Source organism: Vigna unguiculata, chromosome 10 (genome assembly GCF_004118075.2).
Source record: "Vigna unguiculata cultivar IT97K-499-35 chromosome 10, ASM411807v1, whole genome shotgun sequence".
Lineage (NCBI taxonomy): Eukaryota > Viridiplantae > Streptophyta > Magnoliopsida > Fabales > Fabaceae > Vigna > Vigna unguiculata.
The window spans coordinates 8,147,785-8,219,873 of NC_040288.1; the positions used below are offsets into that span (position 1 = coordinate 8,147,785).

General features: G+C 34.9%; 1 protein-coding gene and 2 non-coding genes across 3 annotated transcripts; 2 read left to right on the forward strand and 1 right to left on the reverse strand.

The window, feature by feature from the left end:
- Positions 1-15,152: 15,152 nt before the first annotated feature.
- LOC114165174 lies at positions 15,153-15,770 on the forward strand. The gene has a single exon (XM_028049837.1). It carries the CDS (start codon positions 15,153-15,155, stop codon positions 15,768-15,770), a length of 618 nt encoding a protein of 205 aa, XP_027905638.1.
- A 12,661-nt stretch (positions 15,771-28,431) lies between these two features.
- On the forward strand, positions 28,432-28,503 carry TRNAM-CAU. Its single transcript has one exon. It is a non-coding gene; the product is annotated as a tRNA-Met (tRNA).
- A 198-nt stretch (positions 28,504-28,701) lies between these two features.
- TRNAM-CAU lies at positions 28,702-28,773 on the reverse strand. Its single transcript has one exon. It is a non-coding gene; the product is annotated as a tRNA-Met (tRNA).
- Between the last annotated feature and the right edge of the window lie 43,316 nt (positions 28,774-72,089).

Sequence of the window (72,089 nt, forward strand, 5' to 3'; positions counted from 1 at the left end):
CCAAACACGGTGTAATTAAGTGGCAAACGTAATTGAAGCTTTTGCACACAACTAGAATAAGTAAATTCTTCACTACGTGTTTGACTCTTTACTTCGGTTGGGTGAGAAGTGCTTATGCATTTTGTACCAAGGGTGTGTGGTGTGGGTTTCCCCATGACTTTAAATGAATATGGTCTGCCAAATATAAGAAAATTGTTTTCAAAAACTATGTATGAAACTTATTGTAACTAAGTGGCAAACACTATTGAAGTTTTTGCACAGAACTAGAATTTGTTATTCACCATGTATATTTGGTTGGGTTACACTCTTTATTAAATCTATCAAATATAGATAACAGTATATCCAAATAATGTATTTCACACAAGTGAACAATTTTCCACAAATTTTTTATACCACAAAATTGAATTGCGACAACGATATAAAAGTTCACCCTCAATAGTCTACTTGAAACAACAAATTTCAAACAAAAACCTGTGATGCACTAAACATATACAAGTGATTAAAACATAACACTACCACAAACTACATACTACATACTATTTACATCATTGGCTAGAATTCTTAATAGTAAAGTGCTTCAGTACAAAGTCTTTATGGATATTATCCTCATCCATAATCCATTGACAAATGCATTTCTCCCTGATTTGTTGTAGGTTTTACTGCAATATGAGCAGTTGAAGTCACAAGGAAGTCGAATATGGTAAACCTATATTGTGCAAAACCTATAATTAGTCGTGCAAAACCACAACACCAACATACACAAGCCTTTGCAACATTGAACCAAAGCACTCAATTTTACATACATATCAAAATCAACCTAAAAGGCAAACATTGAATATTTACCGCACAATTTCAGGACCAAAAATTATAAACTGACCTCTCTCAATGGTGACCTCCCTAAACGGCAACCTCTCTCAATGCTTTCGATTTCGAAACCTGTAAAACACCAATTACGCCTAAATCAAACACAAACCACAATGAAAATTTTACAAAACACACACAAATCAGCCCCAACCCTAAAACGCCCAAATAACCCATGCAATTGAACAAAATCAGAGTGAAGGCGCAATAAAGAAAAAGAAAAGATTTGGGAGTGCAAGTTGTCCAAGGAAGAAGAAATGGCTAACCTTGCCCACAAGAACGAAGATGCCAAACTGCATAAAGCAAAATCGACCTTACAAGACGGAACAAGAGCAACGAAAATGAAAGTCGAAGGCACCACTTGCTACGATGGAGGTTGTGGAAGACACATATGGCATTGTGGAAAGGAAGGGAGGAGAAAGGTCAAAGCACCAAACTTCCAAATTGATATGAGGAACCCCTTTTTTGTGGCTATCACGGAGAATAGATAAAACCCCCTTTGCTACTCTTGCTTTCGCACAAGAAGAAAAAAAATAAGAAACTGCCAAACCCTAAAATTTTAGGAACTCAAAACTCTATTTGATATTTAAAAAAAAAAGAACCAGAAAATAAAATATTAATGGGTACCACGTGACTTTGTCAACTTTGTCACTTTTTTCTTTGTCAAAACATTGTTTCTGATAAAGGAAAGTCAGAGGCTGCACCTAATGGCACTATTGCTGATACCATGCGAGTCTAGGGAAGATTGCATGATTGATGAGTTTTTCATTCCTAACAGCTCAAAGGTGATAGTGAATGCATGGGCTATTATGAGGGACCGAAGTGCTTGGGATGATGTAGAAAAGTTCTGGTCTGAGAGATTTGAAGGAAGGAACATATATATGAAAGGGCATGAGTTTTAACTGATACCATTTGGGTTTCGAAGAAGAAGCTGTTCAGGAATGCAACTGGGTCTAACTGTGGTTCGTTAGGCAAGGGCATAACTTGTTCATTGTTTTAATTGGAAGCTTCCAAATAACATGTTACCATCTGAGTTAGACATGATAGAAGAGTTTGGACTCACAATGCCAAGGGCTAATCATCGTATTGTCATTCCCACTAACCGCCTTCACTGTCATAGTGATTGATGAACATAACCAAAATTCTTGGCAACATTATGTGTGTTCAATGCATAAAAGAGAAGACGTTACATATGTAATAAATATAATGGATAATGATATTTTGACCCACATTTTTAACTCACTTTTAACCCACTATTCAAATCATCCTTCAATTATCTATTATGATTCTTTTAGTAGTATGATGTGATGATCTAAGGATGATTGGAATGGTAGCTTAAAAGTGGATAAAAAAAGTGAGTCAAAATATCATTATTCTCATTTCTCTATCTATATTAATAACAATCAATGCTTGATATAGTTTTGAACCTTTGCAATGGCTTGTTTTTTTTAAGTATTGCCTTTCCTTGCACCAAGGTTTACAACGGGTCTTTCGAATACTTACAAAGTATTTTTGTTTTTATCATTATTAAAAAAAATTATCATGGAAATTTATATAATTAAATAGAAACTATATAAGTGAAAATGATAAAATTAATTATTCAAGTGAATACAATCAGGACAACAGTTTTGGAAACTTTTTAAACTTAGTTATGAGATCCTTTTACTTAAAAATTTATTTTTCAAACTTTTTTTATGTAAAGAAAATCTATTAAATTATTAAATTGTCATAATTAATTACATTTAACTTTCTCACGGTTCTCCAATTCCAAATCATGTCAGTTGCTTCTTTCACTAGAGATTTCATTTTCATTATCCACAAAAAGCTTAAACTTAACCTAATTACTAGTTTTATAGTGCAATTCAAACAAAAATTTCATATCTTAATTAAAATATATGGAAAAAAACTCACGAAGCTCATAATTCGAAAAGTACTAAAAAACAAAATCGGGTAATTGAAACACATTTCTAATACTAATACAAATTTAAGAAATAGAATAAAAACAACATCATAAAAAAAGCATAGAAACCATATATGAGGATAAAAAACTTGATACAAACAAATATCAATCTGATTGGGATTGGGATTGATGGTTACTACTTTTTTCTTCTCTCTTTTTCCCTTTAGCTATAGTGAGTATGATATATGGAAGGTATTCCAACATTGGGGAAAAGTCTTTAAAGTTTTCATCTCTAGAAGATTGGATAAGAGGGGACACAGGTATGGCTTTGTGAGGTTTTTTTAGGTAAAAGATGTGCAAAGGCTTCAACGGGAACTAGATGCTATTAGGATTGGTTTGTCTAAACTGCATGTGAACACACCTAGATTTGAGAAGGGAGATATGATGTATCAGGCTAAACAATTAGAGTACAAAGCACCTAAAACTTAGTCTGTTTGGAGGGAGGTACAACATAATCAATCATACGCTCAAGTTGTAAAAGTTATATGTAACAACTCTTTACAAAAGCAGCAATAATGGAGAGGGATCACCTTTGAAACTGTAGAAGCTGATGTCAAATGGTTGGAAAGAAGTTATATTGGAAGAGTTAGTAATACCAAGTGTGAAGTTTATAGGGGATAATGTTGTTTTGATTCAAGGTTATGATGAATCTGAGGTAGGCAAACTCATTGAGGATAACAAGGAGTGGTGGGAATCTAACTTTGAGTATATCTCTCCTTGGAGCTCTTCCTTGGTACTTCACCACAAGAAGGTCTGGGTTAGATGTTGGGATCTACCCTTTAACTTATGGTCAAAAAAATGCTTTGGCAAAGTGATTGCCACACTAGGTACCTTGGAATCTATAGATGAAAAAACAATAGCCTGAGAATGTTTAGAATATGTAAGGTTATATGTTATGGTTCTGATTGGGTGTAATATATGGTTAGAGAAAAGTATGAATATTAACGGGAAAGTATACAACATGGCCTTGGAGGTAGAATCTAATGTCAAAACAAAATTTTCTCGTTGTTGTGCAAGTGAGACTAACTCCTCGATCGAAAGCAATTTAAGCCACGATGGGCTAGATAACTCTAGCTTTATATTTGTATGGAATGAAAATGCTACCTTGATCGAGCAAGAGAGAAATATTGAGAAAGAGGATCACATGGTACAATCGTTGGCGGTCTATGGCAATCGAAATTATCAAGCTCTTTCGAAGAAACTAAGTGGTAACGGTAACGTAAACTTTTTTGATCCATGTGGTTTAAAAGCTAAAGAGGGGAAACCTGCACCTAAGCTAGGAAAGGTATAGTTTGAACTAGGGACAAATTTCCAAAAGAGTGTAAAGACTACTACACCTCTTAACGCTAATAATGCTCCCTTTAATCCCTATTTTCTAAATGATGGCCCCCAAGTATAAAGTCAACTCAATTTGTTGACGAGGGGTGCACAAAGTTAAGTCAACCCAATATGGAAAATTATTTTTTGACAAAATTTTGTTGACAAATTTTTAACAATATATGTGACAACACCTCAATTGATGAAAGAAATGTTTAATGCCACTTGAAAGGGAAGATCAAGGTTTGGTGCGTGTTGAAGAGTAAACTTTTAATATATTTCTGGTCATTATTAAACCTCTTTATATTTCAATGGCCTTTATTCTCAATATTTTAGCTTCTTCCTTTTTTAAAAATATTTTGCCCCTTTTTATTGGGCAAATTTTGTATTCTTTTATATGTGATTTTCTTCTAGTTTGATAATTTCTTTATTTATTTTTACTTGGATTTTTTTTTCTATTTCATATTTACAATTTATGTGTATGTTTCCTTGTGATTTCATTTATGTTATATAATCAAATCAACAAATAATATTTTACTCCTAAAAAAAATCATATAATCTATTATTATATTAATCAGACAAAACATTTTTATATAAAAATACTATTTTTTTTATCTAGATATAAAAACCTAGCTTTGCTCAAAGTGCTCTTACTTTTATAAGCTGTTCTATTTACATAAAGAAAACTAATATCAATTATTTGTATATATCTTATTGATCACATAAAAGCATATATTCATCTTGAGTTTTCTTGAGTCACATACAACATAAAAAACACCACATGCATGCAAAAAAATTAAAATGACCTAAGAAAAGAGTAATAGTGTGTTTGGATGAGGCAATTTAAGAGAGTAATCTATTTATTTCGAGAATTTGAAATTCTTTCAAGAAAAACAATATATTTTGATGAGAAAGTTATAAGGAATATGAAATTGAACAATTTTAAGAAGCTATTTTAAATAACTAAAATAATATAATTTAAATTTCACCAAAAAAAGAAAGAAACTGAAATTCACTAAGTTGTGAAATTACTCATTGGTTAGAACAAAAAATTGTCTACAGGTCCAACTAGTAGAGTCAAGTCAAGCAGAAGGTCGAGTCAGGCTGGTCCAGGCTGGAGGTCAAGCTAAGTTAGGTCGGGCTGAAGGTCAATTCGAGTAGGGTCGAAGGTCGATCAAGGTCGATTGAAGGTCGAGCAAGGTCAATCGAAGGTCGAGAAGGGTCGGTCAAAGATCGAGCAGAGCTAGGTCAAGGCAAAGGTCATTTTAGGCAAGAGAAATTACAATAGAAAATGAATGTGACTTTTTCATAAGCAAAATATATATTTTAGGCAATTCAGGAAAAATGAATTTAAAAATGTTCTTGTAGAAATAATAATAGATTATCATTAGACACAAATATTGTCTTACCCAATCATTTGATCTCCAAGACGGGTACTCTGCGGTCTTGCAGGGTGTGTCTTCATATCCAGCTATCGGATGAGGCATATGAGGTGTTACCTGCAGAAAGGACTCCAACGATCAAGTTAGCAAGAGCTCTCAAAGTCAAATCTTAATTTTCAGTATTAATGAATTGCATATTTTTAATCATTGGGGTCCACCTGTATTTATATAATATTAACTATAGATTACCTGGTCCATGGGCTGGGCCTTAAATGGACTCATTGGGTCTCTTTTGCGCTTACATGGGCCTTATCATAGCCCACGTGTTAGGCTTATGGATTGGTTCTGTAAAGGTAGATGTCACTTCCTAAGTCCAGAGCAGGTGGTCCATATCGATATTTAACTTTGGCCGTTATGTATGCATTAGTTTTGAAATCAAGACCATAGTTGGCGGCTAGGGACACCGGTTGCCAATCCTATCCGCATAGTATAGTACAAAAAAAAAATTACTATTTTCTGAAAGTATTAGGTACCAAACATAGAATAATTATACGACAAACACAATGTTACCTTTTTCATACTTATAATAAATGAGTGGTTAATTACGTTGTATACATTATGAAGAATTTTTCAAGTTCACAATTGAATGGTATTTACAAAATGTGTAGGCTTCAACTCTTGCAATTGGGAAAAAGGAATTTAAAAAATATATATTTACTATTTTTTTCAAAGTATTATGTACCAAACATAGAGTAATTATGTGACAAACATAATATTACTTTTTTTCATAATTATAATAAATGAGTGGTTAATTACGTTGTATATGTTATGAAGAATATTTCAAGCTAACAATTGAATGGTATTTACAAAATGTGTAGGTTTGAACTCTTGAAATTGGGAAAAAGGAATTTAAAAAATATATATATTTACTATTTTTTTCTCAAAGTATTAGGTACCAAACATAGAGTAATTATGTGGCAAACGCAATATTACTTTTTTTTCATAATTATAATAAATGAGTGGTTAATTACGTTGTATACATTATGAAGAATTTTTAAAACTCACAATTGAATGGTATTTACAAAATGTGTTGGTAGCAAGGTTGGTCGAAGGTCGAGCATGGTCGGTCAAAGGTCGAGTAGAGCTAGGTCAAGCCAAAGGTCGAATTGCCCCGACCTAGACCAAAGGATGAGTCGAGTCGTCACAGGTTAAATGTGAAGTCGGGTCGGGTCGAGCCCAAGTCTAAGGTTGAGTTAGATCAAAGGTCGACTTGAACCAAAAGTCAAGATGAGTCGTATCGAATTAAAGGTCAAATTAACTTGTTAAACTTAAAGGTAAACATGAGTTCACTATAAAATAAAAATAAATTTATTTTATTTAAACAAGAAAATTGAAATTTAAAATATTTCAATTACTTCATTAAAACTAATTATTTAATAAATGAAAATAATTCAATTGCAAGTAATTTACTTACAAGGTATTGCAATTGTTTAGAATTGTTGAAATCTTTCATCCAAACACAAGATAAATGTTTAACTTATTCTAATTACAAATCTGATAAGATAGATTTTTATTATTATTAGCAAAAATTCTTATGGTATGCTTTAGTCTTCAAAGAGATGATAATATGATCATAAATCTAAAAAGAATGTAGAAAATTATTATATAATGTATTTTAGAAAGATAATAATTTTTATAAAATAAATTGATTTTTTAGTTTGACATTTTAATAATAAAATAATTAAGTTCCATATATAAAATTACTTGGCTAAATTACTGTTTTAGTCCTTGAATTTGTTCTGAAGTTTCAAAATGGTCCTCTAAATATTTGGAGTCTCAATTTAGTCCTCTAATTTTCAAAAGTGACTCAGTTTGGTCCTTTCCGTTTAAATTGAACAAACGTCGTTCACACAATACTCATGTGGCATAATTGAACTGATATGTGTCAAAGTTTTTAAAAGGGGTGGAATTGATGTGGCATGAGTTGTAATGAAACCCTAAATTGTTGGATAGGTTCCATATTGAGAAGGTTTTCTTTTCCCTTCCCTTTTTTTTCGTTGCTGTTGTGAAATTCTTGTGAAATCCTGCAGGTATATTGCGGCGATTTTGTTGTGTTTTGAAGCATGTCCCAAGCTAACTCTTGTTGTTCTTGCACGTGTTCCAGCAATGCAAAGGGTGGTTTCTCCTCTACTAGTGGTGGGTGGAAAGGGTTCGATTTAACTCTAATTTGCCAGTGTGGAGATGTTGTTGTCATTAGAACTGCCAGAACAACTAGGAATGCTGGGAAGAAATTTTGGGGATGCCCAAACTTCAAGGTTAGTTCCATGACTGTTGTTGCAGTTTTTTTTTAAATTATTCAATGTAATTAATGTTTATTGGTTTATGTCTTCATTTGTTGAATAGAGAGGAAATCAAGAATCTGTTGGGTGTAATTATTTCAAGTGGTGTGGAGAAGATGATATTGACGAACGAGACAATGTTATCTTCAGCCATTATAGGAAGATTTGTAATTTAGAAAAGAGTATTTGTATGAGAAATGGGTGAAACGTTTAATAGGAGTTGTTGGTGTTGTTGTTGTCCTTAATATAATCTTAGTTTCAGTGATGTTGAAAAGTCCCTAACTTGTTGTGAAGGTTGTATTTGATATGTTGTGCAATTAATAGCTTGTTTTGGTGTGATATAAAGTTTTAAACCAGTGTGTTCTGTATTGGTTAAAACTGCATAAACTAGTCCTAACAAGGGTTATGACTCATTTAATTGAATATTTTATGGCACAAGTTGATTATATTAAAAATGGGTTATCTGTGAAGTGAATTTGTTAATATTAAAAGGCTTATAAAATTGAACGAAAGGGGGCACATGTAGTGCAAAATATGTGTGTTAATATGCGTGCACCACTAAAACATTGAAAGGGGCCACATGAAGTGTAAAATACATTCCTGTGTCAAGATAAATTGAACTGGTTTTGAACATACACCTGCAGTCTTAACCCATATATGGGTCCACATGAAGTGATAAATCCAAAATAACATCAAGTGCTACATCCAAAACTAAATCCAAAGTGCATCCAGACCAAAAATACATTAAATACATCAAATACTACATCCAAAATACATTAAGTACTTCACAGTTTCCAAACACACCCCCTCCTACGTTGAAGTTTTTGCCTGATGTTGGGTCTGCCACATGATGGAGGACGTTGTGGTGCATTTGCTGTTGTAGGGGGATGTGTTGGAACTAGTGGAATGGCTGTTGTAGGGGAATGTGTTGCAGTTGGTGGAATGGCTGTTGGAGGGGGATGCGTGGGAGCTGGAGGAATGGCTGTGTTAGGGGGATGTGTTGGAGCTGGTGGAATTAAGTCTTGGGAAAGAATTGGTTGATTTGAAGTTGAAGCTTGAGTCAAATTGACGCTTGGTGGCATAGATTCACCTACATTAGAACTTGATGGTTGGGTTGTATTAGGTGATGGTTCTGGAGATGGTAGAGCATGTGGCCATGTGCTTCTATTGTGTCCTACTTGTTTATAGATGGCACATTTATTCCTTTCCCCTCCTCTTCTAACCTGGGTTTCATCTTTATTCAACTCAGAAGCTAGAAGTCTCCTTTTCTTTTTTGGTCTTCCAAGTAAGCTACGCTTTACTGGAGGCAGCACATCGGGGAAGGGAGTAATCTCCCACACATTTTGGCCGTTCACAGGATATATTATTGAGTTATAAATTTCTTCATATGATGACTTGGTAAACTAGTGTGCTATATATTGTTCTGTATTCAGATTTAGGAAGTTCATTGCAGTTAGCGAGTGGTAACACAGAATGCTAGTAATACTCCATTTCCTGCAGCTGCATTCCATGCTGTCCACATTAACTACAAACTTTTCACCAATAGTAAATACATGTCTGACCTAAAAAATCTTGTCCACTGACCAACTACATGCATAACAAAAGTCACAAAATCATGAAGCAGTCCAATCACAAAATTCACAATAAAATAGACTGTAATCGGTACCTGGAACCCAATATTTTGTTAATTGCATATCCTTCTCCAGTCTATCACGAATCTTGGGGTATATTGAACCTTGAAATGAACTTACTTTCAATATATTACTTGCCCATCTATTCATCATGTACAACCTTATTTCTTCATGCATGGTAACTATTGGCTTACTCCTAGCATCTACTAGCACTCTGTTGAAGGCCTCTAACATGTTGTCCACTAGTGTGTCATATTTGACAGTGGTATTGAACCTTGATCTTGACCAATACCTTTATCAGTTTGCACCAACTATCAGAATATTGAAATACTAAATGAAAACATACATAAAGTTAACAAACATTGAAATACTTGCCTTGGAGGAATAGCTATTATATGTTTGAATGCATCCTCGTTGACTTCTTTGAGCTCCAACATAACCTTTTCACATGCTTGTGATGTGTGTAGTAAGCAGCCCTCCACATTAAACATTTTAGAATCTTCCCTGGAAGTTTCTTCCTAAAATTCTCGTACAAGTGGCGCATACAGAACCTTTGGTCAACTCCAAAAATAAGTTCATTTAAAGCTGGCAGCAGACCCTAACAAAACAACAACATTTAAATGATAGCAGAACTGCAATGAAATAATTACAACCAATTAAATAACTGAAAAATAAATCATTACCTTTTGCTGGTCTGATATAAAGGTGCATGAGGCACAACATTCAACCCCACCAAGATCATCAATTAAAAGGTCTAAGAACTAAGACCATGTGTCCTTATTTTCAACCTCCACAACTGCGTATGCTATAGGCAACATTTGATCATTGACATCTCTTGCCACAGCTGTCAACAACTCATCACCATACTTATACCCTTTAAAAAACATCCATCCAATCCTACTATACACCTACATGATACAAAACTGTCCTTCCATGCTTTTAAACAAACATATAATCTCTGAAATATTTTTGAACCATCATGATCTTCAACCTTTATTTTAATTGTTGAACCAAGATTTGATCTACGCAACTCATGATCATAATAATATATACATTTGTATTGCTCTATAAAGGAACCATCAATCTTTTTTACAGCCATTGATCTTGCTCGAAAAGACATAGCACGAGAAATAGAAACGTTCCACTTCCTTAACCCCTTTTCTCGAATATGCATGGCCTTCACAGTAGGGTCATAATCCATATCCACATCAATTAATCCATTACTATCTTCATCTATGTTACCTTTAGAGCAACCATCCTCAACCTCAACTTCTTCCGCATTTTGCTCTTGCACCCCCTCATTATGTGTCTCATTTTGGACCTCATTATCAACCTCATGACTCTCATTATGGACATGTACTTCAGCCTCACCTTGAACATAGACCTCTCCCTCAACCTCACCACTTTCAGGTTGGAACTGTTTTGTATCATCACACTGCACCTCAACCTTTACCTCACCAAATTCAGCTTCGACTTGATCTGCTACAATTTTAGGCACACTGGTATTCTAGCATATATACTACCTCTACTTCACAAACTGAATGAATTACAAACATATGAACTTGACCATGTCGCTTCGTGATGTTGACCATATGGAGTGCACCAACGTCATCAGAGAAATGCTGCAACCTTTCCTCCAACATTGCACAACCTCCAATAGAATAGCACAGGTCTTTGACATTAATATAACCCATTTCTCGCAGTAATGAGAACACCTCAAAGTAGGACCATTTATCTTCATCACACGACAAAACACATAGTTGGCCATTAACATATTTAACTCCACCCTCGTTCACGAAGTGCCCTCCATGGTGGATAATCACTTCAAACTTCTCATCATCCATCAAACTTGTGAAATGTCAACATACCCAAAACCACATACTTTTATTACGAAACATACCACCGACAAATCGACAGAAAAAACTAAACCCCATTTCGAAGGGGGACCACAAATTACAAAACACTAAACCCCGTTTCGAAGGGGGACCACAAACTACAGAAAATGATATGGAAATGATGGGACAATACAGGCATCGAAATCACAAAACCATTCAACTTAGTAAACAAATAACAATCACCAAACGATATAGAAGCATCGAAATCAAAAACAAACCCAAACATCATAGTACACCCAAAACCCCAAAATCAAATTCAACGCAAAAGCTTAAAACCCTAAAATTTATTTCGAAAAAATTGTAAACTCACCTAGGTTGTTGAACGCCTTCGATCATAATGTTGAAAATCAATCTGATGCAATGCCAATCACAATCACAATCGAACCCTAGGTTAACGATCTCCACGATCAACACCTTCGAACACTTCTTAGTTGATAATCTTGCACATAACCATTGTTACGGGCCACATAATTAAAACTCATACACAGTCATAAAGCCATGTCACTATTCCGTTAAGAATTTTAACGGTGTTAACTTTGGGGACCAAATTGAGTCACTTTTGAAAATTAGAGGACTAAATTGAGTCTCAAAATATTTAGAGGACCATTTTGAAACTTCAGAACAAAATCGAGTACTAAAACAGCAATTTAGCCAAATTACTTTTACTTTTTGATTTTACGTTTAAGGTTCTTACAATTCTAATTAGTTCTTAAAAATTATAATCTTTCTTTAGTTTGTTGTTTTTCTAACATATTTAAGTTAATTAATATTCGTTAAATGTGAATAGTTTATTAATATTTTTTTCTTCTTTTGTAATTATTAAAATATAATGAAAACAATATTTTAGAAATAATTACAATCAATTTGAAATTAAGGTTGTCATCTTGAAGAGGAGATAAAACTATTAAAATACTATATGTTTATTTATAAAAAAAATGTAAAGTTTAAGGATTCATAACCATAAATTAAAATGGGTTAACTATGTTTTTGATTCCTAAACTGTAACACGATTTTGGTTTTAGTCCCTATTTCAAAGTTTGATTTTGCTAAGTCCCTATCCTTATAAAACATATCAATTTAGTCCTCAATATTAGACGGAGTTAACAGTTTTCATCACTTGGCAAACGGTTTGCACGTCCACCATTCATTTTTTTGACATGTGTTCTCTTTAAAATTACACGTGTAAGTTTATTTTTTTTTTACCATTTTTTTTCTTTTTCCTCTTCTCCAACAATCTTTGTCTCCCTTCTAACCTCCATCTTCATCTTCCTTTCTCCTTCCACCATCTCCATCCTTCCCCTCCCCCACCTTCACCCAACCATCATCTTCTTCCAACCTTTATTTTCCATCAATAGAGTTAATCAATAATTCATTTTCCCCATTTTCATCTTCTCCTTCAATTCTCCTTTTTTTCTCCCCATTTTTATCACGCTCATCCTCGTGAACCCATCCATTTTTTCTTCCAATAACTCTTTCAACTCTCTTTATGGAATGCAAATCCTTCAAAATACATAATAAATTTTTTGGACTTATATTTTTATTTTTTAGAAGAATGATGATGTTTCTACTGTATGTACAAAAGAAATATAAAAATAGATAAACAACAAATGTAGTATAGATATTAATTATGTTTTATTTTTAATACAATAAACAGAACTTAATATTTATGTGTTTAATAAAAAAGTAATATTAATATATAATTAATTTGTAAAGAGTAGAGAGTTTTAAATTTATAAATAAAAGATAAAAATTAATTGTTTTCTAAATTAATTATATATTAACATTAATTTTTTAACAAATAAATATGACAACAATTACTAAATATCAAACACATTCAATTCTTCAAAATTAATCACACTAAAACTTTGTATTGTTATTATATATTTTTTTAATATATATATATATATATATATATATATATATAAATAATGAACCTACTATTTGTCCAAAAAATTACTCTAACAAGCTTATTAAAAAAACTAATAAAAAGAGAGCACGAAGAGATTAAAAAAAAAGTTAAAATACACTTATTATTTTCAATTATAATAATTACGGATTTATCTTTTTAGAATAATTCATATAATGAGTACTTAGTTTAAGCTCTTCAAAAGAATGTATTCAATAATTTAAAATTTTATAAAACTATTGTTTCATTTTCTCTTTGATAAAAGTAAAAAAGTAAAAGAAGGAGTTATTATTTCAAGGTGAACGGGAAAAAATTTAAACTAAACATTGATATGTTAGTAATTTTGGGTCATGCATATATATGACACATAATTAAATGTGTTAGGACCATTATTTATAAAGCCAAATAATAAAGTGATTTGACTAAATTAAAGATTTGGCTAAAGGCATATGTCATGAAAATAAATATTGTGTAGAGACCAGTTAGTAATTTCTAATTTGATGAGGAGCCAAATTAGAAATACTAAAACTTAAGTAATTCAGATTATAAATGGTCATGGTCCCCTTCTGAGAGCACACACAGAGTCATAACGCACTCTTCCTGTTCCTTTCTCCCTATCCCCATCAAGAGAGAAAACCAAAGGGAAATAAAGGTGCTCTACAGGAGGAAGATCATTGTATCATTAGTGCTCTCTAATATTATAGTTATGGCCAATTCAGGTACGCTTCCGTTTAGTATTTACAACATGATTATCAGTATAGGTATGACATATTGTTTATGAGTTTATGATTGATTATTAGAATCAATATTATGATTTATATTATGTTTATGTACATGAATGTGCGTTTATGTGCGTAAAAGTGTGATTATGTGCATGAAGATGTCAGAATCAATAATAGGATCATATTATGCGTTTATGCTTACATGTGGTATCAGAGCCACCCATACTTGATTCATGTTTGTCTTTGGTTAATTTAATTAATTTCTATTCAGAACCCTAAATCCCTAATTTTGAAACCCTTAATCCCAATTTTATTTTTTGGGAGAAAAACCCCAAATTGAGAATCCTAGGGTTTCTTAAAACCCTAATTGAAGTAAATTATTTTAATTAATTTTGAATTTTGGGTTCAAGACATTTGAACATAAGGATTTATATTTTAGAATATAAATAATTTTATTTATTTTATATATTTTTTTGGTTATTTAATATATAAAATAAATATATTTGGTTTTGGAATATATATATATATATATATATATATATATATATATATATATATATATATATATATATATATATATATATATATAATCAAATTTTGGTTTGGTTTAATATTTTAAATGAATTAATTGAATCAAGAAGTCACCAAAAGTGACCTCTCTTGAGTAGATAGTTCGTGAAAAATGTTAAATGTTGGTGTTTATGTACGTTCATGCGAGTATTGATCGGCCCAAAGGAAGATTAATATTTAGCCGGATTGCATACACATTTGTGATGATAAACATGTGATAATTATAAGGATTTGCTCTGTCGATGATAAATTAATCCAAAGATTAGTTTGTTGTTGGACGTGCTTTATTATCAATGTTTGATCATTACAACCAGATACCTCTAGCAGTTAATATTACTGTCCAAAGACTTGATATTAATGGTGCATTGGGTGTTTTGGGATGGGTTAAACCATTATTTGAATATTTTTATAATGATTTATTTTATTTTGTGAGCATAATAAATTATTCCTCTAGTTTTATATATATAGCTTCAGTTGCTTCTGTATCTGCCAATGTGAATTATGTTCCGATCATCAATGGAACAAATTTTAAGGACTGGAAGGAGAATATTGAAATTATTCTTGGCTGCATGGATCTGGATCTTGCGTTAAGGACTGAAGAACCCCCTACTCCTACGGCGGAGAGTACTCCTGAAGAGATGAGGGATCATGAAAAGTGGGATCGCTCAAACCGCATGAGCATAATGATCATTAGGCGCGACATCCCAGAGGTGTTTAGGGGCACTGTTTCTGAAGACGTTACTACTGCCAAAGAATTCCTTGCTGAGATTGAGAAGCGCTTTGCAAAAAGCGATAAGGCGGAGGCAAGTACTCTTCTTCAGAACTTGATCTCCATGAAATATCAAGGCAAAGGAAATATCAGGGAATATATTATGAGCATGTCTAATATTGTCTTCAAACTCAAGGCACTAAAGTTTGAAATCTCAGAAGACTTACTCATACATTTGGTGTTGATTTCTCTTCCTGCACAGTTTAATCAGTTTAAAGTATCTTATAACTGTCAAAAGGATAAATGGTGTCTTAATGAGCTCATTTCATATTGTGTGCAAGAAGAGGAAAGACAAAAGCAAGACAAGACAGAAAATGCTCATTTTGCAAGCACCTCAAAGGCTAAGGGCAAAAGAAAGAGATCGGAGGATCCCAAGAAGGAAGCTGCTAAGGGTCTAGAACAAAAGAAACAATCTTAGGAAAGCAAATGTTTCTTTTGCAATAAGACTGGACATGTAAAGAAGAAATGTGACAAATATCATGCTCGGCGTGCAAAGAAAGGTATGTTTCTTACTTTGGTCTGTTCTGAGGTCAATTTAGCATCAGTACCTAGTAACACTTGGTGGTTAGACTCAGGTGCAACTGCTAACATCAGTGTTTCTATGAAGGATTGCCTGGACTACCGGAAGCCAACTGATTTTTAAAGATGGATATATGTTGGAGATGGAAAATCGGTGGAGGTGGAGGCTATTGGGCATTTTAGATTATTATTATGTACTGGTTTTTATTTGGATTTGAAAGACACTTTTGTTGTGCCGTCATTTAGACGAAACTTAATTTCAGTTTCTTATTTGGACAAATCCGGTTATTCTTGTTCATTTGGAAACAATGAATTTAGTTTGTCTTTTAATTCAAATATTGTTGGAACTGGTTCACTTTTGGCTAATGATAATCTATATTTGCTTGATACTGTGACCACCTATAATGAAACCCTCAATACAGAATCTCATGGTACTAAACGTAAAATTGACAATACTCAATCAGAAGCATTATGGCACAAGCGCTTAGGTCACATCTCTAAAAATAGAGTTGAACGACTTGTGTCAAATGGAATCTTAGAGTCCATTGACTTCACAAACTTTGATGTTTGTGTTGAATGCATTAAGGGAAAACAGACCAAAGCGAAGAGATTAGGTGCATATAGAGCTTTAGACGTCTTAGAGTTGATTCATACGGATATTTATGGGCCATTTCCTACACCTTATTGGAATGGTCAACAATACTTTATATCATTCATAGACGATTACTCAAGATATGCATACTTATTTCTTATACATGAAAAGTCACAGTCTTTGGATGTGTTCAAATCTTTTAAAGCTGAAGTTGAAAATTGTAACATCCCTAAGGAATATTACTTAAAATAAATAATAAAAGAAATAAATTATATCAAAAGTCGTCTCGATAATAATCCCAACGCGGGAAAATTTAAATTTATGAAAACGCACGCCAAAACTCATAGCTTAAACAATAAAGTGTTACAAGTTCTCAAAATTTGTGTTTGTAAATAAAAGCATGATAAAGTACATATGAGAAAAACCCTAGCTCTACTCCCAAAGCTAGCCCTCACTTTGCCGCCTAAACATCCTCAGCTCCACCTGTATCAACATCTGCTCCCGTGTAACGAATCACACGATCATCGCCATACACAAATAGAAAGGGTGAGCTGAGAAAATTAAAACATCAGATATATCGTAAGTAAGATAAATCATACACCCATCTTAGTTAATCTACTAGTTCTTGGACAAGACCTTAACCCTAAGGCTTTATAGCCTTCAAATCACACAACTGGTAAGCCTTGGACTCGGGAATATGACGTTCACACGAACCTGCCCGCTCGTGGTCTTGCCTCTACGAACCTCCCCGCTCGTAGTCCTGCTCTATGGACCTGTCCGCCAGTAGTCCAACACATGTGATCCACCAGCCCCGCACCTCCCCGCACGTGGCATCTCTCATCTTGAGCACGGAACATACGAACCAACCTCGCTCGTATCCCCACATGTGAGAGTATCTGGATATGAACCTCCCCGCTCATATCATCACATGTCAAACACCATCCATGAACCTACCCGCTCATGGCACAACATCTCCCGATCCAAGCAAATCATCATTGTCAGCTAAAAACAACACACACAACTCGTAACCTGATGCACAACCGCCTGGCGCATCAGCCAGCACCGCCTGGCGAAACAGGCTAAGACCGCTTGGCAGTACCTGCCCACCGCCAGGTGCCAGCACTCTTCCAGCGCCACTATTTTTCCAACCACCGCTTAGCGGAGCACTCCCTTGTTGCCAGGCGTCACGCGGTGCAGGAGTCTTTCCTAGTGATTCCTATCGCCTGGCGGTATCAGCAGACCACCAAGCGCCATACCAGTAACTCCCTGCTACTGATTTTGGCACCCAAAACGGTTAATTCTGCAATTCCAGAATGCACTAGGATTTACTGCACAACTGTCTTTCAGGGTTTATAAATTTTCCAGCCCTATACCTTCCCACGTATAGCCCTTGTACCTAAACTAGAGACATTTAGACACTCTATTTCACTCCTCTATCACTGTTCATCATCACTACAGTAACAAGGCACTCAATTCACTATCAAATATCGCAGTTTAGGAACATTATCAAATCTACTCTCACCATACTTATCTCACACTACACTACCATGCATCTTGTTCCATACAATATTGCCTAATCACTATAGGGCTTCTTCTGTTATCTGCCCTCAACGCTACTCTTCTGAGTGCGGTCCCATCTCAAGCTGCTCAACACTCTTGGCTTGCTCCATCAAGACTGGAAACTCTCGTACCCTCAATGGTACAATGAAATGCCTCAGCTCATGTTTGAGGCCGCCCTCAAACTTCCTACAACGCCACTCCTCCGTCACTATCTGAGAATAGAATCTCGAGAGGTACTCAAATCTCTCCACACAGGCCTGCACAGAGAGATTTCCCTGCTGCAGGGTGAGAAACTCCGCCTCGCACTCATGTTTAGCGCTGTCAGGGAAGTATTTTTCCAGGAACCTCGTCTTGAAGCTGGTCCAAGTCACCTCCTCCTCCCGGTTTTGCATGTGTTGCTGCATACCCATCCACCAATATTCGGCCTTAGTCACCAACAGAAAGGTGGCAAAAGTAAGCTTCTGAGCCTCCGTGCACTCAATCACCCGAATATCTTCTCACATTCTCGTAACCACGCGTCAGCCTTATCCAGGGTGGCCTTCCCAGTGAATTTCGCCGGCTTATGACGCATGAAATCTTCCATGGTCACAGGTCTCACAGGAGGAATCATGGCTCTAGGTGGTGCTGCCACAGGCTGCATCGCATCCACCATCCTGTGGATTGCGTTAGCAATCTCATCAGCCCATGCGGTGTTTCTACGCCTCCTGTCTGCCATTGCCCGTGCACGCCATATATTTCAGCTGTTAAAATCAAACAGCTAAAGATTAAAATATACTCTATCAAGTTTAACAATCAACACACATAAATCAATTTCACACAATAAACGTCAGCTCACTCCCCAGTTTTCCCAAAAGTATCAAAACATTTGCTCTGATACCAAATGTAACATCCCTAAGGAATATTACTTAAAATAAACAATAAAATAAATAAATTATATCAAAAGTCGTCTCGATAATAATTCCAACGCGAGAAAATTTAAATTTATGAAAACGCGCGCCAAAACTCATAGCTTAAACAATAAAGTGTTACAAGTTCTCAAAATTTGTGTTTGTAAATAAAAGCATGATAAAGTATATATGAGAAAAACCCTAGCTCTACTCCCAAAGCTAGCCCTCACTTTGCCGCCTAAACATCCTCAGCTCCACCTGTATCAACATCTGCTCCCCTGTAACGAATCACACGATCATCGCCATACACAAACAGAAAGGGTGAGCTGAGAAAATTAAAACATCAGATATATCGTAAGTAAGATAAATCATACACCCATCTTAGTTAATCTACTAGTTCTTGGCCAAGACCTTAACCCTAAGGCTTTATAGCCTTCAAATCACACAACTGGTTAGCCTTGGACTCGGGAATATGACGTTCACACGAACCTGCCCGCTCGTGGTCCTGCCTCTACGAACCTCCCCGCTCGTAGTCCTGCTCTACGAACCTCCCCGCTCGTAGTCCTGCTCTACGGACCTGTCCGCTCGTAGTCCAACACATGTGATCCACCAGCCCCGCACCTCCCCGCACGTGGCATCTCTCATCGTGAGCACGGAACATACGAACCTACCTCGCTCGTATCCACATGTGAGAGTAACTGGATATGAACCTCCCCGCTCATATCATCACATGTCAAGCACCATCCATGAACCTACCCGCTCATGGCACAACATCTCCCGATCCAAGCAAAGCATCATTGTATGCTAAAAACAACACACACAACTCGTACCTGCCCACCGCCAGGCTCCAGCGCTCCTCCAGCACCACTGTTTTTCCCAACACCGCCTGGTGGAGCACTCCCTTGTTGCCAGGCGTCACGCGGTGCAGGAGTCTTTCCTAGTGATTCCTATCGCCTGACGGTATCAGCAGACCACCAAGCGCCATACCAGTAACTCCCTGCTACTGATTTTGGCACCCAAAACGGTTAATTCTGCAATTCTAGAATGCACTAGGATTTACTGCACAACTGTCTTTCAGGGTTTATAAATTTTCCAGCCCTATACCTTCCCACGTATAGCCCTTGTACCTAAACTAGAGACATTTAGACACTCTATTTCACTCCTCTATCACTGTTCATCATCACTACAGTAACAAGGCACTCCATTCACTATCAAATATCGCAGTTTAGGAACATTATCAAATCTACTCTCACCATACTTATCTCACACTACACTACCATGCATCTTGTTCCATACAATATTGCCTAATCACATGGCTTACATTTAAGCTTACAAGTCACCAAACACTTAAAACCTATAACCAATAATCAAAGATATCTAACAACATTTATGCAGAATTCTAAGCTTTCGAATCCTATTCCATTAACTGATGTTATCCAAATCTCTTCCTTTACTTAACACAACTATCAACAACCCATCACATAAACATACCATCAACCTCTTTCCTTTCCCATGCTCACTTACCTAAGTATATTATTTCTTACTGTGTCCTCCTTTAATTTCCAATATCCCTCTTAGCCTCTTCCCTCACGACCACCCGAAAACAACGTACAATACGCCACTACCCCCGTCATCGCCTGGCGGCAAGCTAGGCGTCGCCGGGTGGTATATCAGAACCCAGAAAATCTCCAGGTTGCGGTACACGTGATAAGCCAAGTTGTCCATAATTCGATCTATACTTCACAGACAATATCACACAATAAATCACACCTAATTTACTGACCCAATTTCCTTTGACATAATATCCTCAAATTCATACACACCATGAACCCTAATAACTCAATTCGGATTCTACCCATTCCAATAATCCAACTTTATCCAAGTTAAATTATAAAGGGTATTCTCGAGCACCATCAAACCCCAATTTTAACCAGTTCATACTATCGATGAATAAAATCACAATCAGAAGTCTCCATGCCCCTGCACAAAAGGCAAACCAACAAAAAAACACAACACTGTTGCGCCGCCTGGCGGATATTCATCCCTGCTAGGCGGTTTAAGCAATCAGGAAGCAAAACCATGCACAAACTGAATGAATCGCCTGGCGGCACATGCATGCCCGCCAGGCGGTTTCTGGGCAGAACCCTGAAAACGCGAAAAACAGTACATACCAGGCAGAGAATTCATGCACATATGATCATACAAGGCACAATATGGTGAGTACGATTATTAGCACGCGAAAACAACTCCCCTTACCTGGATTTCCCGCTCTCAAACCCGAATTGGTGAGTGTGCCTCGAAGCAAAACCTCCTCCTCACTTGTTCGCACCCGTCACACTGTTTCTCCCTTCCAACTCCTCTATGCAGTACGCCCACACCAGAATCCTTTTGCCAAGGTTCCTTCTCAGTTTCCAGGTCTCTCTCTCTCCAATTACACGTACTCTCTCTCACTTACTCCTCTCTTAAGTGCTCTTTACACTCCACACGAAAATTACATTAAAAATGGCTTAAAGGGTATTCATTACCTATTCACTGAATATTTTCAGCCCTCTGGATTGCCACTCTTGACTACTAGGGTTCCAACCCTTTCATGTTCTTGCTAAGGAAAAATTTAGCAAAAAAGAGTAAATTAGTTCTCAACAAGGTTTGAACTCACAACCCATCACTCACCAAGTCAATTTCACAACCATTCAACCAATTCATGTTTTGTGATAACTCCTACAATTTTAGGAATTTATCAACCCACCACGCATTCAATACTTCATTTAAACAACAAAAAAATGCATAAATTAAATAACATGCAAGTGGCACACATAGGACTCGAACCCAAGTTCTCACACACAATAAAGTACTCTCAACCACTTGAGCTAGTACTTTTCCACGTCATAGTTCCACACATTAATTACTTTAAATGTTCCTATTACCCGTCCTAATTAAATAATTATTTAATTTTCCCGGGTCTTACATTACCCCCACCTTTAAAGATTTTCGTCCTCGAAAATAAGACTTACCAGTCCTATCCTCCATCTCCCAGGTCATCTCTTGAGTAGTCTCATCCCACAGCACTTTCACGGTCCTGATTTCCTTTCCTCGCAGCTGTTTCACTTGAGAGTCTAGAATTTGCACTGGTTCAGTGCTCATCGTCAAATCCTCCCGAATCTGAATATCATCTGACTCCAGGACGTACGATGGATCTGCAATGTATTTCCTCAACTAGGAAACGTGAAACACATTATGCAGATTTGCCAAGTGTGGTGGCAGAGCGATCTCATAAGCTGCAGCGCCAATTCTCCTCAAAATCTGATAAGGCCCAACAAACCTCGGAGTTAACTTCCTTGATTTGATAGCCCTCCCAATTCCTGCCGTCGGATTCACTCTGAGGAATACATGATCCCCAGCCTCAAACTCTAGAGGTCGCCTCCTCTTATCCGCGTATGACTTCTGTCTGCTTTAAGTAGCCCTCATTCTCTCCTGGATCGCTCTAACCTTCTCAGAAGTCTGTTGTAGAAACTCGGGAACCAACACCAATGATTCCCCATCCTGGTTCCAACACAATGGCGTCCTACATCACCGCCCATACAACGCCTCATATGGAGCCATACCAATGCTGGTGTGATAGCTATTGTTGTTTGTGAACTCCACTAATGGAAGCATTTCACTCCAACTTCCCATATGATCCAACATATAAGCCCTCAAAAGATCTTCCAATAACTGAATAGTACGCTCCGACTGCCCATCAATCTGTGGATGGTATGCAGAACTCATCCTCAACTGAGTCCCCAATGCTGCCTGTAGAGACTGCCAAAAGCGAGATGTGAATCTCGAATCTCTGTCTGACACTATACTAGTAGGCACACCGTGCAACCTGACCATTTCCCGCGCATATAACTCGGCCAATCTGTCCAATGACCACTTTTGATTAATGGCTAGGAAATGAGCACACTTTGTCAATCTGTCCACTATTACCCAGATTGAGTCATGCCCTTTTGCAGACCTCGACAAATGAGTTACGAAGTCCATGGCAATACTATCCCATTTCCACTAAGGGATATCCAACGGCTCAAGTGTACCCCCTGGCCGTTGATGTTCAATCTTGACCTTCTGACATACTAAGCACGATGCTACAAAGTCGGCAATGTCGATTTTCATCCCATTCCACCAGAAGGACTGTTTCAGATCCTGATACATCTTATTCATACCTGGATGTATGCTAAGACGACTTTTATGCCCCTCCTCCATGATCTGTTTCCTCAACCTCCAATTTCCAGGCACGCAGACTCTATCTCTGAACCTTAGAAGACCATCTGTCCCGATCCTGTAATCCTTCCCCTTCTCAGTCCCAATCCAACTCACGAATTGCTGTAACTCAGCATCATCCTTCTGTTGATCACAGATAGTCCCCAACACATCACTAGTTAGTGTAAGAACACTGCATCTGATGGAATCCTCACTCAGCTGTATACCCAGGTTCATATCCCTGAGCTTCTCAATCAACTCCAGCTCCTTCACCATCATGGCTGAGATATGCATCCTTTTTCGACTCAAGGCGTCCGCAACCACATTAGCTTTACCAGGGTGGTAAAGCAACTCAAAATCGTAATCCTTGAGATACTTCATCCAGCGCTGCTGTCTCATATTTAGCTCCTTCTGATCAAATAGATATTTCAGGCTTTTATGATCACTAAAAACCTGAAATTGGGAGCCATACAAATAGTGTCTGCATGTTTTAAGGGCAAACACTACAGTAGCCAGCTCCAAGTCGTGGGTAGGGTAATTCTTCTCATGCACCTTTAACTGCCTAGAAGCATAGGCTACCGGCCTCTTTTCCTGCATTAGTACACAGCCCAAGCCCTGGTAGGATGCATCGTAGTATACCTCAAACATTTTACTGGTATCTGGAATAATGAGAATCGGAGCTGTAGTCAACCTCTTCTTCATCTCCTCGAAGCATTCTTCGAACTTATCAGTCCAGGAGAAGGGTTGATTCTTTCTAGTGAGTTGAGTTAATGGACTCACCATTTTTGAAAACCCTTCTACGAACCACCTGTAGTACCCAGCCAACCCCAAGAAGCTTCTGACTTCTGTTACTGTCCGAGGTCTTTCCCACTTCAACACCGTCTCAACCTTACTTGGGTCCACTCTATTACCATGGGAAGAGATCACATGCCCAAGAAATTGTACCTCGTCCAACCAAAATTCACATTTGGACAGTTTACCGTACAACTGATGTTCCCTCAACACCTCCAGCACAATTCTCAGATGGCCTGCATTCTCCTCCTTATTCCGAGAGTAGATGAGGATGTCATCTATAAATACCACCACAAATTTATCCAGATAGGGCCTGAAAATGCGGTTCATATAGTCCATGAAGACAGCTGGAGCATTGGTCACTCCAAATGGCATCACGACATATTCGTAATGTCCATATCTCGATCTGAAGGCTGTTTTCTGAACGTCCTCTGGTTTGACTAAGATCTGATGATAGCCAGACCTTAAGTCGATTTTAGAGAACACACCTGCCCCTCTCAGCTGATCCAGCAGATCATCAATCCTCGGTAGTGGGTATTTATTCTTTATCGTCAATTTATTCAGCTGCCGATAATCAACGCACAGCCGAGAGCTACCATCTTTCTTCTTCACTAGTAATACTAGGGCTCCCCATGGTGAGGCGCTGGGTCGGATGAATCTCTTCTCTAGCAAATCTTCTATCTGTTTCTTCAACTCTGCTAGTTCAGCTGGTGCCATTATGTACGGAGCTGCCGACACTGGACCCGCTCCAGGGATTAGATCAATTAAGAAATCTATATCTCGGCTGGGTGGTAACTCAGGTATCTCATCTGGAAATACGTCGGCGTATTCATCCACCACCGGTATTCGACTGATCTGCTCCTCGGTACTCATCTTCTTCTCTTGGGCTACTATTACAAAGCAAGTGGATCCTTGCCTCATCTCCTTCACCGCCTCCCCCGACGTCATCAACTATATCCCCTCAGTGTCCGGGAATACAATTCTGCGCCGTCCACAATCGAGCACCACGTGGTTGACACGTCCTAATTAAATAACTATTTAATTTTCTCGGGTCTTACAAAAATCAACTCAACAAAAGAATTAAGTTTGTTAGATCTGACCGTGGTGGTGAGTACTATGGCAGATATGATGGATCAGGTGAACAACATCCACGACCTTTTGCCAGGTACCTAAAGGAGTGTGGAATTGTCTCACAATACACCATGCCGGGATCACCCAGTATGAATGGTGTAGTTGAGAGACGAAACCGGACTCTTAAGGATATGGTAAGGAGTATGATTTGTCATTCCACCTTACCAGAGTCACTCTGGGGAGAGGCACTAAAGATGGCAACTTATATTCTAAACAGAGTACCAACTAAAGCAGCTACTAAAACACCTTATGAGCTTTGGATTGGGCGAAAGCCTAGTCTAAAGCATTTCCATGTATGGGGTTGTCCAGCTGAGGCAAGGCCTTATAAGCCAAATGAAAAGAAATTGGACTCCCGAACAGTAAGTAATTACTTTATTGGTTATTCTGAGAGATCCAGGGGATATAAATTTTATGATCCCATATTAAAGACAATTTTTGAGACAGGGACTGCTACATTCTTTGAGGATATTGAGTTTGGGAGGAAGAATCATATTAGGAAAATTTTTTTGGAGGAAGAATCGATAATAATTCCAGAACTGATTCAAACAATTACTTTTGATGAAGTAAGTTCGGAACCTCCACAAAACATTGTTGATGAACCCCATACTCAAGATGATTTGGTTGTTCGTGAAGAACAAACTCAAGATCCTCAACAACCTATGCTTCATGAGCCAGCACCTTTGTGGAGATCCATGAGAGAAAGGAGAAGTGTCATTTCAGATGATTATGTTGTATTTCTCCAAGAAAATGAAGATCCTAACAATAGTGTGATGGAAGATGACCCAATCACCATCCGTCAAGCCATACATGATCCTAATTCAGAAAAATGGATTGAAGCAATGAGGGAAAAGTATAAATCCATGCAAGACAATAAGGTTTGGGAACTTGTCCCATTACCAGAAGGTGTGAAACCCATTGGTTGTAAAGGGTTATTTAAGACCAAACGAAATTCTAACAGTAATGTGGAGAGGTATAAGGCTCGTCTTGTAGCTAAGGGATTTATTCAAAAAGAATGGATTGACTTTAAAGAGACTTTTTCTCCAGTTTCATCAAAAGACTCTTTTAGGACAATTATGGCTCTTGTTGCACATTATTATTTGGAGCTTCATCAAATGGATGTCAAAACGGTGTTTCTCAATGGTGACATTGACGAGATGATCTATATGGTGCAACCAGAAAATTGTGTCGGGAGACCCAAAGAATATGGTTTACAAATTGACTAAATCCATTTATGGACTAAAATAAGCATCCCGTCAATGGTACCATAAATTTCATCAAGTAATTCTTTCATTTGGCTTCGAGATGAATCTTGTTGATGACTGTGTGTATCACAAGTTTAAAGGGAGCAAGTTTATTTTCCTGATCTTGTATGTTGATCACATTCTGCTTGCCACTAATGATATAGGCATATTGCTCAAAACTAAGAAATTTCTGTCAAAGAATTTTGAAATGAAAGATCTTGGTGACGCCTCCTTTGTATTAGGAATTCAAATACATCGAGATCGATCTCGGGGTATTCTAGGATTATCACAAAGGAGCTATATCGATAAAGTTCTTAAAAGGTTTAGCATGCATGAATGTAAATCCGGGGATACTCCAGTTGCTAAGGGAGACAAGTTCAGTCTCAATCAGTGCCCAAAGAGAAATTTGGAAATTAAGGAAATGCAGAAGATTCCTTATGCGTCAGCTGTAGGGAGTTTGATGTATGCCCAAGTATGTACACGTCCAGACATAGCATACATAGTTGGGGTTCTAGGCAGATACTTAAGAAATCCAGGAATGGACCATTGGAAAGCAGCAAAGAGGGTCATGAGATATTTCAAGAGAACAAGAGGTTATATGCTCACATACAGGAGGGACTTTTGGAGTATGCTCGAGTAATATAATGGAAATTTTGAGCTCATAAAGTCTAACACATTTATAAGGTTGTAAGGACATATATATTTGTGACCAGTGGGAGATTGTTAGTAATTTTGGGTCATGCATATATATGACACATAATTAAATGTGTTAGGGTCATTATTTATAAAGCCAAATAATAAAGTGATCTGACTAAATTAAAGATTTGGCTAAAGGCATATGTCATGAAAATAAATATTGTGTAGAGACTAGTTAGTAATTTCTAATTTGATGAGGGCCAAATCAGAAATACTAAAACTTAAGTAATTCAGATTATAAATGGTCGTGGTCCCCTTCTGAGAGCAAACACAGAGTCATAACGCACTCTTCCTGTTCCTTTCTCCCCATCCCCATCAAGAGAGAAAACCAAAGGGAAATAAAGGTGCTCTACAGGAGGAAGATCACTATATCATTAGTTCTCTCTAATATTATCGTTATGGCCAATTCAGGTACGCTTTCGTTTACTATTTACAACATGATTATCAGTATAGGTATGAGATATTGTTTATGAGTTTATGATTGATTATTAGAATCAATATTATGATTTATATTATGTTTATGTACATGAATGTGCGTTTATGTGCGTAAAAGTGTGATTATGTGCATGAAGATGTCAGAATCAATAATAGGATCATATTCTGCGTTTATGCTTACATGATAAGTTAGGTGACCCATCCATTGAGTAGAAGTTTATGTAGGTTAATATGCGTAGTTGACATCTCCAAATTTTTTCGCACGCATTCTGATTTTTTTGGAATTGGAGAAACTGAGAAAATTGGTGATTGAGAGGAATGATGGAGATGGTGGACTAGGGAAAGAGGGTGAAGATGAAGGTAAGGAAGGACAAGAAGGTGCTGGGAGGAGAGGAGAAAATTTATGCGTGTGTCCCTGTGATGTGTTGAATTGAAATTGATGAAGGGAAGAAGATGAGAGGATTGACTAGGTGAAGGTGGGAAGGGAGAAGGATGGAGATGGTGGAGAAAGAAAGGAAGATGAAGATGGAGGTTAGAAGGGAGAAGAAGATGGCTAGAGAAGAGGGAAAAGAAAAAAAACAAAAATAAAAGAAAATAAAATTGTAAAAAAAAAACTGACTTGTGTAATTTTAAAGAGAACACATGTCAAAAATGAATGGTGGACTTGCACACCGTTTTCCATATCATGAAAACCGTTAAAGTCGTCCAATATTGAAGACCAAATTCATTTGTTTTATAAGGACACAGACTTAACAAGATCAAACTTTGAAATACGGACTAAAACCAAAATTGTGTTATAGTTTAGGTACCAAAAACATAGTTAACCCAATTAAAATTTAGGGTGTGCGCTTATAAGAAAAATAGACCAAATTTAAGAGTACAAAATTATTGTCAATTGCTTTTGGCAAAACTCAAATCCTAGTTCTTTATTTTGGCCAGTTTTTCTGTAATTTAAAATCATCTGTACTTATTGCGAATCATATTTCATCAATCAGAGTGGCGCAGCGGAAGCGTGGTGGGCCCATAACCCACAGGTCCCAGGATCGAAACCTGGCTCTGATATAGAGTGTTTTTTGCTTTATTGGCAACTAAAATAGTTCCAAAAAATTATAATTAGTCTATAAATTGATAATTAAAATAATTTTTATATAGTCACCCAAGTTGAAGTATCTTGTATGTTTTTGTGCATGTGTTTAACAAGAAAGATGTGATGGTTGATATGGTTTGGAGTAGAGAGAAAAAAAAGCAAAAGCCACTCTATATCAGAGCCAGGTTTCGATCCTGGGACCTGTGGGTTATGGGCCCACCACGCTTCCGCTGCGCCACTCTGATTGATGATATTGATTTGCAATAGGTACAGATGATTTTAAATTTCAGAAAAACTAGCCAAAATAAAGAACTAGGATTTGAGTTTTGTCAAAAATAATTGACAATAATTTTGAACTCTTAAATTTGGTCTATTTTTCTTATAAGCGCACACCCTAAATTTTAATTAGGTTAACTATGTTTTTGGTCCCTAAACTATAACACAATTTTGGTTTCAGTCCGTATATTAAAGTTTGATCTTGTTAAGTTCCTGTCCTTATAAAACAGATGAATTTGGTCTTCAATATTGGACGATTTTCGTGATATGGAAAACGGAGTGAAGGTCCACCATTTATTTTTGACACGTGTTCTCTTTAAAATTACACGAGTAAGTTTTTTTTTTTACAATTTTATTTTCTTTTATTTTCATTTTTTTTCTTTTCCCTTTTCTCTAGCCATCTTTATCTCTCTTCTAAGCTCCATCTTCATCTTCCTTTCTTTCTCTACCATCTCCATCCTTCCCCTTTCCCACCTTCACCCAGTCAATCCTCACTTCCGCTTCCCTTCATCAATTTCAATCCAACACATCACAGAGACACGCGCATAAATTTTCTCCTCTCCTCCAGGCACATTCTTGTCCCTCCTCACCTTCATGTTCACCCTCTTTCCCTACTCCAACATCTCCATCATTCCTCTCAATCACCAATTTTCTCAATTTCTCCAATTCCAAAAAAATCAGAATGTGTGCGAAAGGAGATGTCAACTACACATATTAACCTACATAAACACCTACTCAATGGATGGGTCACCTACCTTATCAATTTTTTTGTTTAAATTTTGACCCGTTCACCTTGAAATAATAACTCCTTCCTTTACTTTTACTTTTATCAAAGAGAAAATAAAACAATAGTTTTATAAAATTTTAAATTATTGAATACATTCTTTTGAAGAGCTTAAACTAAGTACTCATGCTATGAATTATTTGAAAAAGATAAATCCCTAACTATTAAAATTGAAAATAATAAGTGTATTTTAACTTTTTTTTAATCTCTTCGTACTCTCTTTTCATTAGTTTTTTTAATAAGCTTGTTAGAGTAATTTTTTGGACAAATAGTAGGTTCATATATATATATATATATATATATATATATATATATATATATATATATATATATATATATATATATATATATATTAAACAAATATATAATTTCAATACAAAGTTTTAGTTTGATTAATTTTGAAGAATTGAATATGTGTTTGATATTTAGTAATTGTTGTCATATTTCTTTGTTAAAAAAATTAATGTTAATATATAGTTAATTTAGAAAAAATTACCTTTTACCTTTTATTTATAAATTTAAAATTCTCTATAACTCGTTACAAATTACTTATATATTATTATTATTTTTTTATTAAACACACAAATATTAAGTTCTTTTTATTGTATTAAAAATAAAACATAATAATATCTATACTACATTAGCTGTTTATCTATTTTTTAAATTTCGTTTGTAGATACAGTAGAAACATCATCATTCTTCTAAAAAATAAAATTGTAAGCCCAAGAAGTTTATTATGTATTTTGAAGGATTTGTATTCCATAGAGATTTGAAAGAGTTATTGGAAGAAAAATTGGATGGGTATGTGAGGATGAGCGTGATAAAGGGGGGGGGGAAGAGGAGAATTGAAGGAGAAGATGAAAATGGGGAAATGAAATATTGAATAACTTTATTGATGGAAAATAAAGGTTGGAAGAAGATGATAGCTGGGTGAAGGTGGGGGAGGGGATGGATGGAGATGGTGGAGGCAGAAACGAAGATGAAGATGGAGGTTAGAAGGGAGACGGAGATGGCTGGAGAAGAGGAAAAAGAAAAAAAAATGGTAAAAAAAAAAACTTACACGTGTAATTTTAAAGAGAACACATGTCAAAAAATGAATGGTGGACGTGCAAACTGTTTGCCAAGTCATGAAAACTGTTAACTCCGTCCAATATTGAGGACTAAATTCATGTGTTTTATAAGGATATGGACTTAGCAAGATCAAACTTTGAAATAGGGACTAAAACCAAAATTGTGTTACAGTTTAGGGATAAAAAACATACTTAACCCATTTTAATTTATGGTTACGAATCCTTAAACTTTACATTTTTTTTTATAAATAAACATATTGTACTTTAATAGTTTTATTTCCTCTTGAAGATCACCACCTTAATTTAAAATTGATCGTAATTATTTCTAAAATATTGTTTTCATTATATTTTAATAATTACAAAAGAAGAAAAAAAATATTAATAAACTATTCACATTTAATGAATATTAATTAACTTAAATATGTTAGAGAAACAACAAACTAAAGAAAGATTATAATTTTTAAGAACTAATTAGAATTTTAAGAACCTTAAACATAAAATCAAATAGTAAAAGTAATTTTATATATGATACTTAATTATTTTATTATGAAAATGTCAAACTAAAAAAATCAGTTTATTTTATAAAAATTATTATCTTTCTAAAATACATTATATAATAATTGTCTACATTCTTTTTATATTTATGATCATATTATCATCTCTTTGAAGACTAAAGCATATCATAAGAATTTTCACTAATAATAAAAAAATCTATCTTATCAGATTTGTAATTAGAATAAGCTAAACATTTACCTTGTGTTTGCCACACAATTACTCTATGTTTGATATCTAATACTTTGAGAAAAATAGTAAATATAAATTTTTTAAATTCATTTTTCCCAACTGTAAGAGTTCAAGCCTACACATTTTGAAAATACCATTCAATTGTGAGTTTGAAAAATTCTCATAACGTACACAACGTAATTAACAACTCATTTATTATAATTATGAAAAGAAGTAACATTGTGTTTGCCACATAACTACTCTATGTTTGATACCTAATACTTTGACAAAAATAGTAAATATATATTTTTTAAATTAATTTTTCCTAATTCCAAGAGTTCAAACCTACACATTTCGTAAATACCATTCAATTTTTAGGTCGAAAAATTCGTCATAACGTATACAACATAATTAACCACTCACCTATTATAATTATGGAAAAAGTAATATTGCATGTGCCACATAATTACTCTAGGTTTGGTACCAAATACTTTAAAAAAAAATATTACAAAAATATTTTTAAATTCATTTTTCTCGATTACAAGAGTTCAAACCTACACATTTTGTAAATACCATTCAATTGTGAGCTTGAAAAATTCTTCATAATGTATACAACGTAATTAACCACTCATTTATTATAATTACGAAAAAAGTTATATTGCGTTCACCATATAATTACTCTATGTTTGATACCTAATACATTGAAAAAAAAATAGTAAAAATATATTTTTAAATTCCTTTTTCCCAATTGCAAGAGTTCAATCCTTCACTTTTTAATACCATTCAATTGTGAGCTTGAAATATTCTTCATAACGTATACAATGTAATTAAACATTCATTTACTTATAATTATGAAAAAAAGTAACATTGCGTTTGCCACATAATTACTCTATGTTTGATACCTAATACTTTTGAAAAAAATAGTAAATATATATTTTTTAAATTCATTTTTCCGAATTGCAAGAGTTCAAACCTACACATCTATTAAATACCATTCAATTGTGAGCTTGAAAAATTCTTCATAATGTTTGGTACCTAATACATTGAAAAAAAATAGTAAAAATATATTTTTTAAATTCCTTTGTCCTAATTGCAAGAGTTCAAGCCTTCACATTTTGTAAATACCATTCAATTGTGAGTTTGAAAGATTCTTCATAACGTATACAATGTAATTAAACACTCATTTATTATAATTATGAAAAAAAAAGTAATATTGTGTTTGCCACATAATTACTCTATGTCTGATACTTAATACTTTGAAAAAAAATAGTAAATATATATTTTTAAATTCATTTTTCACAATTGCAAGAGTTCAAACCTACATATTTTGTAAATAACATTCAATTGTTAGCTTAAAATATTCTTCATAATGTATACAACGTAATTAACCACTGGTTTATTATAATTATGAAAAAAAAGTAATATTGCATTTGCCACATAATTACTCTATGTTTGGTACCTAATACTTTGAGAAAAAATAGTAAATATATATATTTTTTAAATTCCTTGTTTCCAATTTCAAGAGTTCAAACCTACACATTTTGTAAATACCATTCAATTGTTAGATTGAAATATTCTTCATAACATATACAACGTAATTAACCACTCATTTATTATAATTATGAAAAAAAGTAATATTGTGTTTGTCACATAATTACTCTATGTTTGGTACCTAATACTTTGAAAAACAATAGTAAATATATATTTTTTAAATTCCTTTTTCCCAATTGCAAGAGTTGAAGCCTACACATTTTGTAAATACCATTCAATTGTGAACTTGAAAAATTCTTTATAACGTATACAACGTAATTAACCATTCATTTATTATAAGTATGAAAAAGGTAACATTGCGCTTGTCGTATAATTATTCAACATTTGGTACCTAATACTTTCTAAAAATTGTAAATATTCTTTTTTGCTATACTATGCGGATAGGACCGACAACCATGAATACCTATCCTTAGCCACCAACTATAGTCTTGTTTGGAATACACCACTGATCAACTACATACAAAACTAATGCATACATAGCGGCCAAAGTTAAATATCGGTATGGAACCCCTACTCTGGACTTAGGAAGTGACATCTACCTTTACAGAACCAATCCATAAGCCTAACACGTGGGTTGTGATAAGGCCCATGTAAGCCCAAAAGAGACCCAATGAGTCCATTTAAGGCCCAGCCCATGGACCAGGTAATCTATGGTTAATATTATATAAATACAGGTGGACCCCAATGATTAAAGGTATGCAATTCATTAATACTGAAAATTAAGATTTGACTTTGAGAGCTCTCGCTAACTTGATCGTTAGAGTCCTTTCTGCAGGTAACACCTCATATGTCTCATCCGGTAGCTGGATATGAAGATGTAACATCCTGTCTGAATATTACGGATTTAAATATTAAAATAAAGAAATATAATTAAACTACATTTAATGAAATATCATTTTCCCAAAAACGCGGGAAATTTTAAACTTTTATTACACCAGCAATGGTCCAAAATGCATAATTATAAAATTCCATTATAATTATAAAAGTCTCGTAATGTAAAAGATTACGATTTATTCAAAACATAAATCTCTGATAAAATCTCCCCAAGACTAGCCCCGCTCCAACTCTATGCCTCCCCAGATCCACTTGTAACAACATCTACTCATGTATACCGCGTATACGAACATTGCCACACACAAGCAGATAGGGTGAGCTAACAAAATAAATACATATACAATACACACACACACACACACACACATATATATATATATATATATATGTATGTATATATGTATATATATATATATGTATATATATATATATATATATGTATATATACATATATATACATATATATATATATATGTATATATACATATATATACATATATCACACAATCACATCAAAGGAATTCCATCCTTTGATTCCATACCACATGGCCACAACCATATTAACCCTATTCTATGTCTTCTAGTGAGTACCTCAAGATGTCTTGCTGCCACACCTATCGGCCACAACTGATAGAGCACGTGCAGGAAACCATGCTACAAATCACACACCCTAACGCCATGTGGAATTCCCAATACGAACATAGTTCGTAACGACACAAGACTATCAAACTCGTCAGCTAATTACTGAGGAGGACAATTTATTTGAATCCATCCGTACTGGCCACAACCAGCACACTCACACCGACAACACTCGCCAACCTGAGCCACAACTCAAGAGTTCCTCGTGTTCATCTGCCATCCTAAGCCACAACTCAAGGGATGTCATTCTGAGCCACAACTCAAGGAATGTCACATGCTTAACCCCTATCCCGAGCCATAACTCAAGGGATACGTTCTGAGCCACAACTTAAGGAACACCAGCAACCCGATCTTTAAGATATCCTAGAAGCCTTGTAGACCACACAAATCAAATGAGAAAAAATATAATTTTGCTACAACAATATCGCCTGGCGCTGCTCACGAGACGCCAGTCACTTTGCAATTCCAAATCGCCTAAAGGGTACGATGAGTTCGAACCTTTGCTCTTATTTAGTATTTAAATTTTGGGGATTAACATTATTTTTGGGCTTAAGAATTGATTTTAGTTGCATCATTTATTATTGGATATTCTTAAGTTTAATAATGCAACTGAAATTTATTTTAGGTCCTTAAGAGTGTAAATTAAGAATATTTCAAGTCATAAAATATGCCCAAAAATTAGAATTTTGAAAAGGAATAATTCAGGAGCTAAATGCATCCCCAGTTTTCCTATTTACACTCCCCTTTTGCAATTGGGCTATCCATTTCTAAAAAGGAATATTTCTGGAGCTAAATGCACTCCCAATTTTCATTTTTACACCCCCTTCTGCAATTGAGCTATCCATTTCTGAATAGGAATATTTCTGGAGCTAAATGCACCTTCAGTTTTCATGTTTACTCCCCCTTTTGAAATTGGCTATCTATTTCTGAAAAGAGATATTTCTGGAGCTAAATGCACCTCCAATTTTCATGTTTACACCCCCTTCTGTAATTTAACTTTCTAACTTTGTTCTGAACCCCTTCTTTTTACTAATTTGCATCCCTAATATCACTTAAACTCCACTCAACCAGATTACACCACATGACAATCCTCCACTTACTAAATTAACCAATTAAAACATGTCACGTCCTCAATCCTCCACTCCCTAAAATAACCAATCATAGGGTGACACATCATCACTCTCTCTCCTTCACACAACCAAACCCTAACCCTAATTTTTTTCCTCCTCTCTTTCCCTCACCATGCTGCAGCCGTTGCACATAACTCCAGCCACCACCGCACCGCCGTCAACTTTCTCCTTTGTGCCTACAACTCGTCGAGACAGCCTACTTTCCGTCGCGTCGCCGTCATGGTCATATGTCGTAGCTCAAACTTCCTATATTTCTTCTTCGTCGTGCCTCCCTCTTCCTCCATCATCAAGCCACCAGAATCTCCACGGTTGCACCACCTTCGCACCACATCGAGCTCGCCAGAACGCTTGCACTCATTCGTAACTATCTCATGCCTGTAACTTGTCCGCCACCGTACGCGCCTCGTCTTCTCTAATTCGTCACGTTCGCCATTGCAGCACCGCTAGCGTAACCTGCGGCAGCCACACAACACCGCTGCAACACGCCACTTCCATCGCGCCACCACCTTATCATCCATAGCAGCACCAACGATGGACCTCTATGGCTTATTATTTGCGCCACCGTCTACTTCGAACCATTAATCTGCCGAAAAACCACCATGGCGGCACCACTCGCAGCCTGCAACCACCACTACAACAGTCGCGAACCCAGCCCTCCGGCTTTTCCGCCGCCACCGCGAAAACCTCCATAACCTTCTCGCAACCCCTCACAGCAGTCAAACCCTAATGGAGAGAGAGAGAGAGAGAGAGACTACCTTGACACGTGGTAGTCTTTCAATGGACTGTCAAATAGTCAAGACTAGTCAACCAGTCAACTTTGAGCAAGAGCGGGTCAATGTTGGTCAAATTGCCTATTTTTCTCTATATCTGGTAGGTGGTTTTCCTGCAGGAACCCTAAAGGGCCTAGAAAAGGAAAGAATCATTTGGTGGCAATTCATCGCCGGCCAGACAGTTTCTGGAAATTTCCCAGAACCACAAGCTTTAAACGAAATAAAACAATTCATGCATAATCATACCATATTTAGCATGTCAATCAGACTTAAAATAATTAACGCATAAAGCTACTATATTTAGCATGACAATCAGATTTAAACATGGAATTAACGTGTAAGGTTACTCTATTTAGCATGCCAATCAAACTTAAAATAAAGTTAATGCGTAAAGCTCCCCTAACCTAGATTCCTTCGCTTACACTTGAGGTTCTTGGTTTCTTTTTTGATTAGAATGGACGCCCCTTGTTTTCCCACATTAGCTCTCATTCTCACTCAAATATCACAAAAACATTCTCTAATTTTCGTATCCCTTTCATTAAGCAATAATGGCAGCACCGAAAACCTTCCTTCTCACTCAAAATTTGACTTTTAATGGTGCCTTAATGGTAGTTTAATGTGCTAAAACGAAAATGGCTTAATGTTCATGATAATTGCCATTCAATTAGTCATTATGGACTGTTTTTACAGCCTCCCTTGGTTGTTCATTCATCTAGGGTTTTCTCTACCCTTCACCTTCATGCCAAAACTAATTTTAGCAAAAAGAAATTTAATTTAGAGTTATTAAAGTTCGAACTCATACCCATGCCAATGTCAATTGAATGTACAACCATTTAACCAATTCATGTTTCGTGATAATTCTTAATCATTTAAGAATATAATATCATGCCCCACAGCCAAAATATTATAATAAACAATTACATAATTAAAATAAGTATAATTTAAATAGCACAAAAATGACATACATAAGACTTGAACCCAAATCCTCTCACATAATCAAGTACTCTCAATCAATTGAGCTAGTACTTTTCCACATTATACTTGTCAGAATTAAATGTCATAAAGGCTTCCACTATCCGCATTTATTAATTATTTAATTAATTAAATTTAGCAGATGTTACATGTGGAGAGTCCTTTCTGCAGGTAACACCTCATATGCCTCATCCGGTAGCTCGATATGAAGACACACCCTACAAGACCGTAAGTGCCTATCTTAGAGATTGAATGATTGGGTAAGGCAATATTTATGTCTCATGATAATCTATTATTATTTCTACAGGAACATTTTTAAATTCATTTTTCCCGAATTGCCTAAAATATATATTTTGCTTATGAAGAAGTCACATTCATTTTCTATTGTAATTTCTCTTGCCTAAAATTGCCTTTGGAGAAGCTCGTTCAAGCATCCAAGTCTTTCCAAAGATTGCATACTAGCATGTGCTGCAACATTAGATGTATAATAACTATTGAAAAAAAATCGAAAGTATGCTTATTCTTACATTTGGAAGAGTAAGAGATTCCAATAGTCGGGACAAATTGCAAAACAAAATAAAATTCTAGTTTATTCACCATGGGCTAATTTGGAACTTATCAAATAGTTATACAAAAAGTTAAAGTAAAAAGAAAAATTAAAGCTATTTATATGCTAAGGATATGCTTGAGTAGATTAACTACACATGTGAATTACATCATCCCTACCTAATTTTGCAAGATGAAAATGGAGACATGAACATGTAGCTCCTGCATTCACAAACAACACTAGCAGTTCCTTTTTCTCACTCTGCGTCGATATTTGTGGAGCAATGGGTTTCGTGTGTTTTGGTGTACAGTGGAGGTTGGGGAATTAATCTGGATCATGAGGAGCATAATTTTAGAAGTTTGCAATGTTAAGGGGACTTGCCTACGTTGAAAATGTGGTGTAAATATTATTAAGGCCTAATGGTGATGTATTGGAGTGGGGTGAAGTTGAGGTAATATTTGGGGGTAAAGAATAGAGACAGAATATAAGTGTTTTAATGTTAAAAGTGGCAGTTGGATAACTACTAAAACATCTTAACTTAAGTGTGAATGAAGGAGTAGGTGAAATGGTTTACCTTGAGTGTGAGATAGCAGTAACATTATGGATGTCGTGGTGGGTACCTAACTTGCCATATGTTAATAAAATTGTACACAACTGAGGTTATATGTCTAGCTTTAAATCACTAGCGAAGGATATAAATATATATATATATATATATATATATATATATATATATATATATATATATATATATAATGTAGCGTGACGAAATGACTGGGCTTGAAGGTAGCTAAAGATGTTGGAGACAATCTGGATGGAAATGGATCCAAGTTGGATGTCTAAAGAAATGTTCAAGGCTGTATGAGAAATCAGTACAACGCAAGTATTGATGTAGCGCCTATCAGTGGTGTTTGACCCGCCAGGCAATAACTACAAAAGTAGTGGGTCTTGGAGCGAGTGGCGCCTGATATAGAGGGAGGTCCCACCAGGCGATAGCTGCAACGTAAGTGGGTTTCTGGACGTGTGGCGCCTGACAGTATGTGTCCCCCGCCAGGCGGCCTGGAAGTGAATTTCAGAGGCCAGACTTGCATTTTGCCTGCTTTGGATGTGCGTGGTCTACAAGGCTTTGGTGGTATCTTGAAGGTCGGCTTGTTGGTGTTCCTTGAGTTGTGGCTCGGAACGTATCCCTTGAGTTGTGACTCGGGATAGGGGTTCAGCACGTGGCATTCCTTGAGTTATGGCTCAGAATGACATCTCTTGAGTTGTGGCTCGAGATGGCGGATGAACACGAGGAACTCTTGAGTTGTGGCTCGGGTTGGCGAGTGTTGCCGGTGTTAGTATGCGTGTTATGGCGCGTACGGATGAGTCCAGTTAGATTGCCCTCCTTAATATTAAGCTGACGAGTTTAGTAGTCTTGGGACGTTACGAAGTGTGGTCCTTAGCATGGTTTCCCGCACGTGCTATACCAGTTGTGGCTGGTAGGTGTGGTAGCAAGGCATCTTGGGGTATTCATCAGAAGACGTAGAACACGGGTAACATGGTAGTGGCCATGTGATATTAAATCAAAGGATGGAATTATTTTGGTGTGTTTGTATGTATATATATGTTTTATATATGTTTAATTTTAACTGTTATCTCACCCTATCTGCTTGTGTTTGGCGATGATCGTGTACGCGGTACACGGGAGCAGATGATGTTGTAGGTGGATCAGATGAGGTGTAGAGCCAAAATTTTATTTTATGAAATTGACGAACTTGTCATCTTTGGATTATTGAACATGGCTTTTATAATTGAGTTTATAATAAAGGTTTTGAGATACTTTATAATGTAATAAAGTTTTAAATTTTCCGTATTTTTGGGAAATGATATTTCAATAAATGAAGTGTATTTATGAATTCTTTATTTTATTATTTAAATTCGTAATATCCAGTCGGGGATGTTACACCACCTGGCGGTAGTTCATCGTCGCCAGGCGGTTCATACCAGAACCCAGAAACTGGGTCAAAATTGATGCATCGCCTGGCGGCTCATTCCTTACCGCCAGACAATTTTTGGGCAGAAACCTAGAAACTACGAAGAATAGCACAAAAGGGGTGGGATTACATGCAATTAGGTCATGGAAATGCTCAACACATTATACACGAATCAAAACAGATAAGAGCAGCTCCCCCTTACCTAGAAATCCGTGCTCCAATTGAGTTCCTTTTTCCACACTCCTTCTTCACCTTTGCTTCTAATAACCACAAGAAATCCCCTCCTCTTTGATTTCTCCACGCACCAAGACTCTCTCCACTCTCACTCCCAATTTCTCTGCACATTTTCCAGAACTATCTCCCCTTCCTCTCCTTTTCCACTTATATTTTAATTAAATTAAATAATAAAAAGGAAAATAATTATTGTAAGCTTTATTAGCCATCAATTCTTATTAACTTGATGGTGTTTCAGCCCTTCTGGTTTCTCCAATTTTTGACCCTTCTCATCCATTCCAAAAAGGAATTTTGGCAAAAAGGAACCTAATTCGCATATGTCAATGCTTAAGCACACACCCATCCCAATGTCAAATCAATGCGCAAACAATACAACCAATTAAACCATTTGAGCTAATACTTTTCCACATCATAAAGACTAATAATTAATGTCATAAAGACTTCCATTACTCACATTTATTAAATAATTATTTATTTAATTATTTGAATTCCTTAGATCTTACAACTACCCAAAAACTTTAGAAAGAACAAACCTGAATGAAGACACAACCTAGTGTACCAAACCTCTTCCTCTAAGTTTCCAAAACCAAGCAAAAAGCTCCAAGAATGATCCAAGATCCATCTTCAACATGTGCACCTCTGTATGATCATGAAAGAGAGAGTATGCCACTGATTTCAAACTATTTTCACACTCAAAATGGTAAGTGTTACCACTCCCTCGAGAAAAACATAACTTATAGTCAAATTGTTAAGAAATTCAACAGGTTGATTTTCCAATCAATCGTTTGATTTTACTTAACTTAAGTGAAATTAGTCGATTAAAAAATAAATCAACTAATTTAATACGTAACAATTAAAACTATTGCAGCAAACCTTTTAACTTGTTAAAAAGTCATTCAACAGATTAAAAGACACAAATAAGACCCTATACATATATACAATGCTTAATGGTCTACACTATGAACTCCAATCTTCAAGCTTGTTTTCTTCAAGAATAATCAATATATAGCATGCACACATGAGGCTTGATCAACATGTTATACATCAAATCTTCACATCTTCATCAATTTAATCATGGTTCCAACATGTTCTAAGGCAATGGTTTCATGTATCTTAATCAAATCTTCAAGCACCTAATCATCAAAGTCATTTGTGCTAACACAAATTGCATGACAGACACTATAGGATGTTGCAACGTATTCGACTTCACAAGTTGAAAACATTACAGTGGATTGCTTCTTCGAAAGTCTGGTGAACATTGTGTTTCCCATGAAGAATGCATATCCAAATTTGCGTTTTTGGTCACCAACATCTCCACACTAGTCACTATCCGAGTAGTCAGCTTGTCAATAATTATCTGTCCTAGTATACATTAGGCCAAGAGACACTATTCCTCTCACATACCTTAAAATTCTCTTCAATGACTTTCAATAAGTATATATCGACTCCTCCACATACCGACTTGCTATTGCAACACTTAGCACTAAATATGGTTTGGTATTTGTAAGATACTTGAGACTTCCAATCAGACTTCGGTATTTGCTCGTATCAACTTGGTCTCGATCTGCATACTTACAAAGTTTTGTACCAAGTTCCATAGGGGTGGAAACCAGGTTGCGACTTGTCATCTTAAGTAAGACACGCCAAGAATATAAAATCTTTGGATTTATCTATATTGAAAAAGTAGTTTATGATTAACCACTCATTTATTATAATTATGAAAAAAGTAACACTGTGTTTGCCACATAATTACTCTATGTTTGGTGCCTAAATATTTGAAAACAATAGTAAATATATATTTTTTAAATTCATTTTTTCCAATTACAAGAGTCCAAGCCTGTACATATTGTATATAATATTCAATTCTGTGCTTAAAAAAATTCTTCATAACATATACAAGATAGTTAACCACTCACTTATTATAATTATGAAAAAAGTAACATTATGTTTGCAACATAATTACTCTATGTTTGGTACCTAAAAATTTGAAAAAAATAGTAAATATATATTTTTTGGCTTGACTTTTCCCAATTGCAAGAATCAAAGCATGTACATATTGTAAATATCATTCAATTGTGAGCTTGAAAAAATCTTCATAACTAATAAAAATAGTTAACCACTCACTTATTATAATTATGAAAAAAGTACCACTGCCTTTGCCACATAATCACTCTATGTTTGATACCTTAATACTTTGAAAAAAATAGTAAACATATATATTTTTTTTAATTCGTTTTTCCCAATTGTAAGAGACCAAGCCTACCCATTTTGTAAGTATCATTCAATTGTAAACTTGTAAAAATTCATCATAATGCATACATGGTATTTAACCACTCACTTATTATAATTATGAAAAAAGTAACACTGCATTTGCTACATAATTAATATATGTTTGGTACCTAATAGGAAGGAAGGGGTAGCATTTTGATTTTGAATGTCATTCTTTGTTCTGTACTTCGGTAGATGGAGAAGGAGGGAGAAGGAAGGAGAACATAAGCGCAAAATGAAAATGGACTGAAAATCAGGGTTTCTCTCCTCTGCCACATGAAAAAGGTTTTGAAAAATAAAAATAAAAATTGAAAACAAATGCCACGTAGAAACTTGTCAGAAATATCATTTCTAATTTCTCTTACGTGAATTGAATGATGTACTTCCCGTATTGTCATCCTAAAAAATAGGATTGTGGACTATAAGAAAGGAAAAAGGTAAACTGTAATTAGGTTTATGTCACTCCATTTTAAAGAATGAATTTGAAGAATTTAAAGGAAGGAATGAGAAAAAAAAAACTAAAGTATTTGAATTGAGAAAAAGAGAATAGAAGGTAAGAAGAAAGTTTGTAGTAAAATGGATTCATGTGATAAAATAAATTTTGGTTGCATATTAATATATTTCAAAAATAATTAATAAATTTTCTAAAAATAACTTAATGTAAATAGTAAATTAAAATAAAAATAAAATTTAAATTAGAATATAAAATTATCATTAAATTTAAATTAAAATATAAAATTATTTTCAAATTTAAACTAAAATATAAAATTATTATCAAATTTAAATTAAAATATAAAATTATTATCAAAATTTAATAAATAAAAAGATATATTAAAATAAAGTATCAAAATTAAATAAATACATTTTATTTTATTTATTATTATTATTATAATAGAATTTATGTATAAATATTTAATTATTATATCTTACATTTTATTTTAAAAGTATATACTTAAATTAATTTAAAATTTGAGTAATTAAATGTATCTTTTAGTGGCACCTTTCTACAAATCATCTCAACATTTCTAAGAAATATTATAGTTTTCCGTGTTTTAATATTCTTTTATTCCCTCTCTATCATATTCTAACCTAACTACCATTTGGAAGTTTCATCAGATAACATTGCAGACGCTGTGCCTCAATGTTTAATAAACATTTTCATCTTCATGTTTTTTCACAAGCTAAAACTAGTGAAATTGATCAATTCATAAAAAATTACCCAAATCTGTAGATTCTAAGAAAATTATCTATATAGATGAGTCGGGTTAAAAATGATAATATAAATGATAAGATAATTCTGATTTTTATTTTAAACCTTTATCATAAATGGAGGTCTGTACAGTGGTTCTTGTTCTCAATGTATCTTCAACTGAAAGTATACCACATTTTTAATCTATATATGTTAATTTAACTTTCGTATAGAGAACCTTATTATTTCAAATTTCGTTTTTATTACAAAAATACTACCACATTTTTTTTTTCATAATATTGATAGTTTAATCGTCGTTATATTAGCGTCATGAAAATCTACTTTTTCACTAATGCAAGTACAAAATATCACAATAAATTAAAAATAAGATACCAGATGAAATTTACCAAAAATAAACTTGAAAAAAAAACGTGCGTAAGATAGAGTTTTATGGTAGTGTTTTTGAAAAACTAGGTTTTCAATATTAAATAATGGTATTTTGATATATTTTTAGAGAAATGATACAATGACTACTATTTCTTACCACTTCTCTTACCACATTACATGTCATTTGTTATTGAATTTTAATTTGCTTTTTTCCTTAACTTAAAAGTTGCTGGGGAAAGTGAAAAACCACTCGCGCGTGGTGCCAAACACTCACACTCTCTTACCATTACACCATTCTTTCAAACATAACCCATTTCCTCTTCATCCTAAAAAATTCCCAAACCACTGAAGCTTCCATTGAAGAACCCCAACCCCATTCTTTTCCACCCACTAAGGCTTGTGTTAGGCATTGTCGAAGGTGGCATTTTCGGGCTCCGCTCTCTTCTCCCCGGAACCCCACAACAATTGTGAAACTCCGTCCTCCCTTTCATTTTCGGTAGGCATCGTCGAGAATGAAAATCAGGTATGCATTTTGTAACCTTTCCATTTTCTTTCTTCATTTCCACCCACGAAAAATCAGTATTCATCTCCTCCTTTCATCTTGACTTCCACGTTTGTGCTTGGTCACCATAGATTAGGAGTTTTGTACGCTTTCTATTTGAATTTGAAATTAATCCCATTAGTGAAAAAGATGAATTATTTTTCCATTTTCCCTTAGGGTTTTTGTGTGAACCCATTGATTGATTGCAAATAAATGGTCATTGTGTGGATTTTATGGTTTTAAGATAGATAAATTGTGATTTTTTGTGTCTACATAGATGGATTGCAAAGAAATGGGTCATTCCTTCGTTTTTAGGTTTTCTAGCATTTCAAATATTTTTGAGTTGTGGTTTTAAGAATTTGGATCGTTTGTGATTGTGTGGTGTGTGGGGAATTTCCATATGGTTGTGCATGCATATTTAATTGCACTACCGTTGTGGTTAAGTCGTGTTGTAATAATTAGATGTGGTGTTGGCTATTATGTTATTTGAATACCTGCATTATGTTAATTGTTTATCTTAGTTAACTATTTTGGACATCGAAACATTATATTTGAAACCATTTTCATTACAATGATTTCCATCTCCATAGTTTATGGGAATTTTTGCATTAAAGTTCTTGTAGGTCCATGTAGATGGGCAATGTATATATTTTAAAATTGAAACATATAAATGGTATACCATTGTGACTAAACATTTGATAGCATTTCTATACAGGAACATCTGTTAGCGGCACATATGTTGCTGCATTCTCTTCTGGTTTTGGTTTTTCGGTTGTTGGAAGCTCAGGAGCTGGAACATCTAATGCACTTGCCTATGATGATGCCACCTTTGATGTTGCAACCTTTGAAGTTTAAAGCTTTGTTGGTCATGAGTCATCCTTTTTCAGTAATGTTTCAAGATTTCTAGTGTATTTTATTTATGTGTCCGCTTAAGACCTTCTCCACCTTTTGGAAAATATTATTTTAATTTATTTGTTGGTGTGCCTTTCATTCCATGATGAAATGTGTTTTGCAAATGGAGGAAACTATTTTAGTACTGCAACGTTCCCTCTGTTTATGGCTTTGAAAAAGACATGGCTAACAATTGTTCGATACTAATATGACCGACAATTTTTGGAAATTAACATGCAACTCAAGACCAATTAAGTTGTAACTCATAAAAGGATGTTTTGCACAAAATAACAATAACAAAATTGGAAAGTGCAACGAAAAGTATGAGGGTGGGACCTAAAGATTGCACAATAATAGCTCACTTCATTCCAATTCTTCTAAACCAAATATAATTGCATTTGTGAACCTATCTTGTTTATGAATTTAACTTGCAACACAAAATCAATTAAGTTGTTACCAAGAGATGACTTTTTCGACAAAAAAAAAATTATACATTTTGAAAGTGTAGGGGAAACAAAATTCCCTCTCTGACATGTGGACCTCAGGTGTGCATACCCACAATTGACTTTTTGCACAATTTTTTTTTATACATTTGAAAAGTGTAGGGGGAAACATAATTCCCTCTCTAACATAGTGGATCCCAGTTGTGCATAGACATAACATTCCCCATCTTAGTTCTTTTAAACCAAGTATAAGTAAACTTATGAAAAAACTTCACAGGCACATTTTTTAATTTAACTTGCAACCCAATACCAATTATGTTGTTACCCACAATTGACTTTTTGCACGAATTGCTTTTATACATTTGAAAAGTGCAGGGGGAAACATAATTCCCTCTTTGAAATGGTGGATCCCTGCTATGCACATACACAACACACCTAATCCCAGTTCTTCTAAACAAAGTATAAGTGCATTTCTGGAAAAACATCTCTGACATAATTTTGAATTTAAATTGCAACCCAAAACCATTTAAATTGTTACTCACAATTCACTTTTTACACGATTTTTTTATACATTTGGAAAGTGCAGGGGGAAACATAATTCCCTCTCTAACATAGTGAACCCTAGTTGTGCACACACATAACATACCTCATCTTACTTCTTTTAAACCAAGTATAAGTGCACTTATGAAAAAACTTCCCAGGCACATTTTTGAATTTAACTTGCAACCCAATACCAATTATGTTGTTACCCACAATTGACTTTTTGCATGAAATATTTTTTATACATTTGGAATGTGCATGGAGAAACATAATTCCCTCTCTGACATGGTGGATCCCAGTTGTGCACAGACATAACACACCCCATCCATTTCTTCTAAACCAAGCATAATTTTTAATTTAACTTGCAACTCAATACCATTTAAGTTGTTACTCACAATTGACTTTTTGCACGAATGCCTTAGTGGGTGGAAAAGAATGGGGTTGGGGTTCTTCAATGGAAGCTTCTGTGGTTTGGGAATTTTTTAGGGTGGAGAGGAAATTGGTTCTGTTTGAAAGAATGGTGTAATGGTAAGAGAATGTGAGTGTTTGGCACCATGCACGAGTGGTTTTTCACTTTCCCCTGCAACTTTTAAGTTAAGGAAAAAAATAAATTAAAATTCAATAACAAATGACACGTAATGTGGTAAGAGAAGTGGTAAGAAATAGTAGTCATTGTATCATTTCTCATATTTTTAACTAGCTACTCTAATCAACTTTAGATCATCGTATTACACTAATAAAAAAATCAAAATAAATAATTAAAGAGTGATTAAAATAATAAATTAAAAAAAAATAAGTCAAGATATTGTTATCTCCATGTTATATATACGTACCGATGTAGGGTTTCTACGTATCTTCAGAAAAGCAGACCCTAAAAGTCATTACCATCACCATATGCATTACTCTAAAGAACCCTTTTGGTTAGTTTTAAGCCTAGTTGCTCCTTTTTTGTTGGTGCATAGAATGAAGCTAGTGTCAGCAGTGTAGTTTGAAATCTCGAAAAAAGCTTGGATGATTTGGTTACCAGTTTTTGCAGTTTTTATTACTTACCTATGGCGATGGAGAAGAAGCGAGAAAAATGGAAAGAGGTTTCCTATTTTGGGGAGTCTTCACATGTTGAGGCCACACCCTTATCGTGATCTACACCAACTAGCTCAAAAGTATGGACCTATGATGAACTTGCGATTGGGTTTTGTTCCCACCATTGTTGTTTCTTCACCCAAAGCTGCTCAACTCTTCCTCAAGACCCATGATGTTATCTTTGCCAGTAGACCACCTCACGAAGCTGCAAAGTACATCGCTTGGGGGTAGAGGAACTTGGGTTTTGCTCAATACGGTTCTTATTGTCGCAACACTCGTAAGATATGCACGATGGAACTGCGTAAGGTGGTTCAATAAATATTTCTGCTACAACAATAGAGTAGGCACTTTCGAAGCTGCTAAAGAATCCAAGGGTGATGAAGAAACTCCAAAAGGAACTGGAATTTCTGCCCCAAATTTAGGAACCTCATTTGTAATTCTTTTGTTCTTCACTCAAAGGCTGGTTATGCTTTACTTGTCATGGTTTCTATTTTTGATTTTATTCTCTTTGGTTCGAAGTTGTCATTTTCCTTGTGGACCATAGTGATTTTTGGTTTATTGGGTGAGTTTCATTCTTCGAACGTTGGATTCTTTTGACCGTGGAGGTAAAAGAAAGGTGGAAATATAACCCTGCTAAATTTTAAAAAAGAAAGGTGGAGATCTGATCCTACTTAAATATAGATATAAATCAATTGGGCACCAATATTTAGGAATTTGGTTGAGCAAAATCTTGTACTGTGTTTGCCACTTAAACAATCATTGTTTGGTAGTTAAACGTTGAATATGTTTTTCAGCAATTATTTTTGCACATCATGTGCATGCGACAGCCTAGTGATTTCCAATACCCATTACCTAATTCCCAATGCCCATGAGTTTTAATGGAGATAGTCTATAAAAGAAAATAACTAATAAATGTTTTGAAAACTATGTACCAAACATGGTGTAATTAAGTGACAAACGTGGTTACAATTTTTGTACAGAAACAAAATTAGTAAATTCTTCAGTAGGTTTGATTCCTTACTTCGCTTAAGTGAGAAGTGCATGTGCATTTTCTACCCTGGGTGTGTGGTGTGGGTTTGTCCATGACTCTAAATGGAGATTATATGCCAAATAGAAGAATTTTTTTTTACCAAACATGGTTGAATTAAGTGGCAAACACATTTAAAGTTTTTGCATACAAATGGATTAGTAAACACTTCACTATGTGTCTGACTCTTTACATCGTTTGGGTGATAAGGGCATGTGCATTTTGTACAAAGGGTGTGCAGTGTAATTTTCCCCATGAGTTTTAGTGGACATGGTCTGCAAAAGAAAACACCTAAAAATTATTTTCAAAACTATGTACCAAATGTGGTGTAATTAAGTGGCAAATGCGGTTATAGATTTATACAAAATTGGAATCAGTAAATTCTTTGGTAGGTGTTTGACTCTTAATTTGCCTTAGGTGAGAAGTGCATGTGCATTTTGTACCAAATGTGTGGTATGGGTTTCCCCATGACTTTAAATGAAGATGGTCTGCCAAATATAATTTTAAAAAAAAAACTATGTACGAAACATATTGTAATTAAGTGGCGAATGCAATTGAAGTTTTTGCACAGAACTAGAATTTTTTATTCACCATGTATATTTGGTTGGGTTACACTCTTTATTAAATCTGTCAAATATAGATAACAATATATCTAAATAATGTACTTCACACAAATGAACAATTTTCCACAAATTTTTTATACCACAAAATTGAATTGCGACAACCATATAAAAGTTCACCCTCCCTAGTCTACTTGAAACAACAAATTTCAAACAAAAACCTGTGATGCACTACAAATATACTAATGATTAAAACATAACACTACCACAAACTATAGACTACATACTATTTACATCATTGGCTAGGATTCTTAATAGTAAAGTGCTTCAGTACAAAGTCTATGTGTATATTATCTTCATCCATAATCCATTGACAAATGCATTACTCCTTGATTTGTTGTAGGTTTTCCTGCATTGTGAGTAGTTGAAGTCATAAGGAAGTCGAATATGGTAAACCTATATTGTGCAAAACCTATAATCAATCATGTAAAACCATAACACCAACATACACAAGCCTTTGCAGCATTGAACCAAAGCACTCAATTTTATATCCACATCAAAATCAACGTAAAAGGCAAACATTGAATATTTACCACACAATTTCAGGACCATAAATTATAAACTAACCTCTCTCAATGGCAACCTCCCTCAACGACAACATCTCTCACTGGTGACTTCCCTTAATGGCGACCTCTCTTAATACTTTTGATTTTGAAACCTATAAAACACCAATTACGCCTAAATCTAACCTAAACCACAATGAAAATTTTACAGAACACACACAAATCAGCCTCAACCCTAAAACGCCCAAATAACCCACGCAACTAAACAAAATCAGAGTGAAGGCGCAATAGAGAAAAAGAAAAAATTTGGGAGTGCAAGTTGTCCAAGGCAAAAAAAAAATGGCTAACCTTGTGCACAAGAACGAAGACGCCAAATTGCATAAAGCGAAAATGGCCTTGTGGGACAAAACAAAATGAACGAAAATAAAATCGGAGGCGCCACTTGAAACGATAGAGGTTGTGGAAGACATAGATTGTGTTGCGGAAAGGAAGGGAAGAAGAAGGCCAAAGCACCAAACTTCCAAATTGAGATGAGGAACCCGTTTTTATGGCTATCACGGAGCATAGACGAAACCCCCTTTGTTCCTCTTACTTTTGAAAAGAAGAAAAAAAATAAGAAACCGCCAAACCCTAAAATTTTAGGAACTCAAAACTCTATTTGATATTTTTTTTAAAAAAGAATAAAAAAAAGAAATATTAATGGGTGCCACATGACTTTGTCAACTTTGTCACTTTTTTCTTTGTCAAAACATTATTTCTGATAAAGGAAAGTCGGAGGCTGCACCCAGTGGCATCGTTGTTAATACCATGTGAGTCCAGGGAAGATTGCATGGTTGAAGAGTTTTTCATTCCTAAAAGCACAAAGGTGATAGTGAATGCATGGGCTATTATGAGGGACCCAAGTGCTTGGGATGATGCAGAAAAGTTCTGGCCTGAGAGATTTGAAGGAAGGAACATAGATATGAAAGGGTATGAGTTTGAACTGATACCATTTGGGTCTGGAAGAAGAAGTTGTCCAAGAATGCAACTGGGTCTAACTGGGGTTCGTCAGGCAATGGCACAACTTGTTCATTGTTTTGATTGGAAGCTTCCAAATAACATGTTACCATCTAACTTAGACATGATAGAAGAGTTTGGACTCACAATGCCAAAGGCCAATCATCTTCTTGTCATTCCCACTCACCGCCTTCACTGTCACAATGATTGATGAACATAACCAAAATTCTTGGCAACATTATATGTGTTCAATGAATAAAAAAGAAGACATTACATATGTAATAAATATCATGGATAATGATATTTTGACCCACTTTTAACCTACTATTCCAATCACTCTTCAATTATCTATTCTGATTTTTTTAGTAGTATGATGTGATGATCTAAGGATGATTGGAATGGTAGCTTAAAAGTGAAAAAAAAGTGAGTCAAAATATCATTATTCCCATTTCTCTATCTACATTAATAACAATCAATGCCTGATATAGTTTTGAACCTCTACAATGGCTTGTTTTTTTCTAAGTGTTGCATTTCCTTGCACCAAGGTTTGCAGCGGGTCTTTCGAATACTTACAAAGTGTTTTTGTTTTTATCATTATTTAAAAAAAATTATCATGGAAATTTATATAAATATAGAAACTATATAAGTGAAAGTGATAAAAATTATTATTCAAGTGAATACAATTAGGACAAGAGTTTTGGAAACTTTTTAAACTTAGTAACGAGATCTTTTTACTTAAAAATTTACTTTTCAAAATTTTTTTATGTAAAGAACATCTATTAAATTATTAAATTGTAGTAATTAATTACATTTAACTATGTCACGGTTCTCCAATTCCAAATCATGTTAATTGCTTCTTTCACTAGAGATTTCATTTTCATATCCACCAAAAGCTTAAATCTAACCTAATTACTAGTTTAATACTGCAATTCAAACAAAAATTTCATATCTTAATCAAAATATATGGGAAAAAACTCTCGAAGCTCATAATTCGAAAAGTACTAAAAAACAAAATGGGGAATTGAAATGCATTTCAAATACTAATACAAATTTAACAAATAGAATAAAATAACATCATAAAAAAAACATACAAACCATATATGAGGATAAAAAAATTGATACAAACAAATATCATTGTGACTAGGATTGGGATTGAGGGTTACCATGGGAATGTCCAGGGGCGGTAAGATTACTACTTTTTCCTTCTCTCATTTTCCCTTTAGCTATGGTGAGTATGATATGTGGAAGGTATTCCAGCGTTGGGGAAAAGTCTTTGAAGTTTTCATCTCTAGAAGATTGAATAAGAGGGGACCCATGTATGGCTTTGTGAGGTTTTTCTAGGTGAAAGATATGCAAAGGCTTCAATGGGAATTAGATGCTATCAGGATTGGTTCGTCTAAACTGCATGTGAAAAAACCTAGATTTGAGAAGGGAGATAGGCGGTATCGGGCTCAATAATTGGAGTAAAAAGCACCTAAAACTCAGTCTGTTTGGAGGGAGGTACAACGTCATCAATCATACGCTCAAGCTGTAAAAGTTACAGGTAACAACTCTTTACAAAAGCAGCAACAATGGAGAGGCATCACCTTTGAAACTGAAGAAGTTGATGTCAAATGGTGGGAAGGAAGTTATATCGGAAGAGTTAGTAATAGCAAAAAAGTTCGTTCTATCATGAAAGAAATTGTCCAAGGGAGTCTACGTCGACTGAGTGTGAAGTTTATGAGGGATAATGTTGTTTTGATTCAAGGTTATGATGAATCTTAGGTAGGCAAACTCATTGAGGATAACAAGGAGTGGTGGGAATCTAAGTTTGAGTTTATCTCTCCTTGGAGCTTTTCCTAGGTACTTCACCACAAGAAGGTCTGGGTTAGATGTAGGGATCTACCCCTTAACTTATGGTCACAACAATGCTTTGGCAAAGTGATTGCCACACTAGGTACCTTGGAATCTATAGATGAAAAAACAATAGCCTAGGAATGTTTAGAATATGAAAGGTTATATGTTAAGGTTTTGATTGGGTGTAATATATGGTTAGAGAAGAGTATGAATATTAACGGGAAAGTATACAATGTGGCCTTGGAGGTATTATCTAATGTCGAAACACAATTTTCTTATCATTGTGCAAATCAGACTAACTCCTCGGTCGAAAGGAATTTCAGCCACGATTGGCTAAATAACTCTAGCTCTATATTTGTATGGTATGAAAATGCTACCTTGATTGAGTAAGGGAGCAATATTGAGAAAGAGGATCACATGGTACAATTGTCGGAGGTCTGCGACAATCGAAGTTATCAAGCTCCTTCGAAGAAACTCAAAGGTAACGGTAACGTAAACTTTCTTGATCCATGTGGTTTAAAAGCTAAAGAGGGGGAACCTGCACCTAAGCTAGGAAAGGTATAGTTTGAACTAGGGACAAATTTCCAAAAGAGTGTAAAGACTACTACACCTCTTAACGCTAATAATGCTTCCTTTAATCCTTATTTTCTGAATGATGGCCCAAGTATAAAGTCAACCTAATTTGTTGACAAGGGGTGCACAAAGTTAAGTGTTAACAATTTTTGTTTGGGCCAAAAAGAGGTTGTTACCCCAGTTGCAACCGTAAGCCTCCACCCATCCTTCTTTGTTGCTAGAAATGTGCCCACGTGCAAAGCGTCTAGGGAAAGATCCTAATCTATTATAGGGCATGGGCACGACTTTTTATGTTACAGGACATGTCACAAAAACCTTCAACGGGGAGAGTTAGGATGTTACAGTGAAGGTGCAATTCAGATTCGCTATTGCGAGAAGTCATCGCAACACAAAAGCTCAGATCAGCGAGGGCAACAATCACACGAAGGAGGAACTACTAGTAGCAGATCTTACTCAATTGGAATGATAGGAACCTCATGCTAAACGTATGCTTGATAACACAATTACCATTAATGAAACATCTATGGATTCAAAGGAGTTTATGGTTAGGCAACAATTTTGGGTTGGTGAATCTAGTAAGAAAATTCAAGACCATTCGAAGGGTATAGCTAAGGGGGGCGGGAAGGCTAGGAAGAGGAGGCTACTCAGGTCAGTGGTTCAATCTATGCAATTCTTTATCTGATGATAATCTTATAAACTACAATAGGTTGTTTTTGTAAAACCCTAGGCCGATATTACTAATTAAATAAAATAAATAAAAGAAATTCGATTAAAACACCATTATTATTCCAAAATCACAGAAAATTTTTAAAACTTTCAAATGCATCTTGATTCAAATCCATAAATACAGAACTTAAATGATTACAAGTTCTCAATCTTTAAGTCATACTTAAGATAAATACAAAAAAAAACATATTTCTTCAAAATAATTTCCATATCTAGCCTATATCCAGCTCTATGCATCAACATTGTCACCTGCAACATCATATGCTCCCATGTAACAAGTTACATGATCATCACCAAACACAAACATAAAGGGTGAGATAATAAACAAAACATACATAAAAGAAGGTAAATACCCCTCACCCAAAATACTTAACCATTTTCTTAATTATAAAAATGTTTTATAACATGCCACTCTCGATCTCATAACCTATATGAGACGAGCACACTCTCAATCTTTGTCATAGGGATTCCAATGCTTCCACAAACTTGTTGCTCATGGTCCAACCTCTATGAACCTTTTGCTCATAGTCCAACACGTGTGGAACCATTCAGGAACCCGTCGCTCGTAACAATCAAGTAGAGCTAACCGAAACGAGCCTCTCACGCGTATTCTCACACTAGATTCCCAACATCATGGACCTCCCGCCCATGATCACCATGTGTTAACAATCCATTACGAACCACCGCTAGTAAAAGGGATCCAAGCACATCCCAAACAAACACCATCACACCAAACCCTACAAAACACACCACAAAAGCCCACTGCCCCTGCACTATCGCTTGGCACAACCTAAGCTCCACCAGGCAAAATGGTGTTGTAGACCGCCTAACGCTCACCTCTCACCGCCAGGCATAACTCACTCTAGGCCCCTACTGTGTTGCGACTATCGGTTAGTGGTCCAATACACCCTGTAAGGTGCTACACACTCTAGGGACTCCCTATTTATAGCTATCGCTTAGCGGTCCAATCCCCAGCGTCAGGCGCTACACCAGTAAAGAGGATTTCACTGGTTTAGGCAATGCAAAATCCATGTTTCTCACCAATTATCACCATAACAAAAATAGAATACAAAGTTGCATACTTTGTCAACTTTACAGGCCTCAAAATTGCATCATCGCATGTCATATTCATCGTCCACATATAAGTAAACACATCTTCCCAAATGGAAACCATCCAACACTTAAATTGAACAAAAAATAAGTCGTGCTTATAGGAATTATAAAATAGAAACCAATTCATGCATATATTTACTCAAAGTCTTGAACTACACTAAAACAGTACCTACAAACTTCCCCTTTTAACCCATCCTTCATATCACCCAAGTTTAACATCAACACACCATCACCTTCCACATTTTAACCCACAACGATTATATGTTGTACTTGTTAACTCATTATCACCTGCCTAAAATAAGGTACCCACCAACAAAATCCCAATCTTGAAACCCTCTCATTGCAAAACACACAATACAGTTACTATTGTGTTGTCGCTTGGCGGCAACCTGAGTATCGCCACGCGGTGCATCCAATTCTGGGTAAATCCTATATTTTCCAGCACCTGTGCGAACCCTAAAACTCTAATCTTCATTCCATTCATCAAATTCCACCCAATAACATCCAATTCTGTGTTTAATTCCACTTATAATCAACTGGAAACTCAAACGTACAAAGTTTAATTACATTTCCACGAAAATTATCCCCTAAAACTCATATTCCCAATTCTTGCCCAAACCCTAACATGCACTCAAGTTCATTCACGCAATGATTCATCCAATACATCAAAAACACAGTAACAATTCATCAATTCATGGCATCCATCATTTAACAATTGCTAAAGACCATTTTCCCTCAATCACAATAACCCTAGTATTCACAAAAACCCAAAAACAAACCAAGTCTGCTTGCATCGCCTAGCGGGCATTCATCATTGTCAGGCGGCTTATGCCAAAACCTAGAAAATTGGGTTACTCATGTCTATTCTTTTAAACCTTATATTGAGTCAAAGGTTAATTAATCAAAGTAACTTCTTGATTAATTCTAATTTAAGTTTTTACCAATCAATCAAAGTGACTTCTCAATTATTAGCAAAAACTCATGCAATCATATGAAAATTTCTAAAAATAATCAAAGTAACTTCTCAATCAAAATTTAAAAAACCCTTAGACTCATACGATTGTTATGTAGATTTAACACAATGCTAACTTGCTATAATGTAAAAATCATTACCTTTACTAGATTAAGAACCAAAAGACATAGATGAAAAATAAATCTCAACAAGAATCAAAAGAACAAATAAATTAATTCATCTAACCTCAGAATCCAGTTAAGAAATTATAGTGGAATCAACCCTAAAAGCTTAGCCCTCCATGAATTGGATGGAATACATAATAATATGATGAAGGAAAGAAAAATAAAAGGAAAGGAAGAATGAGAGATGTAGTGGATGACAGTATCTGTGAAAACTAGAGAGTTGCTAAGTATCTTCTTCTGCTTCCTTAGGTCTCTTTATATAGACTTCGATTGGACTTTGTTTGTTTGGTTGCTAAAATCTTTTATCTTTATTTAATTAATTAGCAACTTAACTCTCTGTGCAATTTCCAATTTTGCCCCTTTTATTTAACCATTTTTACAATAGTGACCAAAATTTGACCAGAGTTAACTGTTGCTATGACCAGTTGACCAGCTTTGACCCGTTGACTACCCTATCAGAAGCTGACATGTGGCAGTGCACTTTCTCTCTCCAGAATTAGGGTTTCTACAGGTGCAATGGAGATGCAGATGGCAATGACGGCGGCTGGTGGTGTGAGTGATGACGGAACGCGTCATTGGTGCGTAGAGGCTGCCATGTTGCGTGATTCTTCTTCTTCTCCAGTGAAGGCTTCACAAACGGTGGTTCTGCTCAAGCCAGTGTGGTGATGGTTGTTCGAATCTGGTGCTGTTTCGCAGTGTAGGTGGATGCGTCGCACAATGGTTTCAGGTGCAACAACTTTTGCGGAACGAAGATGAAGGTGTTATTGTTGCATGAGCTCGCGCGTTGCCATGGGTGCTGAAGTGATGACGCGAACTCACGGTGCAAATATGAAGGTGTTATTGTTGGTGTTTTCCAAGTGTGATGGCTACCATCGAGTTGCTACTGAAGATGACGCAGGTGCAGTGAAGGATGGTGGATCTTCTGTTTACGTCAAGTATTGCGACCCCAACTTATCCCTAGAGATTTCGCACCTGCAGACCTCTGTCCCAAGAGGAACCCTCATGATGCTCTGAATCAAATGAGGAGTATGGAGAAGGAAGAAGAGACGAGAAGAAAGAGGGAAAGCGGAACAGAGGAGAACACGAAGGTAAGAAAAACAACTCTCTGTTTTTTTATTATGTAGATTCACGTTCTGAACAAAAGGGGAGCACTATTATAAATAGTCTCCGTGATAACAGAAAAGGAAAAAGGGGGAAAAAGGGAAACCCTAATCTAACAACTAATAACATTAATAGATTCAACATAAATAACAGTGAAACCCTAAAACCCTAGACAGTAGGATTTCAATACATGGTGGTGCAGATCTGCGTTAATGGTGGTTTGATGGAGTTGCAATGGTGGCCGTAACTGGTGCAGGTGCGGTGGTCGTGCAAATCTGTGAAGATGATGGTTGGATGCGTGAAGGTGGTGTGATGCAGGTTCGTGTGGAGGAAGATGGTGGTGGCTGCCGGTTCTGATGTGGTTGTGATTCCACTGCCATGGGTCGCTGATGCGGTGGTTGTAATGGTGAGGTGCATGGTGGCTGAAAGGTTGGGGGCGGCGGTTACTGGTATGGTCACGGTGGGAGAGGAGAAAGATTAGGGTTAGGATTTCATTTGGGGAGATGGTGACGTGGCAAGCTCTGATTGGCCAATTAGTGAGTGGAGGATTATGACACGTGTCATCATGTGGTTGGACAAATTTAGAAGGTGAGGATTGCCACATGGCATAATCTGGTTGAGTGGAGTTTAAGTGGTATGAGGGGTGTAACTTAGTAAAAACTTGGGGTGCAGAACAGGTTTTTGTGTTCCACTTGCAAGAGGGGTGTGTAAAATAAAACTAGGGGTGCATTTAGCTCCTGAATATTCTTTTCCAGAATTTCCAGATTTTGGACTTATTTTGGACTTATTTTGTAACTTAGCTGTCAGGAGCTCGTGGGGCAACTTTGGAGAGTTTTGATTTAACCTTTGAAAGTTTTTTTTTATGAAATAAAAAATGTAATAGTTTAGTGGTTGAGTTTGCATTTGAAGGATTTGAGATTAAGTCTCATTTTGACGGTTTAAGTTATTTGTTTGGAGGAACTATATATCTATATTGATGAATAAAGAGGTTTTGAATGAGTTTTTATCAAGTGTCATTTTAAGATAAAATAATTATGAAAAAAAAAATCCTATTTAATAGGGTGGTATCAAAGTTGTGCTTCACGTTTTAAATGAAAAAAAAATTACACGTGGCATCTCAAAAAGGGTGTTACAGGAGTTGTTCTTATCATGATGTGTACACTCCGACAGAACTAACGTGCTTGAAACTGTCACTCTTGAGGTGAAATTGAATGTTTTTGGTTGCTCTCCTCTTAGTATCGAATTCAGAAGATCCCTTTTATCGAGGTCAGTCTGATGTCTTTATACTTGGCTTATACCCGATTTAAGTTAGACTTCCCCTAGAATATCGGGCTCGAAGATCATGGGTAGACATGTTCCCGACTTTGGTGGGATGACTCGCTGCCTATGCCTAGCCATTACCTAGGTTGGATGTCATGGATGATTAGGCATGGTGTACTGGCCTGCGTAGGGCCTAATCTGAGTCCAATTCGCCCAGGTCTCGGACGTTTAGGCCTAATCATCATGTAATATAAGAAATCTCAGCTTACTGAATCATAGACCTTTTCATAATCTACCTTAACAATTGTCAGCCTCTTCTTTTTAAACCTACATTCTTCCACGACCTCATTAGCCACCAAGATACTCTCCAAAAGTCCTCTTCCTTTAATAAACACAAATTGAGAGCAATCAATAATCTTAGGCAACACACTCTTAGGTCTATTTGTAAGGATCTTAGAGATAATCTTATATATGCATCCAACTAGAGATATTGGCCTATAGTCATCCACGCCTAGAGGGTTTTGTTTTTTTGGCACAAGTGCTATGAACGAAACATTACACCCTTTTGGTATTTTCAATTCCCAAAAAAACCATCTAACTGCTTGGTAGACATCAGTCTTCAGGGTATCCCAATTATGCTTTAGAAGGAGGAAATTAAAAGCATTCAGGCTTGGACTTTTAGTCGCACCACATTCATTTAACACCTCCTATATTTCCTGGTTACTAATATCCTTCGTTAAAAGCATGTTTTCTTTATTAGATATGGTTGGAAAGTCTATGTTTTGAAGGTTGAAGCTAAAATATTTAGGTGTCGAAAAGTGTTTTACAAAGACTTGCCTAACCTCCTCTCTTACTTTACATGGATCTTCACACCATGATCCGTTCAAATCCACTCTTTTCAATTCATTCTTAATTCTTCTTCATCTAATTCTAGAATGGAAGTACTTTGTGTTTGTGTTCCCTTGTTCTAGCCAACTAACTCTTGCCTTCTGATTTAACAATGATCTTTCGTTTTCTAGAACCAATTTTAACTCACTCAAGAGTTTCATTCGCCTAAACTTGTCTTCTTATTCTAGACTTGTTTCATTGTCCTTCTTATCAAGGACTCCTAACTCCAAGATAAGGTTATGTTTCTTTAGTCATATTATACCAAAAACATCATTGTTCCAAGACTTTAAATCATACTTGAGCTTTTTTAGCTTCTCTTTTAAAACTACCATTGACCGTCTAACCACTTGGTTAAAGGACGGGTTAGAATTCCAAATGTTTAATGATTTAACAGGCTTAGGACCCTAGTCGATTATAACCGGTTTATGCAACAAGGCACAATGATCATATACTAGTCCTCCTTTGATGTATTGTTTACTATCTAGCCAATACTTTAACCATTTTGAAGAAATTAGTATCCTATAAATTCTACTCTTTATAGTGCCATTATCCTTGTACCATGTATACCTACCTCCAATTAGTGGAACATCTAGTAATTCAACAGATTCGATGAAGTTATTAAACCCTTTAACTTCTCTTGTTGCAGTGCTACCTCTAAAATTTAGACCCCTTCTTTCACTATTTTTTCTCAACGCATTGAAGTCTCCCAAAACACATCATTGTTTACATACTTCCTCCAACTTTATGTTGATTGGTTCCTCCCACAATCTAACTTTCTCAATAAATTCACAAGAAGAATACACATTAAATATAGCGACAAGGATTGGATTGATATTTGTAGTGCTATAAAAATTCTCCTATCACTGTAATATATATATTCCCTACAATTTGTTTTACAAACTTAAATATGTCTTTATGCCACATAGTAAAAATACCTCCTGAATTTCCCATAGCTTGTTTGTTCACCCAATCTATATTATTATCTCCCCACAAATTATAACAACTAGATGGTTGCAAATCTTGTACATTAGTCTCTTGAATGCATATCATATTTATTGCTTTATTTTCTAAAATTCCTTTTAAATATTTCCATTTATGCCCCCTACTAAACCTCTTATATTAATGCCAATGATTTTCATGAACAACAATATTTTCCCCCACTCTCAATTTCCCCAGATTCCTATTTCTACTTTCCATGTTTTCTAATTCCCTTATGATTTCTTCCTTAGCACTAGAGAAAGTAACTCCTAATTCTTTTGCAAAACCCCAAATACTAATATTTTCATACCCATCCGGAGAGTATTTGTTCGACCAAAATTGTAAGACCAGGGAAAATTAAATATAAATAAATATTTAATTACCAATAATTGGGAATTGTAGATGCATTTAAAGGAATTAAATGGGCCAATCTTGACAAGGAACAATATTAGCTCAAGTTGTTGAGAGTACTTGAATGTGTTGAGAGGACTTGGGTTTGAGTCCGTTGTATATCATTAGTGTGTTAATTTAATTGTTTAATTGTTTTGCATGTGTGCTTGACCATGGAGTGTGATAATATAATCATAGATATGTATGAATTATCATGAAACATGGAATGATTGGTTAGTTATGCATATGCTTGGTAATGGTATGGATGTGAGTTTGAACCTTGGTGAAGCGCCATATAGTCCTTTTCATGTTTATCATATTTTTTGCTACATTGGAGAAAGCTTAGAAACCCTAGAAACCCTAGCAGCCGTCGAGAAAGATAGAGAGGTAGGGGCTGAGTAGTTATAGTGCAAGAACCACCATGATAATGAGATTTAATTGCAATTTAGTATATTTTCGTTTTAATTTGTATTAAATAAAATTAATGGGCTGAAAACTATGAATAAGAGTGAATTAAGGAGAGTAAAAGGCATTTTTCATATAGCCAAGCAACCAACACTATTAGAACATGGGAAAATTGAACTTGAAAGTTATTAGAAGGCAAATAAGAGTGTTAAGTTGTAGGAGCCAAAGGAATTGGATCACGTTTGGGATTAAGAGAGGACTAGGATTGAAATTGGAGCAAGGAATCTAAGTAAGGGAAGCTGTAATTATGTGTTTTAATTGATATGTGTGATTCATGATGTGCTGAAGCCTTGATGCCTGAATTTCTTTTCAATTCATGTTGTTTGTCAAGGTTTCTGGGTTTCTACCTATAAACCACCAAGCAACATCTACTATCTACAACGTAAGTCATACGATCATCGCAAGTGGAAACCACATCCACAAACATGCAAGGGTGACCTAACCATGTATCACATCACATAACACGCATATTAACATGTAACTCGCGTAGCATATTATAATGTATCATAACTCATTCATAAAAAAAAAAATCCACCAATACATGTTCTCAACACCACAACTTGAACTCATAAGAATATTACCAGTAAGTAATATTAACGGTATGACATTCTCTCATAACAAACCATTATACCCTTCTTACGCACCAATGCCTCTTGGAAAAGTTTTATCCCCTATTTTCCATAGACTTACTAGCAATAACTCCACCCGCTCGATAAAGCCTTAGGTGGAGCACTCTTGCTAAGCTAATGCTAAAGACTTATGAAGGAGCGAAACCCCTTTACCTTGACTTGATAAAGTCCTTTAGGTAAAGAAACCATATTGTCCCACCACATATGTATACTAATTCATGCAACATCTCATCAAATCATGCCACATCATATCATTCCATACATACGCACACATAATTCTCATCATGACACACATAAATCAATAATCACATAATTATATACATTGATAATCAATAACACGTTGGCACATCAAGGCATCATCATCACCTGTATCACAACACATTGACATCATGTAATCCTCATCATTTTATTTATCATACATCAATCATTAGGCCATGAAATATATTGCAAACATAACCTATCATAATTTATCACAACAAAATATCAACAAAATGTGACCATGAAAAACAAGCAATCATGCTCAACATAGAACTCCAACTATAGACCTCCAAACTAAGATCATATCGTTCAAACTAAAGAACAACATGTTATGAACCAGTTGCCAAAATTTCAACTAAATTGGACAATTAACGAACTGGGAAACACAATTTTACAAAAATTGCGTAGACTAGAAAAATCAGCAACGCCCAACACCACAAATCAGCACTCAGCGCTAGACCTATTGTAAAATAGGACGCTCAGCGCCCAGAAATCAACGCTTAGCACCAAACCTCTTGTAAATTCGCTCAGCGCCACTAGCGCCCGACGACGTGCATATAGACCCAGAAATATGAAAAATAGCGTCAAACATGTGATTTTGGTCATATTAAAGGCACACAACACAAAGTAACACCAAACTCCATAGCATTTTGTACCTTGCTTCCCAACCCTTTACTTCATGCAAATAGTCCACCATTACAACTCATCAATTCAACCCAAAATGCTAATCCAACCACTAAATGATACAGCACCACGAATTCCCACTGCACTTTTATTCTACAGCAGAACATTATCATGAAATTCATACCTTTTAATCCAATTTGGCCAACAAAACAATTCACCACTCCAATTCAAATAAAAGATAACAATAATCCAACCATATTTCTCATTTTATTACCCATCCTCAAGGCCACGAGACATCACTTTATGTCATCCTCCATCACAAAACAATGTAGAAAATTCAGCTTAGAACATATATCAAACAAAAAAGTACAAGAGGACAAGGCTTAGCACCCTTTACTGCAAAAATTAACGTTTTCCCATCTTATCTCATATCCACAAAACATTGATCACATTAATAGATGACATAGATACAATGTGTAGCTCCCCTTACCTAGAAATCCTTCAACAAGACTACCTTAGCTTTGCTACATGCCTCCCTTGCTCTTCAGTCTCACATTGCCTTCCTTTTTCTTTTCTCCACCAACACCAATTGTATTTTAACCCTAAAACCTCTTTATTTCCCTAATAGTCATAATAAGAAAATAAATAATACTAGGATTAATTGGTTGCATTCTCTCCTTTTCCTTTTCCTTTTCCTATGTCACTCTCCATGATTCCACAAATTACTCACCATCCACACTATTTGCAATAACTTATTTACTTGTAACATTTCATAAAAATATAATCCATGTATACTTCATTTATGTTCTATGAATATATTAGATTGTTTAGTTGTTTAATCTTGTGATTAAGGGTATTATTCTGAAATTCTAGTTTTTTTTCTTTATTCAATTTCTACAACTGAATTTAATGTGCATTTAAGATAGTATTGTTGGAGTACTCTACTAGAATCTCACCCAGTAAAATTTCTCCACATTTAATATATGGAACATTATTTTTTTACAAAATTTTGTTGACAAATTTTTAAAAATTGATACGTGACAGCACCTCAATTGATGAAAGAAATGTTTAATGTCACTTGAAAGGGAAGATAAAGGTTTGGTGTGTGTTGAAGATATTTCTGGTCATTATTAAACCTATTTATATTTTGATGGCCTTTATTCTAAATATTTTAGCTTCATCCTTCTTTAAAAATATTTTGCCCCTTTTTATTGGGCGAATTTTGTATTCTTTTATATGTGATTTTCTTCTAGTTTGATAATTTCTTTATTTATTTTTACTTGGATTTTTTTCTATTTTCGTATTTACAATTTATGTGTATATGTTTCCTTGTGATTTCATTTCTGTTATATAATCAAATCAACAAATAATATTTTACTCCTAAAAAAATTCATATAATTTATTATTATATTGTTCAAACAAAACATTTTTATATAAAAATACTATTTTTTTTTATCTAGATATAAAAGCCTAGCTCTGCTCAAAATGCTCTTACTTTTATAGGTCGTTCTAATTAATATCAATCATTTGTATATATCTTATTGATCACATAAAAACATATATTCATCTTGAGTTTTCTTGAATCACATACAACATAAAAAACACCACATGCATGCAAAAAAAAATTAAAATGACCTAAGAAAAGAGTAATAGTGTGTTTGGATGAGACAATTTAAGAGAGTAATCTATTTATTTCGAGAATTTGAAATTCTTTCAAGAAAAACTATATGTTTTGATGAGAAAGTTATAAGGAATATGAAATTGAAGAATTTTAAGAAGCTATTTCAAATAACTAAAATAATATAATTTAAATTTCACCAAAAAAGTAAGAAATTGAAATTCTCTAAGTTATGAAAATACTCATTGGTTAGAACAAAAAATTATCTACAGGTCCAACTAGTAGAGTCAGGTCGAGTCAGGCTGGTCCGGGCTGAAGGTCAAGCCGAGCTAGGTCGGGTTGAATGTCAATTCGAGTAGGGTTAAAGGTCGAGCAAGGTCGGTCGAAGGTCGAGCAGGGTTGGTCAAAGGTTGAGCAGAGTTGGGTAAGCCAAAGGTCAAATTGCCCCGACCTAGAACGAAGGTCGAGTCGAGTTGTCCTAGGTTAAATGTCAAGTCGGGTCGGGCTCAAGTCTAAGGTTGAGTCAGGTCAAAGGTCGACTTGAACCAAAAGTCAAGATGAGTCATATCGAATTAAAGGTCGAGTTAACTTGTTAAACTTAAAGGTAAACCTGAGTTCACTATAAAATAAAAATTAATTTATTTTATCTAAAATATAAAAATTGAAATTTAAAATATTTTAATTACTTCATTAAAACTAATTATTTAAGAAATGAAAATAATTCAATTGCAAGTAATTTACTTACAAGGTATTGCAATTTTTTAGAATTAGTGAAATATTTCATCCAAACACAAGGTAAATGTTTAAGTTATTCTAATTACAAATCTGATAAGATAGATTTTTATTATTATTAGCAAAAATTCTTATGGTATTCTTTAGTCTTCAAACAGGTGATAATATGATCATAAATCTAGAAAGAACGTAGAAAATTATTATATAATGTATTTTAGAAAGATAATAATTTTTAGAAAATTTAATGATTTTTTTAGTTTGACATTTTAATAATAAAATAATTAAGTATCACTTATAAAATTACTTTTACTTTTTGATTTTATGTTAAGGTTCTTACAATTCTAATTAGTTCTTAAAAATTATAATCTTTCTTCAGTTTGTTGTTTTTTCTAACATATTTAATTTAATTAATCTTCATTAAATGTGAATAGTTTATTAATATTTTTTTTCTTCTGTAATTATTAAAATATAATGAAAACAATATTTTAGAAATAATTACTATCAATTTAAAATTAAGGTGGTGATCTTGTAGAGGAGATAAAAGTATTAAAATACAATATGTTTATTTATAAAAAATGTAAAGTTTAAGGATTCATAACCATAAATTAAAATGGGTGAACTTGCACCACGTTTGCCATGCAACGAAAACCGTTAACGTCGTCTGATATTGAAGACCAAATTCATGTGTTTTATAAGAACAAGGACTTAACAAGATCAAACTTTCAAATAGGGACTAAAACCAAAATCGTGTTATAGTTTAGGGACCAAAAGCATAGTTAACCCGGGTAAAATTTAGGGTGTGCGCTTTTAAGAGTTCAAAATTATTGTCAATTGTTTTTGACAAAACTCAAATCCTAATTCTTTATTTTGGCCAGTTTTTTTGAAATTTATAATCATCTGTACTTATTGTGAATCATATTTTATCAATCAGAGTGGCGCAGCGAAAGCATGGTGGACCCATAACCCATAGGTCCCAGGATCAAAACCTGACTTTGATATAGAGTGGCTTTTGCTTTTTTTTTCTTTCTTCTATTTAATTCTTGAAAGTGAATCCACTGAAAATTCTAGCTTAGCTTGTATTTAGATACAAAAAAATCATTTTTATTAACAATGTCCTAATACTGAAATAGTGGCAAACACTCCAAACCAAATCAACCATCACATCTTTCTTGTTAAACACACATACAAAAACATAGGGTCACATATACGTGTCGTATGCGATACACTTATCGTTTCCGTGCATCATAGACATTCACGCATTCAATGTATTCAAGTAAAACAAATAAATAAAATTATAAACATTCCAAATGAATTATAAATCATTATAAAATTTAAGTCACAACCAATTTAGTCCCTTTATTTAGAATTTTGATTCAATTTAGTCCCCTATTTTGTAAACTGATTCAATTTTGTCCTCTCCAATTTGAAACCAAATTAACAATTAAGCTTAATTACAACTTAAGTATTCATGATAAAATAATTTTTAATCATTTATACATCAAATTACTCTCTAAATACTCATATTATTTTATTTCTTACATTTTTTCACTTGTAATTTTTTACACTTGAAATTTTTTACAAATGTAAAAAGCAAAATAATTTGAATAGTTAGGTGAAGTAATTTGATGTATAAATTCTAAAATTTTATTTTAACATGTATATATAAGTTGTAATTATGCTTAGTTGTTAACGTGATTGGAGAGTACAAAATTGAATCATTTTAAAAAATAGGGAGACTAAATTGAATCAAAATTGTAAATAAAGGGACTAAATTGAAAACAGCCATTATTAGTTCAACACGTGGCATAATCGTGCCTACCACCTGACAATTTCTTTTAGTTAAAAATAAAAAATAAATAAAAATTGCACGAATTGACATAAGGCACGACCTTAACATGACACGTGATAAAAAAATTAAAAAAATTGAAATTCCACAAAATGACACGTAGCATGTATGGACACAGTGTTAACATCAACTTAACGAAAAAGACCAAATTGAACATTTTTAAAGAATTAGAGAACCAAAATGAACCAAAATATAATCAGAGGACGAAAATGAACCTAACCAACACATTAGAGGACTAAATCACTAATTAAGCCTTATATAGACATAAGAAATGATATTTTGACAAGAAAATTTTGACAAACTTTTGACAAGCTTCTACGTGGCATCTATTTTCAATTTTTGTAATTTTCAAAATTGTTTCCGTGTGGTAGAGGAGAGAAACCATGTTTTTCCGTCCATTTTCATTTTGCACTTCTGCTCCCCCTCCTTCTTCATCCACCGAAGCACTGCACAAAGAATGACATTCAAACTCAAACCACTTCCTTCCTATTTTCACTCCTCTCCCCGCTAGAACCTCAATTTCATACTTTTTAATCATCATTTTCCTCTTTTTCTCTATGCACAATCTCTTCCTCTCCATCTCTCTCTCGACCATAACTTCAGCATCCATGTTTCATCGCAATGCCCTTCATAATTAATCACACATTTCGAAGTGAGGAAATCGCTAATGAAGGTGAAGAAGAAGAGGAAAAGAAAAAACAAATATTGACGTAGAGTGAGAAAAAGGAACTGCTAGTGTTGTTTGTGATTGCATGAGCTACATGTTCATGTCTCCATTTTCATCTTGCAAAATTAGGTACGGATGATGTAATTCACATGTGTAGTTAATCTACTCAAGCATATCCTTAGCATATAAATAGTTTTAATTTTTCTTTTTACTTTAACTTGTCTGTATAACTTTTTAACAAGTTCCAAATTAGCCCATGGTGAATAAACTGGAATTTTATTTTGTTTTGCAACTTGTCCCGACTGTTGGAATCTCTTCCTCTTCCAAATGTAAGAATAAGCATACTTTGGATTATTTTTTTTCAATAGTTACTATACATCTAATGTTGCACCACATGCTAGTATTCAATCTTTGGAAAGACTTGGATGCTTGAATGAGTTTCTCCAAAGGCCATTTTCGGCAAGAGAAATTACAATAGAAAATGAATGTGACTTCTTCATCAGAAAAAATATATATTTTAGGCAATTTGGGAAAAATGAATTTAAAAATGTTCCTACAGACACAATAATAGATTATCATGAGACACAAATATTGTCTTACCCAATCATTGAATCTCCAATACGGGTACTCTACGATCTTGCGGGGTGTGTCTTATTATCCAGCTACTGGATGAGGCATATGAGGTGTTACCTGCAGAAAAAACTCCAACGATCAAGTTTGTAACGTCCCAATTAAATAGATAAATCTAATTTAATAAAACACCACATACATAAATATCCAGAGAGTACGAAAATTGGTATATGAAGGTACACAGTACCCCAAACTTATTCATAACAAAAGAAAAGAGGCACCACACTGCCTAACATAAGTACAATAGTTCAAAAGTAGCACAAATTCTTGTCCAGAACAAGAGAAAATGTATCTAATAAAACTCCTTCAGCCGCGAGCCCCATAGTGAGCCTAATACCCGTCCATAACCATCAAGCTGCAACATCTCTACTATCATTACCACTTCCAGGGGTTCTCACATCTGCTCACATCAATAAAATTGATGATCATCGCAATGGAGAAAGCCACACACAACATACAAACAAGCAGAAGGGTAAGCTAGTGTAACAGACCCTTATATTATAACACTCAGCAGGTAAGTTCAAAATCACAAACATAATTAAAAGATATCCACACATGATATACCCAAACCACTTAAGACTTTTAGACTTGACTATCCGGATACGTACAATGAGGCACCACCACAAGACTGTGGAATTACGTCCTAGTAGTGAGGCACCACCACGCGGCCTTCATGGAATTATGTCCATACATGAGGCACCACTACGAGGCCTTCGTTGAATTACAATCTTATATTGAGGCACCACCACGATACCCTCGTGGAATTACGTCCTTATATTGAGGCACCATCATGAACTCTCACCCCTAGGTTCATGGAATTAAGTCCAATATTTGAGGCACCACCGTGGACTCCCCCTAGAAGGGCCCACAGAATTACGTCCATATGATGAGGCACCACCACAAACCCCACTACAAGGGTCATGGGATTACGTCCTACACGAACTTTACTCATACATTATCAACCAATCATGAAGTTCCTATGCATACCATTAACATGTCATTTAGTAGAAATGACCAATCATCAATCATATCTCATGCCAAGCTCATTACCAATTCATTAGTTCCCACCCATAACATACATAGTACATGCAAATTCACCCCATTTATAAAGTGAATCAGTGAACCAGCCAATCAAACAACCAACAACATTCATGAAACGAAGCACAGCAAGAACCCAAGCTAGGTCTCGCTCAAGCTGGGAGCCCTCGCTCAGGCGAGAGGAGTGCTCTCGCTCAAGCTGTAGACTCTCGCTTAGGCGAGACTGCAACAGTGGCCCCTGAAGGATTTCGCGAGCTCTCGCTTAGGCGAGGCGGTCTCACCTGAGCGAGACAGTTCGTCGCTAAAAAACACAGCCCCTCGCCTAGGCGAGCACTCAAGCAGAAAACTAGGTGATTTCCTACTATCCTCACGTAGGTGAGAATATTAGTTCTCTCCCATTGTTCTACGCGTGTTCAACCAGGAACTCATTCACAACAACACCCAATGCATTCTCACAGTACCATAAGCAATACACTATAACCAGAAACATTAAACAGAACCGAAAGCATGCAAAAAGTTAATTAAAACATGAATTCTAGCTTCCCTTACCTGGAAAAGGCTAATATTGGACTTCGACTCTTAAGCCAACGAAACCAGTAGCTCCAAGGACAGATCTATGAAGTGAACGGGAGACGGAGGTTGAGCTCACTTTAACTTGAGTAGATCTCCAAACCCTAGCAGAGGTTTTGTGGAGAGAAAATGGATGAGTTAGGGCACTGATTTTTCAGAATGACTTGCAATTGAGGGACCTTAGCTGCTTTAGGGGCCTTAGCACCCTATGGGCCAGCCCTTTAGGACCAATAGTATGGCAGCCCTTAACATTAGGGTACTCAATAAAAGTGGGCCTTACAAAGTTAGCGAGAGCTGTCAAAGTCAAATCTTAATTTTCAGTATTAATGAATTGCATACCTTTAATCACTAGGGTCCACCTGTAATTATATAATATTAACCATAGATTACCTGGTCCATGGGCTAGGCCTTAAATGGACTCATTGCGTCTCTTTTGGGCTTAATGGGCCTTATCAAAGCCCACGTGTTAGGCTTATGGTTTTGTTCTGTAAAAGTAGATGTCACTTCGTAAGTCCAGAGTAGGTGGTCCATACCGATATTTAACTTTGGCCGCTATGTATGCATTAGTTTTGTATATAGTTGATCAGTGGTGTATTCCAAACAGGAGTATAGTTGGCGGCTAGGGACGGTTATTCATGGTTGTCGGTCCTATCAGTATAGTATAGTACAAAAAAAAATATTTACTATTTTCTGAAAGTATTAGGTACCAGACATAGAATAATTATATGACAAACGCAATGTTATCTTTTTCATACTCAAAATAAATGAGTGGTTAATTACATTGTATATGTTATGAAGAATTTTTCAAGTTCACAATTCAATGGTATTTACAAAACGTGTAGGCTTGAACTCATGCAATTGGGAAAAAGGAATTTAAAAAAATATATATTTACTATTTTTTTCAAAGTATTCGGTACCAAACATAGAGTAATTATGTGGCAAACGCAATATAACTTTTTTTCATAATTATAATAAATGAGTGGTTAATTACGTTGTATACATTATGAAGAATTTTTCAAGCTCACAATTGAATGGTATTTACAAAATGTGTAGGTTTGAAATCTTGCAACTAGGAAAAGTGAATTTTGAAAAATATATATTTACTATTTTTTTTCAAAGTATTAGGTACCAAACATAGAGTAATTAAGTAACAAACACAATGTTACTTTTTTCATAATTATAATAAATGAATTGTTAATTACGTTGTATACGTTATGAAGAATTTTTCAAGCTCACAATTGAATGGTATTTACAAAATGTGTAGGCTTGAACTCTTGCAATTTGGAAAAAGGAATTTAAAAAATATATATTTACTTTTTTTTTTCAATGTGTTAGGTACCAAACGTAGAGTAATTATGTGGCAAACACAATATAACTTTTTTCATAATTATAATAAATGAGTGGTTAATTATGTTGTATACATTATGAAGAATTTTTCAAGCTCACAATTGAATGGTATTTACAAAATGTGTAGGTTTGAACTCTTGCAACTGGGAATGAATTTAAAAAATATATATTTACTATTTTTTTTCAAAGTATTAGGTATCAAAAATAGAGTAATTATGTGACAAACGCAATATTACTTTTTTTCATAATTATAATTAATGAGTGGTTATTTGTATTGTATACGTCATGAAGAATTTTTCAAGCTAAAAATTGAATGGTATTTACAAAATGTGTAGGTTTGAACTCTTACAATTACGAAAAATGAATTTAAAATATATATATTTACTATTTTTTTCAAAGTATTATGTATCAAACATAGAGTAGTTATGTGGCAAACACAATGTTCCTTTTTTCATAATTATAATAAATGAGTGGTTAACTATGTTATATACGTTATGAGAATTTTTCAAGCTCACAATTGAATGGTATTTACAAAATGTGTAGACTTGAACTCTTGTAATTGGGAAAAAGGAATTTAAAAAATATATATTTACTATTTTTCTCAAAGTATTAGGTACCAAACATAGAGTAATTATGTTGCAAACGCAATATTATTTTTTTTCATACCTAGTCTCCGACCGTGCATACGCACAATTTTTTGTTTTGTTTTTTTAAATAATATAATTGATATTATATTTATTATTTATAGAAAAATGTGTAATTAATTCTTAAATAAAAAATTTAAGAGAAAAGTAATAAAAAATATACATTAAAAAAACTATACGTACTTTTTTTATTTAAATATAATATAAAATTACCTCATAAAAATGTGATATTATATTTTTATAAATTTAATAATAATATTTATAGTTTATGGTCATTGTAATAGAAATATTTAAATAAAATAAAAATAAATATTATCAATTTTGATTAAATAAATATTTAAAATTAATATTTTTAAAATCCCTTGCATGTTTAAAATATTTATGATTGAAAAATATTTATTTTGCCATGTATTAAGATATTGTTGATATTATAATTATGGTAACTTGTTAACAAATATAATTTATAGAAAAATTTTAAAAGAATATAAATTTGTTGTGAATTA

Excerpts from the sequence above, each read along its gene's own strand:
- LOC114165174 (XM_028049837.1), top strand. The coding sequence starts at position 15,153 with ATGGATCTGGATCTTGCGTTAAGGACTGAAGAACCCCCTACTCCTACG.